At 33.6% G+C, this 72,089-nt stretch overlaps 5 protein-coding genes and 3 long non-coding RNA genes across 11 annotated transcripts in view; all 8 read right to left on the bottom strand.

Moving 5' to 3' along the window:
* Nucleotides 1–4,953, bottom strand: part of LOC130806078 (uncharacterized) — a 6,414-nt gene extending 1,461 nt beyond the window's left edge. The window contains exons 1-13 of one of the 2 annotated variants that reach the window (XM_057671004.1): nucleotides 4,693–4,953; nucleotides 4,021–4,132; nucleotides 3,721–3,913; nucleotides 3,440–3,541; nucleotides 3,267–3,339; nucleotides 2,961–3,035; nucleotides 2,113–2,206; nucleotides 1,812–2,004; nucleotides 1,531–1,632; nucleotides 1,358–1,430; nucleotides 1,052–1,126; nucleotides 203–296; nucleotides 1–94 (exon numbers count right to left, since the gene is read on the bottom strand). The exon at nucleotides 1–94 is cut by the window's left edge and continues 99 nt beyond it. In XM_057671004.1, coding sequence (XP_057526987.1) covers nucleotides 1–94; nucleotides 203–296; nucleotides 1,052–1,126; nucleotides 1,358–1,430; nucleotides 1,531–1,632; nucleotides 1,812–2,004; nucleotides 2,113–2,206; nucleotides 2,961–3,035; nucleotides 3,267–3,339; nucleotides 3,440–3,541; nucleotides 3,721–3,913; nucleotides 4,021–4,132; nucleotides 4,693–4,712 — 1,300 coding nt within the window. In that variant the 5' untranslated portion in view covers nucleotides 4,713–4,953. The remainder of the gene's footprint in view (nucleotides 95–202; nucleotides 297–1,051; nucleotides 1,127–1,357; nucleotides 1,431–1,530; nucleotides 1,633–1,811; nucleotides 2,005–2,112; nucleotides 2,207–2,960; nucleotides 3,036–3,266; nucleotides 3,340–3,439; nucleotides 3,542–3,720; nucleotides 3,914–4,020; nucleotides 4,133–4,692) is intronic. The other variant, XM_057671012.1, reaches the window with a different exon arrangement.
* A 3,977-nt stretch (nucleotides 4,954–8,930) lies between these two features.
* On the bottom strand, nucleotides 8,931–11,834 carry LOC130806072 (uncharacterized). The gene is made up of 3 exons (XR_009040257.1): nucleotides 10,739–11,834; nucleotides 9,726–9,937; nucleotides 8,931–9,621 (listed from the first exon to the last, which is right to left on the bottom strand). It is a non-coding gene; the product is annotated as an uncharacterized LOC130806072 (long non-coding RNA).
* Nucleotides 11,835–18,768: 6,934 nt separating this feature from the next.
* LOC130806065 (uncharacterized) lies at nucleotides 18,769–20,968 on the bottom strand. Its single transcript, XM_057670986.1, has 2 exons — nucleotides 20,459–20,968; nucleotides 18,769–19,888 (listed from the first exon to the last, which is right to left on the bottom strand). Exon 2 carries the CDS (start codon nucleotides 19,842–19,844, stop codon nucleotides 18,960–18,962), a length of 885 nt encoding a protein of 294 aa, XP_057526969.1. The 5' UTR covers nucleotides 19,845–19,888; nucleotides 20,459–20,968; the 3' UTR covers nucleotides 18,769–18,959.
* Nucleotides 20,969–28,014: 7,046 nt separating this feature from the next.
* Nucleotides 28,015–34,428, bottom strand: LOC130806055 (uncharacterized). 2 transcript variants are annotated; one of them, XM_057670965.1, is made up of 17 exons: nucleotides 34,168–34,428; nucleotides 33,496–33,607; nucleotides 33,196–33,388; nucleotides 32,915–33,016; nucleotides 32,742–32,814; nucleotides 32,436–32,510; nucleotides 31,588–31,681; nucleotides 31,287–31,479; nucleotides 31,006–31,107; nucleotides 30,833–30,905; nucleotides 30,527–30,601; nucleotides 29,678–29,771; nucleotides 29,377–29,569; nucleotides 29,096–29,197; nucleotides 28,926–28,995; nucleotides 28,757–28,831; nucleotides 28,015–28,256 (listed from the first exon to the last, which is right to left on the bottom strand). In XM_057670965.1, coding segments are annotated over exons 1-17 (1,647 nt in total). In that variant the 5' UTR covers nucleotides 34,188–34,428; the 3' UTR covers nucleotides 28,015–28,255. The 2 variants fall into 2 exon arrangements, with proteins under 2 accessions (XP_057526948.1, XP_057526956.1); XM_057670973.1 differs by lacking the exon at nucleotides 33,496–33,607 and having other exon boundaries at nucleotides 34,168–34,381.
* Nucleotides 34,429–38,405: 3,977 nt separating this feature from the next.
* Nucleotides 38,406–41,315, bottom strand: LOC130806050 (uncharacterized). Its single transcript, XR_009040253.1, has 3 exons — nucleotides 40,214–41,315; nucleotides 39,201–39,412; nucleotides 38,406–39,096 (listed from the first exon to the last, which is right to left on the bottom strand). It is a non-coding gene; the product is annotated as an uncharacterized LOC130806050 (long non-coding RNA).
* Nucleotides 41,316–47,479: 6,164 nt separating this feature from the next.
* LOC130806041 (uncharacterized) lies at nucleotides 47,480–49,679 on the bottom strand. The gene is made up of 2 exons (XM_057670943.1): nucleotides 49,170–49,679; nucleotides 47,480–48,599 (listed from the first exon to the last, which is right to left on the bottom strand). The coding sequence occupies exon 2, from the start codon at nucleotides 48,553–48,555 to the stop codon at nucleotides 47,671–47,673; it is 885 nt and encodes a 294-aa protein (XP_057526926.1). The 5' UTR covers nucleotides 48,556–48,599; nucleotides 49,170–49,679; the 3' UTR covers nucleotides 47,480–47,670.
* A 7,047-nt stretch (nucleotides 49,680–56,726) lies between these two features.
* LOC130806030 (uncharacterized) lies at nucleotides 56,727–63,139 on the bottom strand. 2 transcript variants are annotated; one of them, XM_057670921.1, is made up of 17 exons: nucleotides 62,879–63,139; nucleotides 62,207–62,318; nucleotides 61,907–62,099; nucleotides 61,626–61,727; nucleotides 61,453–61,525; nucleotides 61,147–61,221; nucleotides 60,299–60,392; nucleotides 59,998–60,190; nucleotides 59,717–59,818; nucleotides 59,544–59,616; nucleotides 59,238–59,312; nucleotides 58,389–58,482; nucleotides 58,089–58,281; nucleotides 57,808–57,909; nucleotides 57,638–57,707; nucleotides 57,469–57,543; nucleotides 56,727–56,968 (listed from the first exon to the last, which is right to left on the bottom strand). In XM_057670921.1, coding segments are annotated over exons 1-17 (1,647 nt in total). In that variant the 5' UTR covers nucleotides 62,899–63,139; the 3' UTR covers nucleotides 56,727–56,967. The 2 variants fall into 2 exon arrangements, with proteins under 2 accessions (XP_057526904.1, XP_057526913.1); XM_057670930.1 differs by lacking the exon at nucleotides 62,207–62,318 and having other exon boundaries at nucleotides 62,879–63,092.
* A 3,976-nt stretch (nucleotides 63,140–67,115) lies between these two features.
* On the bottom strand, nucleotides 67,116–69,407 carry LOC130806024 (uncharacterized). The gene is made up of 3 exons (XR_009040251.1): nucleotides 68,925–69,407; nucleotides 67,912–68,123; nucleotides 67,116–67,807 (listed from the first exon to the last, which is right to left on the bottom strand). It is a non-coding gene; the product is annotated as an uncharacterized LOC130806024 (long non-coding RNA).
* Between the last annotated feature and the right edge of the window lie 2,682 nt (nucleotides 69,408–72,089).

The following is a 72,089-nucleotide window of genomic DNA, read 5'->3' as shown; positions in this document are numbered from 1 at the left end:
CTGGTTTAGCTGTGAAATTGCAATGGAGCGCAATACCATCAGGCTTCATTATGGCACCACTTGTCAACGCTTCTACAAGCTCATAGTTGGTACCCTGTAAATTATGCATGGTTAACAAAAGACAACAAAAACACAAACAATAGAAGACTAAAAGCAGAAAAAACAAGGACTTCTAGGGGGGAAAAAACAAGGCTATAATCACCTTTTCATTGTTGTAGTGCTCCAATAATCTTTGAGCACCTCTAAGAGTTTGACGACGATGCCCTTCAATGTGATACTCCTCGTCCTCGGGATACCTTGATCATGAAATGAGTTTTGAGTGCAAAACAGTAATCAGAAAACATGGGTTTCCATAACAAGAATTTATTTCATAGACATAAGCCTTATCTCTACAAGGGTTATCTATAGAGGAGAACAAGAATGCCGAGGAGTAGAAAGGAAAAGCAAAATTATGTAAATCCTTTCCAGCCATAGGAACATACGACACAGAGGAGAAATGGCAAGGGACAACAATGAGCATCAAAAGCATTCCAAAAGTCTCATACAAGTAATATCATGCATAATTGCAAAGGACTAAGAGTGTAATCTTAATTTAGTCCACGGCTGAAGAGAATGTAAGTGCCATAGTTAGGTAAAGCTAAATTACATTAATATAAGAAAAATAAACGCAAGGGCAGAATACACAACATGTTATATAAAATGAACAATTGGAAAAAAGACAAAAATCTATGTCAAATTTGGGTGATAAAATTGATTGATGAACCATAGGGAAAAGTGGAACAGCAACGAGATTAATTAGTGCAGCAAAAAAAAAATGTCGTTATGAAAACAGAGATTCCAACATATTCCATTGCATCAAACTCGAATTCATTGTCCAAATTTGAACTCTAGATGCATTGTGCACATTAATCAATCTAGCCAGAAAACATGAAGCTACAACTTATGCACATCAATCAGTCCATGATAAACTAGATTATTGTCAATAAAACAGGTAACCACACTTTGTGGAGACTACTGAAAGCATGACAATAGAAGTGATGATGAAGCTTACTCGTAGGGAGGACAAACCGGAGATTGAGGATATTCCATTGCATCAAACTCGAATTCATTGTCCAAATTTGAACTACTAAGAAGCCAAAAGTCATAAAGCAAAATTGTGATAGCAAGTAATTGAGACAGAAAGAAAACAACTAATCCACAATAATAATTTCATGAAACATCATAGGTAACATAAATCAAATATTGAGAATATTTGAGGTCATCCCTTACGTAACCTTGCTCCACAATTGATTTACTAAAAGAAAAAAATACAAAAAGCAATAAAATTCCATTTAACTTGTTTTTATAACATCATTACCCATATTCCAAAGTTTTTTCCTTCTTCGCAGAATTAATAGGCACAGTTGCACATCTCTTTGGCGACATCTCACCTGAGAATTCAACCAAAAATTCAAGATCAAAATCAATGTAACATTAAATAAGTAAAACAAATGACTGAACTGCCACCCAAACGAGTATGTGAGCGATTACGTATAGTATCGGAAACATCATAATAACTGCGCGTTAAAAGTTCAGCAGGGGGATGCTTAATGTCGGCGTTTTCTCCGCAATCCTTGCAGCCATGAGATTTACCTACGGACATTAGAAATTATTCACAATTAATGACGATAAAAAAGGTCGTATGTGGAATAACTCGGACCATTTCATTCCAATTATAAATAGATATATATTATGATTCTTGTTGAGTGAAGAATAAGAAGTCAAACAATTTGTTCTCTTAATCATTTTCTTAAAGAGAAAAGAAACTCCACCATTTAATATATCACAATAAGTGACTATATGAAAATCGTTTGGACCAATGAGCATCTCGCCAAAGAAGAGCTTAATGGAAGAATCGGAATCCTGATTGGCTGGTTTAGCTGTGAAATTGCAATGGAGCGCAATACCATCAGGCTTCATTATGGCACCACTTGTCACCGCTTCTACAAGCTCATAGTTGGTACCCTGTAAATTATGCATGGTTAACAAAAGACAACAAAAACACAAACAATAGAAGACTAAAAGCAGAAAAAACAAGGACTTCTAGGGGGGAAAAAACAAGGCTATAATCACCTTTTCATTGTTGTAGTGCTCCAATAATCTTTGAGCACCTCTAAGAGTTTGACGACGATGCCCTTCAATGTGATCCTCCTCGTCCTCGGGATACCTTGATCATGAAATGAGTTTTGAGTGCAAAACAGTAATCAGAAAACATGGGTTTCCATAACAAGAATTTATTTCATAGACATAAGCCTTATCTCTGCAAGGGTTATCTATAGAGGAGAACAAGAATGCCGAGGAGTAGAAAGGAAAAGCAAAATTATGTAAATCCTTTCCAGCCATAGGAACATACGACACAGAGGAGAAATGGCAAGGGACAACAATGAGCATCAAAAGCATTCCAAAAGTCTCATACAAGTAATATCATGCATAATTGCAAAGGACTAAGAGTGTAATCTTAATTTAGTCCACGGCTGAAGAGAATGTAAGTGTCATAGTTAGGTAAAGCTAAATTACATTAATATAAGAAAAATAAACGCAAGGGCAGAATACACAACATGTTATATAAAATGAACAATCGGAAAAAAGACAAAAATCTATGTCAAATTTGGGTGATAAAATTGATTGATGAACCATAGGGAAAAGTGGAACAGCAACGAGATTAATTAGTGCAGCAAAAAAAAATGTCGTTATGAAAACAGAGATTCCAACATATTCCATTGCATCAAACTCGAATTCATTGTCCAAATTTGAACTCTAGATGCATTGTGCACATTAATCAATCTAGCCAGAAAACATGAAGCTACAACTTATGCATATCAATCAGTCCATGATAAACTAGATTATTGTCAATAAAACAGGTAACCACACTTTGTGGAGACTACTGAAAGCATGACAATAGAAGTGATGATGAAGCTTACTCGTAGGGAGGACAAACCGGAGATTGAGGATATTCCATTGCATCAAACTCGAATTCATTGTCCAAATTTGAACTACTAAGAAGCCAAAAGTCATAAAGCAAAAATGTGATAGCAAGTAATTGAGACAGAAAGAAAACAACAAATCCACAATAATAATTTCATGAAACATCATAGGTAACATAAATTAAATATTGAGAATATTTGAGGTCATCCCTTACGTAACCTTGCTCCACAATTGATTTACTAAAAGAAAAAAATACAAAAAGCAATAAAATTCCATTTAACTTGTTTTTATAACATCATTACCCATATTCCAAAGTTTTTTGCTTCTTTGCAGAATTAAGAGGCACAGTTGCACATCTCTTTGGCGACATCTCACCTGAGAATTCAACCAAAAATTCAAGATCAAAATCAACGTAACATTAAATAAGTAAAACAAATGACTGAACTGCCACCCAAGCGAGTATGTGAGCGATTACGTATAGTATCGGAAACATCATAATAACTGCGCGTTAAAAGTTCAGCAGGGGGATGCTTAATGTCGGCGTTTTCTCCGCAATCCTTGGAGCCATGAGATTTACCTACGGACATTAGAAATTATTCACAATTAATGACGATAAAAAAGGTCGTATGTGGAATAACTCGGACCATTTCATTCCAATTATAAATAGATATATATTATGATTCTTGTTGAGTGAAGAATAAGAAGTCAAACAATTTGTTCTCTTAATCATTTTCTTAAAGAGAAAAGAAACTCCACCATTTAATATATCACAATAAGTGACTTTATCAACATCGTCTGGACCAATGAGCATCTCGCCAAAGAAGAGCTTAATGGAAGAACCGGAATCCTGATTGGCTGGTTTAGCTGTGAAATTGCAATGGAGCGCAATACCATCAGGCATCATTATGGCACCACTTCTCAACGCTTCTACAAGCTCATAGTTGGTACCCTGTAAATTATGCATGGTTAACAAAAGACAACAAAAACACAAACAATAGAAGACTAAAAGCGGAAAAAACAAGGACTTCTAGGGGGAAAAAACAAGGCTATAATCACCTTTCCACTGTTGTAGTGCTCCAATAATCTTTGAGCACCTCTAAGAGTTTGATCACGATGCCCTTCAATGTGATCCTCCTCGTCCTCGGGATGTATCAATTGGGTTACATCTCTGGGGGACAAAGTGGAACATAAAGGGAGTGCAAAATAATGTAAATCCTAAGTAGCCAAAGGAACATATAACAGAGTGGAGAAATGGTAATGGACAAACAAAGTGCATCGTAAAGCCTCTTGTCATATATGAGTTTTTTTTTTAACAATCACTAAATTAAGATCAAGAATAAACACCCTAATCTTTTAAGATACAAGCTTATCTCGTTTAGAAATTGGTTAAAACAACCCCAAACAATAACTAAGCATATAAACACAACCTACACCAAACAACTCACTCTTATGTTAAGGGAATGTAAATTTGGACGAAGATTTGACGAATTGAGGTTGTTGATAGCGACAGGGGAAAATGCTTATTGAAAGGGCATCATCATTTTTTGTAAACCCTAAGTTGTACTTGTTATAAACAAATTGACGAAACAATTCATAATCATCATCAATATCTAAATCCCAAATTCAATTGAAGAAACAGATTGAAGAAACCGATGGAAGAAACTATAAAATCCATACTAATTCTTGTATTTCAGATAGATCGAGAAACAGAGAAATAAAAGTACATACAGCGGTAGACGGTTGATCATGATTGGACTCACACCGGCAGATGACTGACGGTGGTCGGAGAGGGGAAGAGGAGAAGAACGGTGCAGAGGATGAAAGGAGAACAACCGAGAAGATCGAGAAGTAGCTTTCTGATAATAGCAAATTTTCAATAAGTTTTTGAAGTTTAATTGATGACAGTTTTTTTTCTTTTCTTTAAAAATATACTCTTTTTTTTAAGTGTCTTTAAAAATATACTTTAATAAATGTTTTGTAATGTTTGGTTATTATTATTTTGCAACTAAAAAAATGTTGCAATCATGAATTATGAATATTTGTTTATGCAAAGAAATTGGTCAACTTAACGTGAGAAGGAAGAGACCCTTTGTAAAATGGATCCTGCTGCTGAAGAGTCCGAATACTCAAATTGGGTTCGGCTATTGACCTGCAAAATGAACAGAGAGTCACTTATTCGGGGGTTGCTTCCCGAAAAGCCTCTCCGACGCTCTAGTCAGTGGTCGGAAATGTGGAACAAGAAATAAATGTTAGTAGTTGAGAGAGAGGGAGTTTTTGGTGAGAAAAAGACATACCTTAAATGGTAATAAATAAGGGTATTTATATGGCAATAAATGACATGAGTTGATTGTTCCAGGGGTATTTTGGTAATTTCACCCTTAAGGTGGGCTCTCTTGATATCTTGACTGACTTCTAGGGGTTTTGGGCCTTTTGACTAGGCCCATCAGATTAGGGCTCGTTGACCCCATAATAATACTTCCTTCAATTCATTACTAATGTCTCATTTGCTTTATACACTTTATCCAATTCACTTATTCAATCGTTAATATCTCTAATTGTTAATAATTAAAAATTATGAAAAGTTAATATGAATAATCGTTATGTACCGAAATCGGATTTGACGATACATGGAATGGAAGTTTGGGTGAGCGTGGGCGCACCCAGTTGGCCAAAGGATCGGTTAGCATTGTTGGCCATTTGGTCTTGTTGTCGCCTTAACCGCCTTAGGCGTTCGGCATTCAGTCTACGGGCAGTAGCTTCGATCTCTAGGTCGTATTGCTCTAGAGATCGAGCTCTTCTATGCATTCAAAGAACTTAAACACAAAGGGGTCTAGGATAGGGGACAACAAGCAAGTGTAAAGTAGATCAATCAACAAAACAAAAGGATTATGCGTCGCCTCCCCAGCAACGGCGCCAAAAACTTGATAGGTGCAAATTTTAATAACTGCAAGCGCACGGTTTACTTTGAGAAGTTCCACATAATATAACTTCAAGCTATAAAAATTAGTTTATGCAAACTTCCTTTTAACACTCCCTCTCATTTTCTATCTCTTATGTTCATTCTCCACTACATTCCTCATCTCATTTTCTATTTCATTATATTTCTTCTAAGCTGAATACAACATTTAATTTTCAGTTGAATACAAAATTTTAATTCTTAATCGGTTTCTACATACGCGTTTACCACTGTACTTCACCATACAAGGATTCTCTGGCTTAAATGAACCACAAGGGCCATTCATCATATGATACAACATAAGGCCACGAAGATATGGCTCGGACAGTAATGGAATCTCATCACAAACAAACTTATCAAATTGTTTTGGCTGCCTAATCTTTGACCCATGCTTTAAAATAATTAAGAAATGAGCATGCGGTAAACCGCATTTCTGGGATTCAATCACATTATCATAGCTGCAATCTCACCAAAAAACTTTAGAGTTTGGGTTTCATTAGTTTACATTTCATTTTCTGGTTTCATTCACATTTTGTTTAGATAAACTAAAATGAAAACTGTTAATAGACAATGTTTGGTTTTAAAAATAATAAATTTAAAAAAATATAGAAATTGAGTAATGCAACAGATTCTGTACACACAATCATCAATCAGAAACTCTTAGTGAGTTACAACACTTCATTGTACCTAATTAAAAAGCATAGAGCTGCAAATCCAAACATAAACTTATATAACATAATCAAAAGTACATTTACAAAATAACCTTGTTTTGATAAGACTGCATGCAAAATGAAGCTTATCATGTAAGAACTGAAAATGAGAAATCGAAAAGTTAGAAGCACAAGAATCACTAAAATGTGAAATTATAAACACAAGAATCAAAAAATTAAAATGTGAAATTAAAATGAGAAATCAAAAAGATAGAAACACAAGAATCACTAAAAATGTGAAATTAAAATAAGAAATAAAAAAGCTAGAAACATAAGATTACTTCAAACTTGACTAAAACAAATATCAAACTTTCAAACTCGACTAAATAAAGAATGTATTGTAGAAGATATCATCTAATCATCATCAAACAAATGTGAAATTTTCACCAAATGCAGAACTAAATCATTTGCAAGGCCAGACTTTGTTCTGTTTCTTCTTCCTCTTGGTAACCATTAGTACTTACGCTAAATATGTTGTTAAGTTGCACAAACTGTTAGTGTCAAGCATGTATATATCTGATTGTTTGACACAGGTGTATGTGACTGTGTACCTTAATGATTACCAAATGACTGCTTTCTATGAAGACATTTGCACACTACTGTCTTTTTATGGATTTGAATGTTTCACTCGCAATAAAACTCTCAGGAAACAAAAGAAGAACAAAGAGAGAGAAAACAGAAAGATTTTTTATTATCACATAACTAAGATTTTTACAAAAGGAAGCTATGTATATATAGTTTACAAGACAAAACAAGAAAAGGAAAAAGACAAAAGAAGGGTTGTTACAAGAACCTAACAACCTTTATAACAACCTAATACAAACTTCTAAATACACATACAAGGAACAACTATAATAACAGAATACTAATGCTTCTTATCACTATTCTGATGAAAAGGCATCTTTTTAATGTAGAGAAGACTTGACACAAGGATATTGAACAACAACATACTTGACATTGCATTAACTTTCACCAGCACCTGCACCTGCACCACACACTTGAGGCTATGCTAAGCAAGACCGAACTCTGCACACCAGCACAAAGCACCAAGCAACCACACACAATACAACATTATAATCTTAATATAATATCAAATTATAAAATGAAAGAAATTAATGTCACAGCATTATTCAATTATAGAAAGTTGATAATCGTAGCTTTTTAATAATTAAAAGCCTTAAAATAAGCCTTGTAAAATTGACATGGCCCAAAAAAAAATAGCAATTAAAATTGGAACAAGAAAATAACAATTAGCCTCGTAATTGTTGGCTGTTGATAAGAGCGAATAAAGATGTTTAGTCAAAAATGGTAAAATGCTTGACTTTTTTAATAAAGCTTCTTTATTCGTTGTTAATAACAGCGAACAACCCCGAACTTGTGCTCTGGACAAAAAATGCTTATCTTGAGAATTAAGTTTAAAGTTACTTTTTTTTGAATTTCTTATATTAATTTACTTATTTTTCTCAAATTTTCTCATACATTGCTAGGTAAGTTCTTTAAAAAGATTTGAATTGACACAAATTCTCATGAAAAATGGTCCCAATTAGCTTTCTTTAAAGAAACAGAAATTTTGTTTAAATAAATAAAAATTGTTTATTGAAAGACAAATTATTTATTACCCACGTTTTCTTTATAGCAGTTTTTCATTTCCTTTGTTAATTGTTCATCTTCCATCTACCTATGCTCTCTTCTCAAGCTTTTTCTTTGCTACAAAATAATTCACGGCTAGTCTCCTAAGAATCAATCCTTGTCCATCTTGTTATTTTAGTTTTGACACATCTATACAATATATTAAAACAAAACACATCTAACATAATTAAGCAACTCAAAAAATTAATGAGTTGTCATCTTCTCATAAGATTTTTTCCCTCCTTTAAGAAAAGATAACGTCATTGAATAACAATAACTATAAGAATCTTAAATGTTAAGGATGATTATAAGATGATTAATTTGACCATCATTAAAAACTTTAGTTGGGATTATAACATATACTATTAAATTTGAAAACATTGTAATAAATAGTACTAGTATGTAATAAGATGCACAAATTATTATCTTTGATATTTAATTTACAAAGCACCATTGATCTATATTTATTTGAAAAAACATTTATTCATTTACAAATAATTATATTATTTTTAAATATACTTAAAAAAAACTTACACTAAAATACAATTATATTATAAATACAATTTACAATGGCCACTGCTTCATCATTATTATAATGATAACTATAAAAAAAAGTTTTAATTTCATTTTTCATGAATGTAATAAAATGTGTGTTAAGAAATAATCTATATTAATGTAATATTATGCCGGATTTATTCAATTTATTTGTTTTTTACATCAAAATGAAAAAAAACCATGCATCACACGGAGATTATCTAGTAGTATATAATTTTAAAAGCAATAGCATTATGACAAATGTACATCATTTATAAACTTGCCCTTTAGAATTTTTCAATATAGGGCTGCACACGATCCGATTTGATATGGTTTGACAGAAAAATCAGACCAAACCAGACCAATCAAGACACCAGACTAGACCGGACCAAACCGTTCCAATAAAATTTGTATGATTGTATGATAATATGATAGGAAAGAAAATTAGGAACTGTTTCTTAATAAACACAAATTATTTGCCTGCATCTATAATCAACTTATGCCCATTCCTAAAGAGGGGTATTAATTTATCCTAATATACCAGTCTATTTACATAAATCGGCAGTATGAAAAGAATTGTAATTTGTAAAGGATCACTTAAACTATAGTGTAAAAGAAAGGATCTGTAAAACTACAGGCATTCTTCACGTATGTGGTATCTCGAATTGGCGTATCTCTTCCGGTTGGTTAACAATATATCCAGATTCCAGGGCATGGCATTTAGAACTCACTTGTTCTTGCCTGTATGGTGAAGCTCTTGGCCGTGAGTCCACTCATAGGAAGAGCAATTATACTTTACATGGCTTCCTTTCGTGGGTAAGATAGAATCTAACGAACATGGCAGAAACGCTGGAGTTATGCTTTGTACATATTTATACAATGTAATCGATTGAGATGTAGAAGTACGCAAATTATATAGCATGTATGCTTACCAAGCGTTCGCCATTTGAAATGCAGGTGCTGGCTACAGCAACCCCTGGAGCAGCATCTTGTCTGTTCAATCTATGCAATTCGACTTGTAACAAATCAACAACTTGAGACTGTTTATCGTTACATGGTTGGAGAACTGAGTTATGGTTGTGGGAATCATTGACATCTTGCAACCCCACTTTTCCTCTTTTGATGCCATTTGCAAAGCTGCAAACTGCATATTTCAACACCCAAAACGAAACAATGAAATGGATCAAAGCCATAAGATGGAAATATCACAAGGCAAAAGTTCTCTCAGAGAATCTCATACAACAACATCAAAGCCTTAATCACAAAAGATTAGGGTCCTACAAGAACAAATAGATTAGTTTCAATTATCGTCCACGTGAATTCTTTTTCACCATTCATTTCGATATAGTAACAAGTAGTCAACAAGCACATCAACAAGCTTCTCTGCTCTAAGTTGAATACTTTCAATCAAAACCTTCAAACTTAAGTTGATGTACATACAACATCACTCAAATCCAGGTTAAAAGGAATCAGAGGACTTGATTTATTTTCAAAAAAGCTATAGATACAGATTCTGTCCTGTCCCTTTTCCTGCCTTATTTACTTTGACTCAAAATTTGTGTATGCACACATTCCCACTACTATGCTGGTATCGTTAGTAATGTTGTAAATTGATCATAGAATTTTGAAATGCATAACCATTCTTCATGGAAAAACACAAATGAAACAGAATTCTGCTTTATGTTCTGAAAAAATATACGTTTCAGTGGTCTTCTAAGTCTAAAAACAAAGTAAAATTGACACCCAATGGATAAACATAACCAGCAGCCTCACTAGTCTTTTTCAAAGAAACAAGCGTGAGATCAACCTCAAATGAAAAGTAGCAAAAGGTTTAGTGGCAACTGAATCTTTTAAATAGCAGTTTAACCGATTAAAATGTGCCATGAATCAAAGCTAACATGACAAACCACAGTAAAATATTTAAATAACTCGCCAGATCGCATACCTCATCACCATTTTCCTCCATGTTGTGGAGAAAGTCAACTAACTTGGCTAAGCGGATACGTTGGGCATTTTTAATCGTGACATCCTATACCTTGCCATGCCTATTGTTACTGCGGGCACCACCCCTACCCCACGAAAGCCTTTTAGTTCCACTAGTCAACACAGGAGATAAACCTTGTTCTTCCTTACTTGGTTGTACATTATTGTCAAAAAATCCCCCACTTAAATGTGGTGTTGATGGACTATGCGAACCTCCAACAGTACCCCTATTTCTCGCCTTCCTTGGCTTGATTTCTCTGTGATGTTCATCTGGAACAAATTGTTTGTCACTATCATGTGCATCATCATTGTCGTCATAGTCTTGATATTCAATAGAACTATTTCTTCTCCTCCTCTTCCTCCTTGGGTAAGAACTTTGAGACTGTTGTGATGGGCCTGCCGTGTCCTTGTTTGCAGGACGCTTCTTGCCAAGTGCTTCCGATTGTTTTATAAGGACCTGGGTAATAGATTCTTGAATCTGTGCGACAAAATCTTAATGCTTAACAGCTAACAGAATAAAATGCAAATATGAAGTGAGCCCCATGCAGAAATATAGAAAAAAGTGTTTCGAGGGCCCAATGCTCTCGGAGACTACAAGTCTAATGGTTAAGATGCAAGTGTCAGGTATAGTGCAAAATATCGGCTGTAGAATTGCATTGAGACCGCATGTTAAGGTTTTTGAGCTACTAGTTATGGTAGCCACAATATAGGCGGCAAGACCCGCAAAGCCATCCACATTGAATATAAAAGTGGTTTCACGATCGTTACCGCAGCCATGACCACATCCGAGATTTTGCACTATACTAAGCTTATAAACGAAATTGAATATCCACTCAAGGATGAAAACAAGAATATGACATATACAACCTCTGGGAGATTCATGGACTCAGGGCTGGAGTTCATTTCCTTAACAAAAAACTACTAAAGCTTAGGAATGTTTATATGCAAAGGTTCAAAAATCTCAGATATATAAGATACTTTATCGACAACGATAGAGATTGAAGATTATATAAAACATCAATTATTCATAGATTATTAATGCTTCTAAGACCCAAACCTGCTTATTGCGAGCTTCGTCCTCCTGATAAAAAGCTAGCTCCACTACAAAAACTCATGAATTAGCGATGGAAAATTGGCGAGGGGAAGTGTTGGTCGCCCATTGGCGACGACACGGCGAGAAGAATAGTGGTCGCCAACGCAAAAAGCAAACTGACGACGAAATGGCGAGGAAAAAATTGGTCGCCAAAGTCAAAAGTAACTGGGCGACGGGATCTTTGTCGCCCAGTCGTCGCCATGTATTATTATTTTTTTATTTTAAATTTCCCTGTTACTAGGCGACGGGTGCTGTAGTCGCTCTGCGGTCGCCATATTGAATTTTCCTTTTTGTTTTTGACGGTCCATTTTTCAAATAGTAGGCGACAGTTTATTTGGTAGCCGGTTGGTCGCCATTTTTATGAATTTGAATTCCGCGGTGTCCGTTCGTTGGCCATTGTATCTATAAATAATCCGATTGTTATATCGTAGTATATATAATTGGAAGCTAAAAAACTTGAAGAGGTTAGTGAGTTTTTTGTTTTTTTTTTATATGATTTAGTTTTATTTATTTTTATTATTTATTTTTAGTTTCTATCGTTATTTTATTTTTATTTACTTTGTTATTTACTTGATTTAATTTTAGTTTTTAGTATATATAATTTGATTTAATTTTATTGTTGAATTAGTACATATTTTATTTACTTTGTTATTTACTTGAGTTTTATATGTACTTGATTTAATTTTATTATTTAATTTCTATTGTTATTTTCTTGAGTTTTTATATTTTTTATTATTTTATATTTTGTTTTTATTGACATTAGTTTGCTTTAGTAGTTTTTATTACAATAATTATATTATTATTGTCATATATTGTTATTGTCATATATTGTTTTTGTCATTAACTTACTTTATTGGTAATTACATCATGAATAATTATGTTATTATATTATATTTAGGTGTTAAAAATGAGTTGTAGGCAAGAAAGAAGTTGGATGTACAACCGACAAAAAAATGGAAAGTTTAGTTTAAGATTTATGAGAGGGTTGGAAGAGTTTTTAGATTTTGCTCGTTCACAAAGCATGAGTTCTGAGATTAGATGTCCTTGTAAAAAGTGTAAAAATTGTTGTTTTAAGGAAGCAGATGAAATAAGGGAACATCTAATGAGAAGGGGGTTTGTTGAAAATTACTATGAGTGGGAATATCATCAGAACACAGAGATAGGAACAACATCTGATGTTGCAGCGGAAGTCGGAGAGCAATCGTCAAATAATCCAAATCCATACGCACAGATGGTGCATGATGCAGCAGCAAGTGTGTTTCCAGGCAATTACCATGACTTTTTTCCCTCACAGTATAATGTAGAGCCAGTAGATAATGAACCACCGGTACATGTTGACGAAAATCCAAACCCACAGTGTCAACAATTTTTTGAAATGTTAAATTCTGTAAATAGTCCTCTGTATGAAGGTTGTAAAAATCACACGAAGATGTCTATTATTGGTCGACTTACAAACCTGAAGACAGACCATCGTCTCACTGAGAGGTGTTACGACGATATTTGTGGTATTGTCAACGAAGTGTTACCAGAAGAGAATACGATGGTAAACAACTTCTACGAAACGAAAAAACAAATAGCTGCTCTTGGATTACCTGTTGAGAAGATAGATTGTTGTCCTAACGGATGTTTGATATATTGGGGGAATAATGCGAATGCAACTTGCTGTTACATTTGTGAAACTTTTAGATGGAGAAGAAACAGTAAGGGTGATAAGGTTTCGCGGAAACAATTTCATTATTTTCCCCTAGGGCCCAGATTACAAAGATTGTATGCTTCAGAGGCAACAGCTAAGCATATGAGGTGGCATGCAGAACACCGCACTAAGGATGGAGAGATGATACATCCGTCCGATGCTGAAGCGTGGTTGACATTTAACGACATTCATCCAGACTTTGCATTGGAGACTCGAAACGTGCGGCTTGGTTTGTGTACAGATGGTTTTAACCCATTTGGAAGTTCGGGTCAACAGTATTCATCGTGGCCTGTCATTTTAACACCATACAATCTTCCGCCATGGATGTGCATGAAGAAGCCGTATATGTTCTTGACCGTGATTGTCCCTGGGCCGAGTAATCCAAAGCACAACATTGACTTATATCTTCAACCTCTAATACGAGAGTTGAATATGTTGTGGGAGGAGGGTATTTGTACATATGATGTGTCAGGTTATGTCTCCAATATGGCAAGGAATATTGACATGGCCAAGCATCAATTGTTTGGCATGAAAAGTCACGATTGTCATGTTTTCATGCAACGTTTAATTCCAATTGCATTTAGAGAATTGCTACCGGTGAAGGTTTGGGAAGCGCTTACGGAGTTGAGCTTATATTTTAGAAGTTTGACTACCACAAAGCTATGTGTGGAGGATTTGAGGAAAATGGAAGCAGATATTCCGGTTATCATCTGCAAACTAGAGACAATCTTTCCACCCACATTCTTTGATAGCATGGAACACCTTCCGATCCATTTGGCATATGAGGCTAGAATTGCAGGACCGGTCCAATACAGATGGATGTATCCATTTGAGAGGTATATAAATCATATGCAATTAAATTTTTCATTATTCTACCAGTGAACTAACTTTTCCGAACAGGTACCTTAGACATTTGAAACTGAATGTCAAAAATAAAGCTCATGTTGAAGCGTCGATATGCAACGCATATTTAACCGAGGAAGCATCGCATTTTGTTTCCCATTATTTTGAGCCACATGTGCGATGTAGGGTCAGAGACCTTCCTAGGAATGACGATGGAAGTTACAACAATGTTGTAAATGATGTATTCACAATCTTCAGTCATCCAATAAGATTTCATGGAAAAGGAGTAGCATATATTTTGGATGAAAGAGATTACGAGATTGCACATAGATACGTGTTAATGAACTGTCCAGAGGTGGATGTATTTGTATCTGAGTTTAAAAGTTCAATTCAAAGACATCAACCGAATTGGTCAAGTCAGAGGATTGAAGCGTATGTGCAAGATAATTTCACTGATGCGTTCAGAACTGCAGTATGTTGTTCATCTATTACGTTAGTTATTATATATGTATGTTAGTTTTACGTTAATTAAATTCATAAAGTTATTTCCATTTGTGTTACAGGCAAGACAAGGATCATTCGATAACCGAGTGAACAGTGACATTTTGAAGCAGATTGCTGAAGGACCACTAAAATATGCTCGGAGTTACAACGTCTGTTACACGAACGGATACAGATTCCATACAGTACGTCATGCATCAAATAAATTAGCAGACAATAGCGGAGTGTGCGTCAAAGCTGCTGACAACAGTCGTGACGAAGAAGATTTTTACGGGCATTTGCTTGAAATCGTAGAGGTTGAATACCCGGGGATACCTATCAAAAGAGTAACGTTGTTCAAATGTCATTGGTATGACCCAACTACTACTGGAAATAGCCGCGGAACAAATATTCATAAACGATATAAGTTAGTTGACATACATCAACGTCGCTCGTATCGTTTATATGATCCGTTTGTGTTAGCAAGTCAAGCATGTCAAGTGTATTATCTTCCATATCCGAGTACAAGACAAAATTTAAAAGATTGGAGAGCAGTTTGCAAAGTCAAACAGAACAAATTTGACAAAGAATTAGAACATGAATCCAAAGATGCTGCTTTCCAAGAAGAAAATAGGGACCATATTGAAATTGAAGAAGATGTATCCCACACACCGCTTCTTGATCCATCTGGCGTCATTGTTCAACAGGTGCATGATAATGATGAAGATACTGAAGAAGATGTGGATCTTGTACTGTCAGAAGACGAACAATCCGAAGATGAAGATGTTGAGAACGACGATTATTTTAGTGATGAAGATTAATTTAATTTTTTATATGTAATTATTTAATATTTTGTAATATTTAATACAATTTAATTATAATCTTTCGAATTATTAATATTTTGTAGTTATAATAATAATAATAATTATAATATTGATTTTAACAATAATAATAATATTAATAACGATAACATTTGTAATAAAAATAATAATAATAATAATAATAATAATAATAATAATAATAATAATAATAATAATAATAAAATTAATAATTATAATAATAATAATAAAATTAATAATCATAATAAATATAATAATAATGAAATTAATAATAATAGTAATAATAATAATAATAATAATAATAATAATAATAATGAGAGGTAATAATCGTAATAATAATAATAATGAAATTAATAGTATTAAATAAAGGTAACTGCACAGCCGTCCTGCTGACCAATTACCGAAGCTTAGCGACAAGTTAGCGACGAGTTAGCGACTGCACGTCTGGTCGCCAGACGAAGAAGTCAAACAGTCAGGTCGTGTCATTGCAGGCAGCGACGTCTTGTCTTGTCAAAAGCTGCGCCAAATAACTTTTCCACTGCAGCAAGTCATCAGTGTTCATTCCCGAGGTTTGGCGACGACTCAGCGACCACTATTCCAGACGCTAAGCGGTCGCCCACTTCAGAAGACAAAACGCCAAAAGAAGCCCTAATTTCTCATTTCTTACGTAAACCGCATTATTCTTCTTCATTTTACTTCAACTTCTACTCATCGTTTAATCCTTCGAGTTCTTCATTTACCTTCATTTTCCTTCTCTATTAATTTTCTTTTATCTTCAATTTCTACTCATCTACAACTCTAAAGAACTCATATTTTTATTAAAAGGTTAGTGTTTATTGTTTATTTTTTAAATTATTTCAATGTGTTTTTGATGATGATGATGATGATAAATTATGTTTGAATGCTTTTCTTTTTTTTTTTTATGTTTGATTCCGAATCATTTTTCGAATTTCGAATTATGTGTTCTTGTCTATAAATCATTTTTTATAACTTGAGCATGTGTTCTTGATGATAAATTATGTGTTCTTCTCTATATATCATTTTTTATATGTTTTTAACATTTTCGAATTATGGTATAACTTGAGTATTTTTCATTTTTTTTATGCGTTTTTTGAATTTCGGAGTAATTTATATTTTCGAATTATGAATTATGGTATACTTTGAGCATGTTTTATGTTATATTTTTTTCTAGATTTTTTTTATTTAATATGTAACTTTTGAATTATGAATTTCGGAGTAATTTTTTTTTTATTTAATGCGTTTTTTAATATTTTGTTATTATGAGTTTCGAATTTTTTAGATAAGATTGATTTTAGTATAGATAAGATAAATTGGGACATTTTATTGTATAGATAAGATTGATTTTAGTGAAAAATAATATTAGGATTTAAAATAAATATTGTAGGGAAAATGAGCAACGACGACCATAATGATTGGGCTACCAACTATTTCTTGAATAATTTGTCGAGTAGCCACGACGATAATAACGACGAAGATAACAATAACCGAGTTCAAGGGAGTACTGAAAATACTCCAAGTGATTCTGTTGAAAATATGGAAGAGGATGATGGAGACGATCCTCGTCCGGATCTTCCATGGCTACCAATAATAAACAAGTAAATATTTTAATCATGTTATTATCATTTATATTTTTTCAATATTAAAATTTCAATGTTTACTAATTTTCTTAATTATTGTAAGATTTAATCCGATTTCCGGAAACACCATCGCATCGAAAATAAGGGCTACCTTCAATCATAGGCAAGATGCCGAAGGTAGTACTTGGAAGGGTGTGACAAAACACACCAAAGATTTTTATTTTAATGAGTTTAAGGTAAAATTATTATTTTGTTGTTTATTTTTTGAATTTGTTATGTATAAATTATTTTAAGTAATATATTTGATGGAATATTTATTTGTTTAGAAACAATACAAATGGGACCCTCGTCTTGAACATTTTGTTCGAAGGTCGTGGGAAGAGAAAGCCGCAAAGCGTTATGCGGATATGCTTTTCAAATGGCGTAAGACGTTGAAAAGCAAGCCCGAATTTAAACCTCCTTCCATCGATAATGAGACCTGGGCGCGATGGAAGGCGGATTGGGAACGCCCAGATAATAAAGCCGTTTCGGCTAGAAATTCCTCCAACAGACGTGGAGGAAAAGACAGAGCTGAAGCCACCCATATAGGTGGCTCAATCCCGCACGCAAAAACAATGCGGGATTTGGTGAGTATTTTGTAAATAAAGTATTATTATATTGAATTTTTTTGTTATCTTATGTTAGTTTTAAGTCGTTTTTTTAAATTATTTCAGGAACAATCAAAAGGTCAAAGACCCACGCCCTACGAAATATTTACACGAACGCATGGGGTCTTTGACAATGACACAGGAGATTGTTCCCAATGGACAAATACTAAGTCACAAAAAGTTAATGTAATAATCTATTAAACTTGTTTATTTATTTAATTTTAGTATCAATTAATATTTAGTTTATTGGTAATTGATTTACTTTCATCACTATTAACTTCTAAGACTGCATATATATATATATATATATATATATATATATATATATATATATATATATATATATATATATATATATATATATATATATTTGAGAAAACAGAATTTAAGAAAATGTTCAAGCTTCAACATAGAGCATATTATTGAAATATTTTGAGAGTGATGAGAAGGTTTTGATGCAGAAGTAAATCCCTGTTTGTACGTGTTAACAAATATCAAACCAACAAATGCAACTGTATTAAAGTGAAAATACCAAGACATATTGGGCATTGCACTTCTTTACGAATAGCCTGAAGATCAACATATACAAATCTGTAACAAACCAAAGGCTGAACTCGTCAGGAATGTACAAATAATTGCACTTATCAGCTGCTCAAAGAATCGTTGATGAAAGAACAAACAAAACATATATATCATGGAGATGATTAAGCAACAATCCCACGCAATATGAAAAATAATCTAGTTATCAAAAATCAAAACTAAACAAATGGTTGGCAATGGGAGACTAACTCCAAGAAATTAAACACCTAAAAAAATAGTTGCCAGTTGTCACATATCTCCTAATGCTTTCACATGTATAAATAGAATATACCAGGAAATATACGACCAAATGCAAACAAGTTTTTTAGTTGTGAATGTGCTCACAAGTAGATGAGTACTACATTTTTTCAAAAAGGTATTTCTGATCATACAAGTTATTTACCTTCAATTTCAACTTTCTCCAGCTTTTCTCTTCAATCTTGCTATTTCTGTGTTTAGTGCCTCCACTTGTCTCTCATGGTTCCTCTTCAACGCATGATTGAGCATTTGTTCGTGTCGAAGTTTCTTGTCTGATTCCTCTAGCTGAACCTTTGTTGATCTTAATTCTTCTTCCAAATTTTGGTAGTTCTTCAAAGCATTGGAATCATTCTTGTACTTATGCTCCTTCCTAACTTGAAAATCAAGTATTTTCTTAGCATGTTCAGGAAGAGCGAGGACATTTGGTGGGTATGATATACCCAAATACACTTCTATCACCACCCGAGGATGCAATATACTCATGCCATTTGGAAGAAAACTTGAGGTGCCAACTCCTTGTCCCTCTACTAAGGCATTTTGATAGATCCAATAGATACCCTTATCAATGCCGTAGATGTTTACTTCTTCAACTTCACACTCCCCAACTAAAACTACAGCATGTGTGACTCTCTTACCATCAGGATGATACATTAACTCTTCCAATTGACCATTTTCATTGACCCCAAGGTAAGGACTCTCAGTGTAACGTGGGTAGTCAGCTCGAATTTCAATCACCGCAACTACTGGACGATTGTTTTTGAACAATTTCCTCATATATTCAACATTAATGGCTCCTTCATCAACTATATGTATCTCGTTTAGACAATAATAAGTACCATTCCATAAGGGACACCCCCTCCTAATTGATCTATGGGGATTCTTAACCTCTAAACCACAAGCTTGTTCTAATAGATCCCAAGGCTTCCAAGATCCAATTTTATTGGGGAACATTGACTTAAGTTGTTTGTACCAAGTTTTATGAAGAAAAAGAGGTCCATCTCGAATGTGATACCCCGCCTTGGCCCAACAAATACGCATGTCATACTCTATTTGCCTTGTTGTAGCAGGAAAGCTGCACAAATCTGTTAACAAAAATTATGACTATAAAGCTTTTATTTATATTTGTATTTTTTTATATGGGACTTAAAAAAGAGATGTGAGAGCTGATATAGCCATGGTTGACTAGAGTTGTATTTTAGAGATAGCTTAAGGTTTATTGTAACAGGGAAGCATCCCCTTATTTTAGTACTAGTTATTAGTCACTCATAGAATAGCTAGTTTACCTACTTCAATTCTTTGTTCAATGTACTAGTATGAGTAATTAAATTACTACTTCTACCTATATAAAAGCTCTTTTTCCATTGGCCCTAACCTTAATGTCCTTGACACAGTTTTTTATTAGCTTGTGTTTTGATCTATAATTGCTGCACCAACTTTATTTCACTTTCGATTATGCTCTAATAAATACTCACATTATTCCCTAAATACCTTAATTCTTTTAATACTTTGATTTTAGTGATGAATGCTTCAATTGTGTGAACCTTAGAGAAAGGGACAAGCTTAGCTTGTTTTTGTGTTAGAAAGAAACTGAGATAGATATCCATAAATAAATATTAATGAAAATAGCTGGCTGAGCATTAAAGGAATTATACCTTGGAGTGAATCAAGAGCTGGCTGAACAATTTGATTACCCTCACTGACAAATTTTTCCCAAATGTAGTTGTATTTAAGTCCAGTTCCTATTCAAAAATTTAAGAGCTCAACTCAACAGTTAGAGTACATCACAACAGTTAAATAAAACAATCACAATCAATTAAGTCTAGACTCTAGAGAATGTGAATTGCTTGACTTCCCTTCCAAAAACAAAATGTGGTTGTATTCTTGGATGCAACATAAGTGTATATTGATAAATCAATTTGTTTTTCATCTACTGAACTTCTTGTTGTAAAATAATTATGACCAAAGAATTGTGAAGATGACTACACCATTACAAGAAATTAATGTATTTAGAAGAATATATCTAACTGTTAAGTGACACTTATATCAAAAGGATTAAGAAGAATTAAGAGTAAATGGGAATATTTGTGTAATAAAACAGAAAGAGATGAATTAATTGTGTATGAAACAATGAAAAACACTCAAATATAGACCACCATACAACTATAAACCACAAAACATGTAACTCATAATAGGAGTTTGAGATTAGAAAGGATTAAACAAGGATTTGATCAATCAAACTATAAAGAGTAATAAACTCAGAAAGAAACAAGTTGTTGAAGATTTCGCAATAATAGCTCAAATGCCACAAAGGTAAAGAATCATTAATTCTCATAATAAGGATTAATGTCTTAATGATGACCAAATAAGAGGTAATTGCTACAATCCGGTAGGTACTAATTTTATTTACAAATGACTAATGCCTCTGTTTTTATTTGTTGTTTCCACTTTTCCATCTTATTTATTTGAGAATTTTTTATTGGAGTAAGTCACAACTCTTGTGATGATGAGGATGAATTTGATCACCTAATTGCACACACTATGTCAGACACATTGTAGAGTGATGATGTATGTGAAAAAGATTGTGGACACTTGGAGTTTGGCACTTTAAATGAGGCTTTGAAAGAAGCTAAGAGAGGAGGAATAGTGGAGGTGTGGCATGCTAGCCAACAAAGTAGAAGAGGCTCCAAGGGATTGTAATACATGGAGCCAAGCAAGACAAGCAAAGGGGATGAAGAGCACAGTGCTAGTTCGAGCTACTCCATAGCTCACTCGAGCAAATCGGCAAACAATGGGTGGACTTGTAAGGTGCTCGTTTGAGCATTGTTATGCTCATTCGAGCACCATATTCATCGATACCTCATAGAGGTCACCTATTTCAGTTTTTGGGAGAAATGAGAACATCACTTAAATTATTTAATATATTGAAGTATAATGGCTATTAACAATCCCAAAAAATTACTACTTTTATATTATAGCCAGCCAAATATAAGAAAATCCAACACATAAAATCTATGTGAATTACTAACATAATCAAATTTAATATAGTACAAAAGTAGTAAATGATTCCCTCGTTTCAAATAATACTCCCTCTTATTTACCCTATTTGTCCCATTTTGTTTTTCACACTTGCAGAGGCAACATTTTAATCCTTAATATCTCAAATTATTCTTAATTAAAAATTATAAAAAGTTGATATTAATAATCCTTGTATTGAGAAGAATCAAACAAGATCCCATATGATTATGTTTTAACTTATAGATTAAGAGTAAAATACAAATTAAGAGTGATAAGTGAATAGTGCCCAAAAATAAATGGGAAAAGTAGGGTGAATAGAAGGGAGCAAAAAGTAAGATGTGTAGTTAATATAGAAGTTGATAAGAGGAATTTTGAGTATTGCAATTGATTAGTTTAAGAGTAGAGGGAAATTCAAACTATAATATCTTGCACAATAATATATTTCTCCAAGGCATTAATAGAACAAAAACTAATTAAGAATAACAAAAAGTAGTAATTTTATTTTATATAGGTACACATTACCTTCAGGTTGTTGGGCAGGATGTTTGGACGAGCTAGCACCCTCAACCTCAAGAGTGGTCATATTCCTTGTTTAGGGAATGTGATGAGTAACTGCAAAATGAAAATGAAAGGAAATCGTGAGTAATCAGAGACATTGATAGATAAGACCGTTGAAAAACCTAAAGAAGTTTTGACAGATTATTATTAATCTTTTAGAAATACTCTGTTTTTTTTTTTTTTGACATTCCTTAAAATTAGATTTTCATCAAAATTAGAGGGTGTTGAAACACATTAAAGTTTGTTATATGAGGACTATAACAAACAGATGAACAGACATTCTCTATCTCTTGATGCACCATAGCGCACAAAAAAGAATCATCACTACAGATTAAATCATATCACAGGAAGCTCCATCACTAACCTAAAAAAAACTGCATTTAAATCACATCATAGGATGCTAAACACAAAACGGTCCTGTTGTCCTCCGCAAACAACCCCCATAACCATCCCCTAAAGCTATAATCTAAACAGAAAACAAAATGCATATATCCACAGAAAACAAAAACAAGTTGCATATAGCCACAGAAATACAGGATTCAAAATGCAAATGAAAGAAATAGAAATCAAAATTTTGAATTACAAAGAAACATCAACAATCAAAACTTTTTTTGTAGTGAATAGGATCATATCCAAACTCAAAGGAAGACAACAAATCCACATTCCACAAGCAACCAATGTAAGCATAATATCATTTTTTACTCATCGTCCAAAACCAAACAAACAGCTAAAAGCACCAACATACAATAACAATGTAAACACAACCCTAAGTCAAGGTCGGAATTTAGTGCACATACTTCAATATCAAGAAAAAGGCTCACTGTAAAATATTTAAAGGTTGGATTCTGGAGATTCAAAACCAAACAGATTTTGTATTACTAAACAAATACTACTTTAAAACAATCCTAGTGAATAGTAGCACTACAACTTCCATTAAAAAAATGTAGAATCAACACAAAAAAGGAGACGATCGTACTATTTTCTACGGCCAGTGAACAAAAATAACCAACAAAGTGATATGCAGTGAGGGGGAAGAGCAGCTGCAGGTTTATCACAAAACGACAACTAATTTGATTTTGTAGTATTTTACACTATAAAAATATTACATGTACCTACACGGCATGCTCATTTAAGTGTGGTAAACTTTTTTGCAATTAGATTCGGTTGGATTTCGAATCGGTTATTTTTCGGATGCGTGTTACGACGGGTCACACTCGGGTCGGGTCGATTAGTCAGTTCAGTTGAAGATTGATTATTCAAGCTATCAGGTTAGCATCGGTTCGGTGTCAGTTGAAGTTCGAGTTGAGTGCCAATTGGTCTCGGGTTGTCATCGGTTAATAATTGGTTCGGTTTTACCAGGTACAGATCGGGTTAGGGTACTTTTCAAGTAGAATTCGGTTATGAAATACTAATTAATATCGATCGAGTTAATATCATATTAAGTTGTTAGTCATTTTTTAATTGATGATGAGATTCCCTTTACGTAAAGCAATATAATTAAAATGTAAATCAATTAGTGATTATTACTTTGTTACTTTTACTTGTTTGACTGTAATTTAAAATTAAATAACTATCAGTTTTCATCTAATTTGATTAAAAGTAGTTAAATAAACATTGACCATTAATTATTCACTCTAATATATGAAGCCATGTATTTATAAAATTTAATTTATTAAAATATCTATTATTTTATTAGATTAACTAATAAGATGATTGAATATGAGTCGATTATACTTCTATGTTAAAAATTGGTTCAGGTTTACAGTAGTTCAATTAAAAATTCCTTCGGGTTAAGTCGGTTTTAGCCGGATTGAGTTCGGTTTCGAGCATGATTAGGTTCGGATATGACTCGGGTCGGTCACTATTAGATTCGGGTAATATCAGTTAACGGTTATTTGTCAGTTATAAAAATTGGTCGCAGCTCGGGTTCGATTTTCCCATTTTCGGTTATGTACTGGTTCGGGTACAACTTCGGTTCGGGTTATGTCGGTTCGATAAACCTAAAAAAGAAACACATTTTCGGGTCGGTTTACTTTCGGGTCGGGTCACATTTGAATAGCTCTACTCATAAGCATGGCTACAAATCAATTTAATAATGTTAAAATTTTATATATTCAACCACACTAATAAGCGTGGCTAAAGGACAATTAGAAAAATATATAATCAACTCAGCCACACCAATAAGCGTAGTTAAAGCACAATTAAAAATATGAAAGTGATTAAATCAGCCACACTAGTAAGTGTGATGATGTGCAAATTTTAATTAACCGTAAGCACATGGGGTACTTGTAGCTATATGTGTCGAACTCAGGGAAACGAGTTAATAAACCGTAAGCACACTAGTAACAAGAAGATTTTGTTTGAACTTGATATTAATTCTAGGCGAGATGCTTTTTCCTAAAATATCATTTCCTCCCTACTACGGTGCTTGGAAATAAACCGGAAATATGTTCTGAGATTCAAAGAATCAAACTAAAATCCCAGCACATGGAATTTAGAATGATGTAAGAGAAACTTAAATGGAAGAAGATACGGAAAATTACAAACGAGGATTACAAGTTCTCGATGTAAAGTGTTAGAGAGGATAAGAAATTCAGAAGTTACATGTATGTCTCATGTAAATCTCATGTGTCCAATAACTTACACATGCCTTCTATATTTATAGAAGAGCATACAACCATTCATGAAGTAATATGTCACTTCATGAACCACAACATCGATTCAGGAATCAATGTCGATCATAAATCAATACATCCCAATATATTCAGTTAATATAACCATATTAACCGTAGGTAGTTATTGCATAACCAACAATACCGAATAAAACGAGCATTGCAAAAACAAGCGCGAAAGTAGCGGGCCGCGACAAAAGTCACGAGCCGCGACCTGTACTTATACCAAAACAGGAACTTTTTGCAATCTTGGGATATTTCTAATTAATTATTTATTTAATTAATTTATTTGATTTAATTAGAGCTATCATTTCCCATGACCATTATACGCTCTAAATGACAACAGTTGTTCTCTTGATTGTGCCAACTTTGATTGAGGATAAAACAGTCCCAAAACTGATAAAGTCTTTTAGATCAAATTAGAGTCTTTCTTAGAAGGTACATGGCTATTAGTGGACTCTAATGATAAAATAGCTCATTACATTATATATTAGTCATATTCTCTCTTAAATCGCACTAACGAAGTATGAGAGGAAAAGGATATTAATTACTTAAAACTAAAAGGAATTACATTACTCGAAAAGCATATTCAACTTTGAGAATGAGTGATTGCTTCATAATGTTCGTTGAGAAACTCTGTTTAGTGATGTGGTTAATGCTTTGGAGCTTCATTTAATTATGTTAACTCACTTTATTTAACTTCATTCGATTTTCACATCACCTTTGAATTATGTGTAGAGTAGAATATGGCTGATGCACTTTAACTTATTAATCCTTTTTAACCATGATGATAGTAGCCAGAAGGATACAAATAATTGACCTTTTAAATAAGGATAAATAAGTCTCATTTGTACTTATTTTATATATGTCGTGTTTCAATTTCTCTATTTGTTTTTCTGTGGGCTATTGTTAGGTAACATTTCTTCTAGAACAGTAAAATTCAACTATGCATAAGTTAATCAATCCTGCCAAGTTATTGCTACTATCTTTTAGTGTTCTATTGCTATAATAATGTTGTTTTTGCTTGTTGCGTTGTTTCAATAAGTTTTTAAGCTGATTTTAGTCGTCATTCCAACTATCGGTATTCCATCGGTAGCAGACCTCGACTCGACCAACCAACAACATCGTAAAACAACCTCGACAACAAAGCTGCCCAAACAGTAGCCATTCAACAAGCCAAGCAACCCATCAACAATGGACGTCTAACACCCATCAGTTGTAACACGAAAGTGTATTAAATAGCATTATATAAAATAGAAGTGTATAAATCCTTCAATACGTTTTCATGCCCTACATTGATACTGTTGTGTACAATTACCTATACATCTTTAGCCCTTGCATTCTTCACACCTGCATTCTTTACCTATATATGCATTCGTAATATTGTTAACAGAAATAAAAAATCATTATGAAAAATTCAATAGTGTAACTTGAGAGACCGCATGCGTAGCACTTGACCCCACAACTAGTTTTAGAAAAATGCAGGTGTATGGAAATTTTTTGGAGAAAGAAAAAATCAGATGAAATAAGTGATACTATCGGCTATCCTCATGCACTTTCATTTTTCAGGTTCTACAACTATGAGATAACGATCTTTGAAAGCCGACAATTTTCATGGTTTTGTTTAAATACGCTAAGTACTGGCATAATCCTTTGATATTAATAACTGATAGTGGATAATTTTGTGATTTTTTCATTCCATATTGTTTATGTTTTTTTGGTTTGTGGTGTGGAAGGATATTTGGAGTAACCAATTTGTTCATGCCTTTTTCATTTTGGTGCAAACTAAGGCTGATAAAGCATCATATTCATGGATTCATTGATTTTCTTTAATAATTCCTCTCTAATCTTGACAATCATTGTTGATTTGATAGTTTCAGTTGTTAAATAATTTGTAGGATACTACAATAAATGGGGCTTTATTCAACAGCATTTGCTACCACGATCTGTAATGATGCTGTCCTTCAGAAGGTCATAAAGTGGAAAAGATTATGTTTTTCTATCCTCAGAACTTCCATTGACTGAACAACTCTCTGTTATTGACTTAGTGAGTTTAATCACCTTCACAAGGTCAGTCATCCTAATTTTATTAATTTTCCAATCACTTTCGTTTTAATGACATCTCCAATCAGGGCTTGTTCTTGTAAATGTGTCGTTTATTTCAATGCATCAATGGTGCATTTGAGTTCACCCTGATGTGTTCATTTTTACCAAATAAAATTTTTGCCAGAAGATGTTATTTTTATTTTCCTTGTTAAGTAGAACAATGCTTTTGATTTGATGGCATTTTGTAGTGCCCAGGCAATGGGTTTCTAATGTTCAATTATTAGACGCCATTTTTTATGGAAGTTAATGATTCGGGATTGTACTCGATCTTCTTGGTATTGTTAGGTTTGTGTCGTGCAACTTCGAAGTTGTTGGATCATACTCTTTGTTGTGCACTAAATTGTTCATTTGGATGTTTGCGATTCATGAATATCGACTCTATAACAATGTTCCAAGCAGTAAAGCTTTGGTGTTTGTAAACACTTAGAAGGTTTGGACTTGGGAGTGAAAGGACTCATCTATAGAGATGTGTATTACGCTTTCGATTTAAATCAAAATAAATGTCCTATAATTTTATTATTTGCACTTGTCCATTATAATTAAATTATAAACTATTATAATTAATAATAATGTATCATAACTAAGCAAATTTTAAAATAATAAAGGCCCATTTAAAGCCCATATAAAGCCCAATTCATTTTCAAAATAAAAGGCACATTTAAAACCCACCCGATATAAAGCCCATTTTTTAAGGGCCGAAGGCCCATTGCACACTCCTAATCACTCATAATAAAGCGTGTGCAGAGTGTGTGTGGGTTCACAACTTGAGAAAAAAAAAGTTTCTTTACTTTGTTGGGTTTGTTTGTATTAAGTAGCCTTAAGTTTTTGGTTTCTGAAATTCCTTACATTTTGCCTAATAATAATAATAATAATAATAATAATAATAATAAATATTTTGCACATTTGTTTTAAACAATTAACTTGGAGTGTATTCTCAATTCTGATATAGCACTTGAGAAAATACAAACATGTTCCACAGAGTTTGTAAACATTATAGTCAAATCATCAGTCCATGCAATATAAAATATCACGCACCACTCTGTAGTCTGTATGGCGTAGCTGCGCAAAAGAAGTCCAGACTCATGAATTTACCTACAGTCTACAGACATTGACAAAAATAAGACTTCATAATAGTAAAAGTCTAGTAGTACAACTTATTCTTTATTAATCAATCAATCTCATAGAGACTCCGGCAAGTATCATAAAACACACTAAGGATTCCAATTCACCAAATACAAAAATAAGACCTACTAGATAATAAAGCTAGGCAGAACAAAAAACATGAAGAGGTAGAAAGGATGTTTGTGGTTCCTACATGCACGTGTTTTATTGCCTACTAGTTAGATACACGTGTACTACACGGTTTTATAAAATTTAAAATAATTATATACTTCTACTAGATTATAAATCTAGTAAATTGATTCGTTCGTGTAGGTAATCCCCACATACACTTAATGTACGTGTATCATTTCCCACTTCTTAATAGAGTCAATTTTCATGGACATGTGCATTGATAAAACAAGAATGAGATTTTAAGTAATTAAATTCAGAAGAAAAAATCTTCTACACAATAATTTATTTGTGAAACATGATCCTTACCAATAGGGCGTGTAAACCGGAGATGGAGGATATCCCAAATCATTGGTATCGTAGCCTTGGTCCAAAATTGATTTTCTAAAAGACCAAATACAAAACACATAATTATATTATAATACCATGAAAAACAAAAACAAAAGTAAGAAATGGGGAGGTGAAATAACATCATTACCCATTTTTCCTAGTTTTCTCCTTGACTGAATCCATAGGCGTAGCTCCACCACTCTTTGGCGACATCTCAGCTGAGAATTCAACCAAAAATTCAAGATCAAAATCAACGTAACATTAAATAAGTAAAACAAATGACTCAACTGCCACCCAAGTGAGTATGTGAGCGATTACGTATAGTATCGGAAACATCATCATAACTGCGCGTTAAAAGTTCAGCAGGGGGATGCTTAATGTCGGCGTTTTCTCCGCACTCCTTGCAGCCATGAGATTTACCTACGGACATTAGAAATTATTCACAATTAATGACGATAAAAAAGGTCGTATGTGGAATAACTCGGACCATTTCATTCCAATTATAAAGAGATATATATTATGATTCTTGTTGAGTGAAGAATAAGAAGTCAAACAATTTGTTCTCTTAATCATTTTCTTAAAGAGAAAAGAAACTCCACCATTTAATATATCACAATAAGTGACTATATGAACATCGTTTGGACCAATGAGCATCTCGCCAAAGAAGAGCTTAATGGAAGAATCGGAATCCTGATTGGCTGGTTTAGCTGTGAAATTGCAATGGAGCGCAATACCATCAGGCTTCATTATGGCACCACTTGTCAACGCTTCTACAAGCTCATAGTTGGTACCCTGTAAATTATGCATGGTTAACAAAAGACAACAAAAACACAAACAATAGAAGACTAAAAGCAGAAAAAACAAGGACTTCTAGGGGGGAAAAAACAAGGCTATAATCACCTTTTCATTGTTGTAGTGCTCCAATAATCTTTGAGCACCTCTAAGAGTTTGACGACGATGCCCTTCAATGTGATACTCCTCGTCCTCGGGATACCTTGATCATGAAATGAGTTTTGAGTGCAAAACAGTAATCAGAAAACATGGGTTTCCATAACAAGAATTTATTTCATAGACATAAGCCTTATCTCTGCAAGGGTTATCTATAGAGGAGAACAAGAATGCCGAGGAGTAGAAAGGAAAAGCAAAATTATGTAAATCCTTTCCAGCCATAGGAACATACGACACAGAGGAGAAATGGCAAGGGACAACAATGAGCATCAAAAGCATTCCAAAAGTCTCATACAAGTAATATCATGCATAATTGCAAAGGACTAAGAGTGTAATCTTAATTTAGTCCACGGCTGAAGAGAATGTAAGTGCCATAGTTAGGTAAAGCTAAATTACATTAATATAAGAAAAATAAACGCAAGGGCAGAATACACAACATGTTATATAAAATGAACAATTGGAAAAAAGACAAAAATCTATGTCAAATTTGGGTGATAAAATTGATTGATGAACCATAGGGAAAAGTGGAACAGCAACGAGATTAATTAGTGCAGCAAAAAAAAAATGTCGTTATGAAAACAGAGATTCCAACATATTCCATTGCATCAAACTCGAATTCATTGTCCAAATTTGAACTCTAGATGCATTGTGCACATTAATCAATCTAGCCAGAAAACATGAAGCTACAACTTATGCACATCAATCAGTCCATGATAAACTAGATTATTGTCAATAAAACAGGTAACCACACTTTGTGGAGACTACTGAAAGCATGACAATAGAAGTGATGATGAAGCTTACTCGTAGGGAGGACAAACCGGAGATTGAGGATATTCCATTGCATCAAACTCGAATTCATTGTCCAAATTTGAACTACTAAGAAGCCAAAAGTCATAAAGCAAAATTGTGATAGCAAGTAATTGAGACAGAAAGAAAACAACTAATCCACAATAATAATTTCATGAAACATCATAGGTAACATAAATCAAATATTGAGAATATTTGAGGTCATCCCTTACGTAACCTTGCTCCACAATTGATTTACTAAAAGAAAAAAATACAAAAAGCAATAAAATTCCATTTAACTTGTTTTTATAACATCATTACCCATATTCCAAAGTTTTTTCCTTCTTCGCAGAATTAATAGGCACAGTTGCACATCTCTTTGGCGACATCTCACCTGAGAATTCAACCAAAAATTCAAGATCAAAATCAATGTAACATTAAATAAGTAAAACAAATGACTGAACTGCCACCCAAACGAGTATGTGAGCGATTACGTATAGTATCGGAAACATCATAATAACTGCGCGTTAAAAGTTCAGCAGGGGGATGCTTAATGTCGGCGTTTTCTCCGCAATCCTTGCAGCCATGAGATTTACCTACGGACATTAGAAATTATTCACAATTAATGACGATAAAAAAGGTCGTATGTGGAATAACTCGGACCATTTCATTCCAATTATAAATAGATATATATTATGATTCTTGTTGAGTGAAGAATAAGAAGTCAAACAATTTGTTCTCTTAATCATTTTCTTAAAGAGAAAAGAAACTCCACCATTTAATATATCACAATAAGTGACTATATGAACATCGTTTGGACCAATGAGCATCTCGCCAAAGAAGAGCTTAATGGAAGAATCGGAATCCTGATTGGCTGGTTTAGCTGTGAAATTGCAATGGAGCGCAATACCATCAGGCTTCATTATGGCACCACTTGTCAACGCTTCTACAAGCTCATAGTTGGTACCCTGTAAATTATGCATGGTTAACAAAAGACAACAAAAACACAAACAATAGAAGACTAAAAGCAGAAAAAACAAGGACTTCTAGGGGGGAAAAAACAAGGCTATAATCACCTTTTCATTGTTGTAGTGCTCCAATAATCTTTGAGCACCTCTAAGAGTTTGACGACGATGCCCTTCAATGTGATACTCCTCGTCCTCGGGATACCTTGATCATGAAATGAGTTTTGAGTGCAAAACAGTAATCAGAAAACATGGGTTTCCATAACAAGAATTTATTTCATAGACATAAGCCTTATCTCTGCAAGGGTTATCTATAGAGGAGAACAAGAATGCCGAGGAGTAGAAAGGAAAAGCAAAATTATGTAAATCCTTTCCAGCCATAGGAACATACGACACAGAGGAGAAATGGCAAGGGACAACAATGAGCATCAAAAGCATTCCAAAAGTCTCATACAAGTAATATCATGCATAATTGCAAAGGACTAAGAGTGTAATCTTAATTTAGTCCACGGCTGAAGAGAATGTAAGTGTCATAGTTAGGTAAAGCTAAATTACATTAATATAAGAAAAATAAACGCAAGGGCAGAATACACAACATGTTATATAAAATGAACAATCGGAAAAAAGACAAAAATCTATGTCAAATTTGGGTGATAAAATTGATTGATGAACCATAGGGAAAAGTGGAACAGCAACGAGATTAATTAGTGCAGCAAAAAAAAATGTCGTTATGAAAACAGAGATTCCAACATATTCCATTGCATCAAACTCGAATTCATTGTCCAAATTTGAACTCTAGATGCATTGTGCACATTAATCAATCTAGCCAGAAAACATGAAGCTACAACTTATGCATATCAATCAGTCCATGATAAACTAGATTATTGTCAATAAAACAGGTAACCACACTTTGTGGAGACTACTGAAAGCATGACAATAGAAGTGATGATGAAGCTTACTCGTAGGGAGGACAAACCGGAGATTGAGGATATTCCATTGCATCAAACTCGAATTCATTGTCCAAATTTGAACTACTAAGAAGCCAAAAGTCATAAAGCAAAAATGTGATAGCAAGTAATTGAGACAGAAAGAAAACAACAAATCCACAATAATAATTTCATGAAACATCATAGGTAACATAAATTAAATATTGAGAATATTTGAGGTCATCCCTTACGTAACCTTGCTCCACAATTGATTTACTAAAAGAAAAAAATACAAAAAGCAATAAAATTCCATTTAACTTGTTTTTATAACATCATTACCCATATTCCAAAGTTTTTTGCTTCTTTGCAGAATTAAGAGGCACAGTTGCACATCTCTTTGGCGACATCTCACCTGAGAATTCAACCAAAAATTCAAGATCAAAATCAACGTAACATTAAATAAGTAAAACAAATGACTGAACTGCCACCCAAGCGAGTATGTGAGCGATTACGTATAGTATCGGAAACATCATAATAACTGCGCGTTAAAAGTTCAGCAGGGGGATGCTTAATGTCGGCGTTTTCTCCGCAATCCTTGGAGCCATGAGATTTACCTACGGACATTAGAAATTATTCACAATTAATGACGATAAAAAAGGTCGTATGTGGAATAACTCGGACCATTTCATTCCAATTATAAATAGATATATATTATGATTCTTGTTGAGTGAAGAATAAGAAGTCAAACAATTTGTTCTCTTAATCATTTTCTTAAAGAGAAAAGAAACTCCACCATTTAATATATCACAATAAGTGACTTTATCAACATCGTCTGGACCAATGAGCATCTCGCCAAAGAAGAGCTTAATGGAAGAACCGGAATCCTGATTGGCTGGTTTAGCTGTGAAATTGCAATGGAGCGCAATACCATCAGGCATCATTATGGCACCACTTCTCAACGCTTCTACAAGCTCATAGTTGGTACCCTGTAAATTATGCATGGTTAACAAAAGACAACAAAAACACAAACAATAGAAGACTAAAAGCGGAAAAAACAAGGACTTCTAGGGGGAAAAAACAAGGCTATAATCACCTTTCCACTGTTGTAGTGCTCCAATAATCTTTGAGCACCTCTAAGAGTTTGATCACGATGCCCTTCAATGTGATCCTCCTCGTCCTCGGGATGTATCAATTGGGTTACATCTCTGGGGGACAAAGTGGAACATAAAGGGAGTGCAAAATAATGTAAATCCTAAGTAGCCAAAGGAACATATAACAGAGTGGAGAAATGGTAATGGACAAACAAAGTGCATCGTAAAGCCTCTTGTCATATATGAGTTTTTTTTTTAACAATCACTAAATTAAGATCAAGAATAAACACCCTAATCTTTTAAGATACAAGCTTATCTCGTTTAGAAATTGGTTAAAACAACCCCAAACAATAACTAAGCATATAAACACAACCTACACCAAACAACTCACTCTTATGTTAAGGGAATGTAAATTTGGACGAAGATTTGACGAATTGAGGTTGTTGATAGCGACAGGGGAAAATGCTTATTGAAAGGGCATCATCATTTTTTGTAAACCCTAAGTTGTACTTGTTATAAACAAATTGACGAAACAATTCATAATCATCATCAATATCTAAATCCCAAATTCAATTGAAGAAACAGATTGAAGAAACCGATGGAAGAAACTATAAAATCCATACTAATTCTTGTATTTCAGATAGATCGAGAAACAGAGAAATAAAAGTACATACAGCGGTAGACGGTTGATCATGATTGGACTCACACCGGCAGATGACTGACGGTGGTCGGAGAGGGGAAGAGGAGAAGAACGGTGCAGAGGATGAAAGGAGAACAACCGAGAAGATCGAGAAGTAGCTTTCTGATAATAGCAAATTTTCAATAAGTTTTTGAAGTTTAATTGATGACAGTTTTTTTTCTTTTCTTTAAAAATATACTCTTTTTTTTAAGTGTCTTTAAAAATATACTTTAATAAATGTTTTGTAATGTTTGGTTATTATTATTTTGCAACTAAAAAAATGTTGCAATCATGAATTATGAATATTTGTTTATGCAAAGAAATTGGTCAACTTAACGTGAGAAGGAAGAGACCCTTTGTAAAATGGATCCTGCTGCTGAAGAGTCCGAATACTCAAATTGGGTTCGGCTATTGACCTGCAAAATGAACAGAGAGTCACTTATTCGGGGGTTGCTTCCCGAAAAGCCTCTCCGACGCTCTAGTCAGTGGTCGGAAATGTGGAACAAGAAATAAATGTTAGTAGTTGAGAGAGAGGGAGTTTTTGGTGAGAAAAAGACATACCTTAAATGGTAATAAATAAGGGTATTTATATGGCAATAAATGACATGAGTTGATTGTTCCAGGGGTATTTTGGTAATTTCACCCTTAAGGTGGGCTCTCTTGATATCTTGACTGACTTCTAGGGGTTTTGGGCCTTTTGACTAGGCCCATCAGATTAGGGCTCGTTGACCCCATAATAATACTTCCTTCAATTCATTACTAATGTCTCATTTGCTTTATACACTTTATCCAATTCACTTATTCAATCGTTAATATCTCTAATTGTTAATAATTAAAAATTATGAAAAGTTAATATGAATAATCGTTATGTACCGAAATCGGATTTGACGATACATGGAATGGAAGTTTGGGTGAGCGTGGGCGCACCCAGTTGGCCAAAGGATCGGTTAGCATTGTTGGCCATTTGGTCTTGTTGTCGCCTTAACCGCCTTAGGCGTTCGGCATTCAGTCTACGGGCAGTAGCTTCGATCTCTAGGTCGTATTGCTCTAGAGATCGAGCTCTTCTATGCATTCAAAGAACTTAAACACAAAGGGGTCTAGGATAGGGGACAACAAGCAAGTGTAAAGTAGATCAATCAACAAAACAAAAGGATTATGCGTCGCCTCCCCAGCAACGGCGCCAAAAACTTGATAGGTGCAAATTTTAATAACTGCAAGCGCACGGTTTACTTTGAGAAGTTCCACATAATATAACTTCAAGCTATAAAAATTAGTTTATGCAAACTTCCTTTTAACACTCCCTCTCATTTTCTATCTCTTATGTTCATTCTCCACTACATTCCTCATCTCATTTTCTATTTCATTATATTTCTTCTAAGCTGAATACAACATTTAATTTTCAGTTGAATACAAAATTTTAATTCTTAATCGGTTTCTACATACGCGTTTACCACTGTACTTCACCATACAAGGATTCTCTGGCTTAAATGAACCACAAGGGCCATTCATCATATGATACAACATAAGGCCACGAAGATATGGCTCGGACAGTAATGGAATCTCATCACAAACAAACTTATCAAATTGTTTTGGCTGCCTAATCTTTGACCCATGCTTTAAAATAATTAAGAAATGAGCATGCGGTAAACCGCATTTCTGGGATTCAATCACATTATCATAGCTGCAATCTCACCAAAAAACTTTAGAGTTTGGGTTTCATTAGTTTACATTTCATTTTCTGGTTTCATTCACATTTTGTTTAGATAAACTAAAATGAAAACTGTTAATAGACAATGTTTGGTTTTAAAAATAATAAATTTAAAAAAATATAGAAATTGAGTAATGCAACAGATTCTGTACACACAATCATCAATCAGAAACTCTTAGTGAGTTACAACACTTCATTGTACCTAATTAAAAAGCATAGAGCTGCAAATCCAAACATAAACTTATATAACATAATCAAAAGTACATTTACAAAATAACCTTGTTTTGATAAGACTGCATGCAAAATGAAGCTTATCATGTAAGAACTGAAAATGAGAAATCGAAAAGTTAGAAGCACAAGAATCACTAAAATGTGAAATTATAAACACAAGAATCAAAAAATTAAAATGTGAAATTAAAATGAGAAATCAAAAAGATAGAAACACAAGAATCACTAAAAATGTGAAATTAAAATAAGAAATAAAAAAGCTAGAAACATAAGATTACTTCAAACTTGACTAAAACAAATATCAAACTTTCAAACTCGACTAAATAAAGAATGTATTGTAGAAGATATCATCTAATCATCATCAAACAAATGTGAAATTTTCACCAAATGCAGAACTAAATCATTTGCAAGGCCAGACTTTGTTCTGTTTCTTCTTCCTCTTGGTAACCATTAGTACTTACGCTAAATATGTTGTTAAGTTGCACAAACTGTTAGTGTCAAGCATGTATATATCTGATTGTTTGACACAGGTGTATGTGACTGTGTACCTTAATGATTACCAAATGACTGCTTTCTATGAAGACATTTGCACACTACTGTCTTTTTATGGATTTGAATGTTTCACTCGCAATAAAACTCTCAGGAAACAAAAGAAGAACAAAGAGAGAGAAAACAGAAAGATTTTTTATTATCACATAACTAAGATTTTTACAAAAGGAAGCTATGTATATATAGTTTACAAGACAAAACAAGAAAAGGAAAAAGACAAAAGAAGGGTTGTTACAAGAACCTAACAACCTTTATAACAACCTAATACAAACTTCTAAATACACATACAAGGAACAACTATAATAACAGAATACTAATGCTTCTTATCACTATTCTGATGAAAATGCATCTTTTTAATGTAGAGAAGACTTGACACAAGGATATTGAACAACAACATACTTGACATTGCATTAACTTTCACCAGCACCTGCACCTGCACCACACACTTGAGGCTATGCTAAGCAAGACCGAACTCTGCACACCAGCACAAAGCACCAAGCAACCACACACAATACAACATTATAATCTTAATATAATATCAAATTATAAAATGAAAGAAATTAATGTCACAGCATTATTCAATTATAGAAAGTTGATAATCGTAGCTTTTTAATAATTAAAAGCCTTAAAATAAGCCTTGTAAAATTGACATGGCCCAAAAAAAAATAGCAATTAAAATTGGAACAAGAAAATAACAATTAGCCTCGTAATTGTTGGCTGTTGATAAGAGCGAATAAAGATGTTTAGTCAAAAATGGTAAAATGCTTGACTTTTTTAATAAAGCTTCTTTATTCGTTGTTAATAACAGCGAACAACCCCGAACTTGTGCTCTGGACAAAAAATGCTTATCTTGAGAATTAAGTTTAAAGTTACTTTTTTTTGAATTTCTTATATTAATTTACTTATTTTTCTCAAATTTTCTCATACATTGCTAGGTAAGTTCTTTAAAAAGATTTGAATTGACACAAATTCTCATGAAAAATGGTCCCAATTAGCTTTCTTTAAAGAAACAGAAATTTTGTTTAAATAAATAAAAATTGTTTATTGAAAGACAAATTATTTATTACCCACGTTTTCTTTATAGCAGTTTTTCATTTCCTTTGTTAATTGTTCATCTTCCATCTACCTATGCTCTCTTCTCAAGCTTTTTCTTTGCTACAAAATAATTCACGGCTAGTCTCCTAAGAATCAATCCTTGTCCATCTTGTTATTTTAGTTTTGACACATCTATACAATATATTAAAACAAAACACATCTAACATAATTAAGCAACTCAAAAAATTAATGAGTTGTCATCTTCTCATAAGATTTTTTCCCTCCTTTAAGAAAAGATAACGTCATTGAATAACAATAACTATAAGAATCTTAAATGTTAAGGATGATTATAAGATGATTAATTTGACCATCATTAAAAACTTTAGTTGGGATTATAACATATACTATTAAATTTGAAAACATTGTAATAAATAGTACTAGTATGTAATAAGATGCACAAATTATTATCTTTGATATTTAATTTACAAAGCACCATTGATCTATATTTATTTGAAAAAACATTTATTCATTTACAAATAATTATATTATTTTTAAATATACTTAAAAAAAACTTACACTAAAATACAATTATATTATAAATACAATTTACAATGGCCACTGCTTCATCATTATTATAATGATAACTATAAAAAAAAGTTTTAATTTCATTTTTCATGAATGTAATAAAATGTGTGTTAAGAAATAATCTATATTAATGTAATATTATGCCGGATTTATTCAATTTATTTGTTTTTTACATCAAAATGAAAAAAAACCATGCATCACACGGAGATTATCTAGTAGTATATAATTTTAAAAGCAATAGCATTATGACAAATGTACATCATTTATAAACTTGCCCTTTAGAATTTTTCAATATAGGGCTGCACACGATCCGATTTGATATGGTTTGACAGAAAAATCAGACCAAACCAGACCAATCAAGACACCAGACTAGACCGGACCAAACCGTTCCAATAAAATTTGTATGATTGTATGATAATATGATAGGAAAGAAAATTAGGAACTGTTTCTTAATAAACACAAATTATTTGCCTGCATCTATAATCAACTTATGCCCATTCCTAAAGAGGGGTATTAATTTATCCTAATATACCAGTCTATTTACATAAATCGGCAGTATGAAAAGAATTGTAATTTGTAAAGGATCACTTAAACTATAGTGTAAAAGAAAGGATCTGTAAAACTACAGGCATTCTTCACGTATGTGGTATCTCGAATTGGCGTATCTCTTCCGGTTGGTTAACAATATATCCAGATTCCAGGGCATGGCATTTAGAACTCACTTGTTCTTGCCTGTATGGTGAAGCTCTTGGCCGTGAGTCCACTCATAGGAAGAGCAATTATACTTTACATGGCTTCCTTTCGTGGGTAAGATAGAATCTAACGAACATGGCAGAAACGCTGGAGTTATGCTTTGTACATATTTATACAATGTAATCGATTGAGATGTAGAAGTACGCAAATTATATAGCATGTATGCTTACCAAGCGTTCGCCATTTGAAATGCAGGTGCTGGCTACAGCAACCCCTGGAGCAGCATCTTGTCTGTTCAATCTATGCAATTCGACTTGTAACAAATCAACAACTTGAGACTGTTTATCGTTACATGGTTGGAGAACTGAGTTATGGTTGTGGGAATCATTGACATCTTGCAACCCCACTTTTCCTCTTTTGATGCCATTTGCAAAGCTGCAAACTGCATATTTCAACACCCAAAACGAAACAATGAAATGGATCAAAGCCATAAGATGGAAATATCACAAGGCAAAAGTTCTCTCAGAGAATCTCATACAACAACATCAAAGCCTTAATCACAAAAGATTAGGGTCCTACAAGAACAAATAGATTAGTTTCAATTATCGTCCACGTGAATTCTTTTTCACCATTCATTTCGATATAGTAACAAGTAGTCAACAAGCACATCAACAAGCTTCTCTGCTCTAAGTTGAATACTTTCAATCAAAACCTTCAAACTTAAGTTGATGTACATACAACATCACTCAAATCCAGGTTAAAAGGAATCAGAGGACTTGATTTATTTTCAAAAAAGCTATAGATACAGATTCTGTCCTGTCCCTTTTCCTGCCTTATTTACTTTGACTCAAAATTTGTGTATGCACACATTCCCACTACTATGCTGGTATCGTTAGTAATGTTGTAAATTGATCATAGAATTTTGAAATGCATAACCATTCTTCATGGAAAAACACAAATGAAACAGAATTCTGCTTTATGTTCTGAAAAAATATACGTTTCAGTGGTCTTCTAAGTCTAAAAACAAAGTAAAATTGACACCCAATGGATAAGCATAACCAGCAGCCTCACTAGTCTTTTTCAAAGAAACAAGCGTGAGATCAACCTCAAATGAAAAGTAGCAAAAGGTTTAGTGGCAACTGAATCTTTTAAATAGCAGTTTAACCGATTAAAATGTGCCATGAATCAAAGCTAACATGACAAACCACAGTAAAATATTTAAATAACTCGCCAGATCGCATACCTCATCACCATTTTCCTCCATGTTGTGGAGAAAGTCAACTAACTTGGCTAAGCGGATACGTTGGGCATTTTTAATCGTGACATCCTATACCTTGCCATGCCTATTGTTACTGCGGGCACCACCCCTACCCCACGAAAGCCTTTTAGTTCCACTAGTCAACACAGGAGATAAACCTTGTTCTTCCTTACTTGGTTGTACATTATTGTCAAAAAATCCCCCACTTAAATGTGGTGTTGATGGACTATGCGAACCTCCAACAGTACCCCTATTTCTCGCCTTCCTTGGCTTGATTTCTCTGTGATGTTCATCTGGAACAAATTGTTTGTCACTATCATGTGCATCATCATTGTCGTCATAGTCTTGATATTCAATAGAACTATTTCTTCTCCTCCTCTTCCTCCTTGGGTAAGAACTTTGAGACTGTTGTGATGGGCCTGCCGTGTCCTTGTTTGCAGGACGCTTCTTGCCAAGTGCTTCCGATTGTTTTATAAGGACCTGGGTAATAGATTCTTGAATCTGTGCGACAAAATCTTAATGCTTAACAGCTAACAGAATAAAATGCAAATATGAAGTGAGCCCCATGCAGAAATATAGAAAAAAGTGTTTCGAGGGCCCAATGCTCTCGGAGACTACAAGTCTAATGGTTAAGATGCAAGTGTCAGGTATAGTGCAAAATATCGGCTGTAGAATTGCATTGAGACCGCATGTTAAGGTTTTTGAGCTACTAGTTATGGTAGCCACAATATAGGCGGCAAGACCCGCAAAGCCATCCACATTGAATATAAAAGTGGTTTCACGATCGTTACCGCAGCCATGACCACATCCGAGATTTTGCACTATACTAAGCTTATAAACGAAATTGAATATCCACTCAAGGATGAAAACAAGAATATGACATATACAACCTCTGGGAGATTCATGGACTCAGGGCTGGAGTTCATTTCCTTAACAAAAAACTACTAAAGCTTAGGAATGTTTATATGCAAAGGTTCAAAAATCTCAGATATATAAGATACTTTATCGACAACGATAGAGATTGAAGATTATATAAAACATCAATTATTCATAGATTATTAATGCTTCTAAGACCCAAACCTGCTTATTGCGAGCTTCGTCCTCCTGATAAAAAGCTAGCTCCACTACAAAAACTCATGAATTAGCGATGGAAAATTGGCGAGGGGAAGTGTTGGTCGCCCATTGGCGACGACACGGCGAGAAGAATAGTGGTCGCCAACGCAAAAAGCAAACTGACGACGAAATGGCGAGGAAAAAATTGGTCGCCAAAGTCAAAAGTAACTGGGCGACGGGATCTTTGTCGCCCAGTCGTCGCCATGTATTATTATTTTTTTATTTTAAATTTCCCTGTTACTAGGCGACGGGTGCTGTAGTCGCTCTGCGGTCGCCATATTGAATTTTCCTTTTTGTTTTTGACGGTCCATTTTTCAAATAGTAGGCGACAGTTTATTTGGTAGCCGGTTGGTCGCCATTTTTATGAATTTGAATTCCGCGGTGTCCGTTCGTTGGCCATTGTATCTATAAATAATCCGATTGTTATATCGTAGTATATATAATTGGAAGCTAAAAAACTTGAAGAGGTTAGTGAGTTTTTTGTTTTTTTTTTATATGATTTAGTTTTATTTATTTTTATTATTTATTTTTAGTTTCTATCGTTATTTTATTTTTATTTACTTTGTTATTTACTTGATTTAATTTTAGTTTTTAGTATATATAATTTGATTTAATTTTATTGTTGAATTAGTACATATTTTATTTACTTTGTTATTTACTTGAGTTTTATATGTACTTGATTTAATTTTATTATTTAATTTCTATTGTTATTTTCTTGAGTTTTTATATTTTTTATTATTTTATATTTTGTTTTTATTGACATTAGTTTGCTTTAGTAGTTTTTATTACAATAATTATATTATTATTGTCATATATTGTTATTGTCATATATTGTTTTTGTCATTAACTTACTTTATTGGTAATTACATCATGAATAATTATGTTATTATATTATATTTAGGTGTTAAAAATGAGTTGTAGGCAAGAAAGAAGTTGGATGTACAACCGACAAAAAAATGGAAAGTTTAGTTTAAGATTTATGAGAGGGTTGGAAGAGTTTTTAGATTTTGCTCGTTCACAAAGCATGAGTTCTGAGATTAGATGTCCTTGTAAAAAGTGTAAAAATTGTTGTTTTAAGGAAGCAGATGAAATAAGGGAACATCTAATGAGAAGGGGGTTTGTTGAAAATTACTATGAGTGGGAATATCATCAGAACACAGAGATAGGAACAACATCTGATGTTGCAGCGGAAGTCGGAGAGCAATCGTCAAATAATCCAAATCCATACGCACAGATGGTGCATGATGCAGCAGCAAGTGTGTTTCCAGGCAATTACCATGACTTTTTTCCCTCACAGTATAATGTAGAGCCAGTAGATAATGAACCACCGGTACATGTTGACGAAAATCCAAACCCACAGTGTCAACAATTTTTTGAAATGTTAAATTCTGTAAATAGTCCTCTGTATGAAGGTTGTAAAAATCACACGAAGATGTCTATTATTGGTCGACTTACAAACCTGAAGACAGACCATCGTCTCACTGAGAGGTGTTACGACGATATTTGTGGTATTGTCAACGAAGTGTTACCAGAAGAGAATACGATGGTAAACAACTTCTACGAAACGAAAAAACAAATAGCTGCTCTTGGATTACCTGTTGAGAAGATAGATTGTTGTCCTAACGGATGTTTGATATATTGGGGGAATAATGCGAATGCAACTTGCTGTTACATTTGTGAAACTTCTAGATGGAGAAGAAACAGTAAGGGTGATAAGGTTTCGCGGAAACAATTTCATTATTTTCCCCTAGGGCCCAGATTACAAAGATTGTATGCTTCAGAGGCAACAGCTAAGCATATGAGGTGGCATGCAGAACACCGCACTAAGGATGGAGAGATGATACATCCGTCCGATGCTGAAGCGTGGTTGACATTTAACGACATTCATCCAGACTTTGCATTGGAGACTCGAAACGTGCGGCTTGGTTTGTGTACAGATGGTTTTAACCCATTTGGAAGTTCGGGTCAACAGTATTCATCGTGGCCTGTCATTTTAACACCATACAATCTTCCGCCATGGATGTGCATGAAGAAGCCGTATATGTTCTTGACCGTGATTGTCCCTGGGCCGAGTAATCCAAAGCACAACATTGACTTATATCTTCAACCTCTAATACGAGAGTTGAATATGTTGTGGGAGGAGGGTATTTGTACATATGATGTGTCAGGTTATGTCTCCAATATGGCAAGGAATATTGACATGGCCAAGCATCAATTGTTTGGCATGAAAAGTCACGATTGTCATGTTTTCATGCAACGTTTAATTCCAATTGCATTTAGAGAATTGCTACCGGTGAAGGTTTGGGAAGCGCTTACGGAGTTGAGCTTATATTTTAGAAGTTTGACTACCACAAAGCTATGTGTGGAGGATTTGAGGAAAATGGAAGCAGATATTCCGGTTATCATCTGCAAACTAGAGACAATCTTTCCACCCACATTCTTTGATAGCATGGAACACCTTCCGATCCATTTGGCATATGAGGCTAGAATTGCAGGACCGGTCCAATACAGATGGATGTATCCATTTGAGAGGTATATAAATCATATGCAATTAAATTTTTCATTATTCTACCAGTGAACTAACTTTTCCGAACAGGTACCTTAGACATTTGAAACTGAATGTCAAAAATAAAGCTCATGTTGAAGCGTCGATATGCAACGCATATTTAACCGAGGAAGCATCGCATTTTGTTTCCCATTATTTTGAGCCACATGTGCGATGTAGGGTCAGAGACCTTCCTAGGAATGACGATGGAAGTTACAACAATGTTGTAAATGATGTATTCACAATCTTCAGTCATCCAATAAGATTTCATGGAAAAGGAGTAGCATATATTTTGGATGAAAGAGATTACGAGATTGCACATAGATACGTGTTAATGAACTGTCCAGAGGTGGATGTATTTGTATCTGAGTTTAAAAGTTCAATTCAAAGACATCAACCGAATTGGTCAAGTCAGAGGATTGAAGCGTATGTGCAAGATAATTTCACTGATGCGTTCAGAACTGCAGTATGTTGTTCATCTATTACGTTAGTTATTATATATGTATGTTAGTTTTACGTTAATTAAATTCATAAAGTTATTTCCATTTGTGTTACAGGCAAGACAAGGATCATTCGATAACCGAGTGAACAGTGACATTTTGAAGCAGATTGCTGAAGGACCACTAAAATATGCTCGGAGTTACAACGTCTGTTACACGAACGGATACAGATTCCATACAGTACGTCATGCATCAAATAAATTAGCAGACAATAGCGGAGTGTGCGTCAAAGCTGCTGACAACAGTCGTGACGAAGAAGATTTTTACGGGCATTTGCTTGAAATCGTAGAGGTTGAATACCCGGGGATACCTATCAAAAGAGTAACGTTGTTCAAATGTCATTGGTATGACCCAACTACTACTGGAAATAGCCGCGGAACAAATATTCATAAACGATATAAGTTAGTTGACATACATCAACGTCGCTCGTATCGTTTATATGACCCGTTTGTGTTAGCAAGTCAAGCATGTCAAGTGTATTATCTTCCATATCCGAGTACAAGACAAAATTTAAAAGATTGGAGAGCAGTTTGCAAAGTCAAACAGAACAAATTTGACAAAGAATTAGAACATGAATCCAAAGATGCTGCTTTCCAAGAAGAAAATAGGGACCATATTGAAATTGAAGAAGATGTATCCCACACACCGCTTCTTGATCCATCTGGCGTCATTGTTCAACAGGTGCATGATAATGATGAAGATACTGAAGAAGATGTGGATCTTGTACTGTCAGAAGACGAACAATCCGAAGATGAAGATGTTGAGAACGACGATTATTTTAGTGATGAAGATTAATTTAATTTTTTATATGTAATTATTTAATATTTTGTAATATTTAATACAATTTAATTATAATCTTTCGAATTATTAATATTTTGTAGTTATAATAATAATAATAATTATAATATTGATTTTAACAATAATAATAATATTAATAACGATAACATTTGTAATAAAAATAATAATAATAATAATAATAATAATAATAATAATAATAATAATAATAATAATAATAATAATAATAATAATAAAATTAATAATTATAATAATAATAATAAAATTAATAATCATAATAAATATAATAATAATGAAATTAATAATAATAGTAATAATAATAATAATAATAATAATAATAATAATAATGAGAGGTAATAATCGTAATAATAATAATAATGAAATTAATAGTATTAAATAAAGGTAACTGCACAGCCGTCCTGCTGACCAATTACCGAAGCTTAGCGACAAGTTAGCGACGAGTTAGCGACTGCACGTCTGGTCGCCAGACGAAGAAGTCAAACAGTCAGGTCGTGTCATTGCAGGCAGCGACGTCTTGTCTTGTCAAAAGCTGCGCCAAATAACTTTTCCACTGCAGCAAGTCATCAGTGTTCATTCCCGAGGTTTGGCGACGACTCAGCGACCACTATTCCAGACGCTAAGCGGTCGCCCACTTCAGAAGACAAAACGCCAAAAGAAGCCCTAATTTCTCATTTCTTACGTAAACCGCATTATTCTTCTTCATTTTACTTCAACTTCTACTCATCGTTTAATCCTTCGAGTTCTTCATTTACCTTCATTTTCCTTCTCTATTAATTTTCTTTTATCTTCAATTTCTACTCATCTACAACTCTAAAGAACTCATATTTTTATTAAAAGGTTAGTGTTTATTGTTTATTTTTTAAATTATTTCAATGTGTTTTTGATGATGATGATGATGATAAATTATGTTTGAATGCTTTTCTTTTTTTTTTTTATGTTTGATTCCGAATCATTTTTCGAATTTCGAATTATGTGTTCTTGTCTATAAATCATTTTTTATAACTTGAGCATGTGTTCTTGATGATAAATTATGTGTTCTTCTCTATATATCATTTTTTATATGTTTTTAACATTTTCGAATTATGGTATAACTTGAGTATTTTTCATTTTTTTTATGCGTTTTTTGAATTTCGGAGTAATTTATATTTTCGAATTATGAATTATGGTATACTTTGAGCATGTTTTATGTTATATTTTTTTCTAGATTTTTTTTATTTAATATGTAACTTTTGAATTATGAATTTCGGAGTAATTTTTTTTTTATTTAATGCGTTTTTTAATATTTTGTTATTATGAGACCTGGGCGCGATGGAAGGCGGATTGGGAACGCCCAGATAATAAAGCCGTTTCGGCTAGAAATTCCTCCAACAGACGTGGAGGAAAAGACAGAGCTGAAGCCACCCATATAGGTGGCTCAATCCCGCACGCAAAAACAATGCGGGATTTGGTGAGTATTTTGTAAATAAAGTATTATTATATTGAATTTTTTTGTTATCTTATGTTAGTTTTAAGTCGTTTTTTTAAATTATTTCAGGAACAATCAAAAGGTCAAAGACCCACGCCCTACGAAATATTTACACGAACGCATGGGGTCTTTGACAATGACACAGGAGATTGTTCCCAATGGACAAATACTAAGTCACAAAAAGTTAATGTAATAATCTATTAAACTTGTTTATTTATTTAATTTTAGTATCAATTAATATTTAGTTTATTGGTAATTGATTTACTTTCATCACTATTAACTTCTAAGACTGCATATATATATATATATATATATATATATATATATATATATATATATATATATATATATATATATATATATATATATATATATATATATATTTGAGAAAACAGAATTTAAGAAAATGTTCAAGCTTCAACATAGAGCATATTATTGAAATATTTTGAGAGTGATGAGAAGGTTTTGATGCAGAAGTAAATCCCTGTTTGTACGTGTTAACAAATATCAAACCAACAAATGCAACTGTATTAAAGTGAAAATACCAAGACATATTGGGCATTGCACTTCTTTACGAATAGCCTGAAGATCAACATATACAAATCTGTAACAAACCAAAGGCTGAACTCGTCAGGAATGTACAAATAATTGCACTTATCAGCTGCTCAAAGAATCGTTGATGAAAGAACAAACAAAACATATATATCATGGAGATGATTAAGCAACAATCCCACGCAATATGAAAAATAATCTAGTTATCAAAAATCAAAACTAAACAAATGGTTGGCAATGGGAGACTAACTCCAAGAAATTAAACACCTAAAAAAATAGTTGCCAGTTGTCACATATCTCCTAATGCTTTCACATGTATAAATAGAATATACCAGGAAATATACGACCAAATGCAAACAAGTTTTTTAGTTGTGAATGTGCTCACAAGTAGATGAGTACTACATTTTTTCAAAAAGGTATTTCTGATCATACAAGTTATTTACCTTCAATTTCAACTTTCTCCAGCTTTTCTCTTCAATCTTGCTATTTCTGTGTTTAGTGCCTCCACTTGTCTCTCATGGTTCCTCTTCAACGCATGATTGAGCATTTGTTCGTGTCGAAGTTTCTTGTCTGATTCCTCTAGCTGAACCTTTGTTGATCTTAATTCTTCTTCCAAATTTTGGTAGTTCTTCAAAGCATTGGAATCATTCTTGTACTTATGCTCCTTCCTAACTTGAAAATCAAGTATTTTCTTAGCATGTTCAGGAAGAGCGAGGACATTTGGTGGGTATGATATACCCAAATACACTTCTATCACCACCCGAGGATGCAATATACTCATGCCATTTGGAAGAAAACTTGAGGTGCCAACTCCTTGTCCCTCTACTAAGGCATTTTGATAGATCCAATAGATACCCTTATCAATGCCGTAGATGTTTACTTCTTCAACTTCACACTCCCCAACTAAAACTACAGCATGTGTGACTCTCTTACCATCAGGATGATACATTAACTCTTCCAATTGACCATTTTCATTGACCCCAAGGTAAGGACTCTCAGTGTAACGTGGGTAGTCAGCTCGAATTTCAATCACCGCAACTACTGGACGATTGTTTTTGAACAATTTCCTCATATATTCAACATTAATGGCTCCTTCATCAACTATATGTATCTCGTTTAGACAATAATAAGTACCATTCCATAAGGGACACCCCCTCCTAATTGATCTATGGGGATTCTTAACCTCTAAACCACAAGCTTGTTCTAATAGATCCCAAGGCTTCCAAGATCCAATTTTATTGGGGAACATTGACTTAAGTTGTTTGTACCAAGTTTTATGAAGAAAAAGAGGTCCATCTCGAATGTGATACCCCGCCTTGGCCCAACAAATACGCATGTCATACTCTATTTGCCTTGTTGTAGCAGGAAAGCTGCACAAATCTGTTAACAAAAATTATGACTATAAAGCTTTTATTTATATTTGTATTTTTTTATATGGGACTTAAAAAAGAGATGTGAGAGCTGATATAGCCATGGTTGACTAGAGTTGTATTTTAGAGATAGCTTAAGGTTTATTGTAACAGGGAAGCATCCCCTTATTTTAGTACTAGTTATTAGTCACTCATAGAATAGCTAGTTTACCTACTTCAATTCTTTGTTCAATGTACTAGTATGAGTAATTAAATTACTACTTCTACCTATATAAAAGCTCTTTTTCCATTGGCCCTAACCTTAATGTCCTTGACACAGTTTTTTATTAGCTTGTGTTTTGATCTATAATTGCTGCACCAACTTTATTTCACTTTCGATTATGCTCTAATAAATACTCACATTATTCCCTAAATACCTTAATTCTTTTAATACTTTGATTTTAGTGATGAATGCTTCAATTGTGTGAACCTTAGAGAAAGGGACAAGCTTAGCTTGTTTTTGTGTTAGAAAGAAACTGAGATAGATATCCATAAATAAATATTAATGAAAATAGCTGGCTGAGCATTAAAGGAATTATACCTTGGAGTGAATCAAGAGCTGGCTGAACAATTTGATTACCCTCACTGACAAATTTTTCCCAAATGTAGTTGTATTTAAGTCCAGTTCCTATTCAAAAATTTAAGAGCTCAACTCAACAGTTAGAGTACATCACAACAGTTAAATAAAACAATCACAATCAATTAAGTCTAGACTCTAGAGAATGTGAATTGCTTGACTTCCCTTCCAAAAACAAAATGTGGTTGTATTCTTGGATGCAACATAAGTGTATATTGATAAATCAATTTGTTTTTCATCTACTGAACTTCTTGTTGTAAAATAATTATGACCAAAGAATTGTGAAGATGACTACACCATTACAAGAAATTAATGTATTTAGAAGAATATATCTAACTGTTAAGTGACACTTATATCAAAAGGATTAAGAAGAATTAAGAGTAAATGGGAATATTTGTGTAATAAAACAGAAAGAGATGAATTAATTGTGTATGAAACAATGAAAAACACTCAAATATAGACCACCATACAACTATAAACCACAAAACATGTAACTCATAATAGGAGTTTGAGATTAGAAAGGATTAAACAAGGATTTGATCAATCAAACTATAAAGAGTAATAAACTCAGAAAGAAACAAGTTGTTGAAGATTTCGCAATAATAGCTCAAATGCCACAAAGGTAAAGAATCATTAATTCTCATAATAAGGATTAATGTCTTAATGATGACCAAATAAGAGGTAATTGCTACAATCCGGTAGGTACTAATTTTATTTACAAATGACTAATGCCTCTGTTTTTATTTGTTGTTTCCACTTTTCCATCTTATTTATTTGAGAATTTTTTATTGGAGTAAGTCACAACTCTTGTGATGATGAGGATGAATTTGATCACCTAATTGCACACACTATGTCAGACACATTGTAGAGTGATGATGTATGTGAAAAAGATTGTGGACACTTGGAGTTTGGCACTTTAAATGAGGCTTTGAAAGAAGCTAAGAGAGGAGGAATAGTGGAGGTGTGGCATGCTAGCCAACAAAGTAGAAGAGGCTCCAAGGGATTGTAATACATGGAGCCAAGCAAGACAAGCAAAGGGGATGAAGAGCACAGTGCTAGTTCGAGCTACTCCATAGCTCACTCGAGCAAATCGGCAAACAATGGGTGGACTTGTAAGGTGCTCGTTTGAGCATTGTTATGCTCATTCGAGCACCATATTCATCGATACCTCATAGAGGTCACCTATTTCAGTTTTTGGGAGAAATGAGAACATCACTTAAATTATTTTATATATTGAAGTATAATGGCTATTAACAATCCCAAAAAATTACTACTTTTATATTATAGCCAGCCAAATATAAGAAAATCCAACACATAAAATCTATGTGAATTACTAACATAATCAAATTTAATATAGTACAAAAGTAGTAAATGATTCCCTCGTTTCAAATAATACTCCCTCTTATTTACCCTATTTGTCCCATTTTGTTTTTCACACTTGCAGAGGCAACATTTTAATCCTTAATATCTCAAATTATTCTTAATTAAAAATTATAAAAAGTTGATATTAATAATCCTTGTATTGAGAAGAATCAAACAAGATCCCATATGATTATGTTTTAACTTATAGATTAAGAGTAAAATACAAATTAAGAGTGATAAGTGAATAGTGCCCAAAAATAAATGGGAAAAGTAGGGTGAATAGAAGGGAGCAAAAAGTAAGATGTGTAGTTAATATAGAAGTTGATAAGAGGAATTTTGAGTATTGCAATTGATTAGTTTAAGAATAGAGGGAAATTCAAACTATAATATCTTGCACAATAATATATTTCTCCAAGGCATTAATAGAACAAAAACTAATTAAGAATAACAAAAAGTAGTAATTTTATTTTATATAGGTACACATTACCTTCAGGTTGTTGGGCAGGATGTTTGGACGAGCTAGCACCCTCAACCTCAAGAGTGGTCATATTCCTTGTTTAGGGAATGTGATGAGTAACTGCAAAATGAAAATGAAAGGAAATCGTGAGTAATCAGAGACATTGATAGATAAGACCGTTGAAAAACCTAAAGAAGTTTTGACAGATTATTATTAATCTTTTAGAAATACTCTGTTTTTTTTTTTTTTTGACATTCCTTAAAATTAGATTTTCATCAAAATTAGAGGGTGTTGAAACACATTAAAGTTTGTTATATGAGGACTATAACAAACAGATGAACAGACATTCTCTATCTCTTGATGCACCATAGCGCACAAAAAAGAATCATCACTACAGATTAAATCATATCACAGGAAGCTCCATCACTAACCTAAAAAAAACTGCATTTAAATCACATCATAGGATGCTAAACACAAAACGGTCCTGTTGTCCTCCGCAAACAACCCCCATAACCATCCCCTAAAGCTATAATCTAAACAGAAAACAAAATGCATATATCCACAGAAAACAAAAACAAGTTGCATATAGCCACAGAAATACAGGATTCAAAATGCAAATGAAAGAAATAGAAATCAAAATTTTGAATTACAAAGAAACATCAACAATCAAAACTTTTTTTGTAGTGAATAGGATCATATCCAAACTCAAAGGAAGACAACAAATCCACATTCCACAAGCAACCAATGTAAGCATAATATCATTTTTTACTCATCGTCCAAAACCAAACAAACAGCTAAAAGCACCAACATACAATAACAATGTAAACACAACCCTAAGTCAAGGTCGGAATTTAGTGCACATACTTCAATATCAAGAAAAAGGCTCACTGTAAAATATTTAAAGGTTGGATTCTGGAGATTCAAAACCAAACAGATTTTGTATTACTAAACAAATACTACTTTAAAACAATCCTAGTGAATAGTAGCACTACAACTTCCATTAAAAAAATGTAGAATCAACACAAAAAAGGAGACGATCGTACTATTTTCTACGGCCAGTGAACAAAAATAACCAACAAAGTGATATGCAGTGAGGGGGAAGAGCAGCTGCAGGTTTATCACAAAACGACAACTAATTTGATTTTGTAGTATTTTACACTATAAAAATATTACATGTACCTACACGGCATGCTCATTTAAGTGTGGTAAACTTTTTTGCAATTAGATTCGGTTGGATTTCGAATCGGTTATTTTTCGGATGCGTGTTACGACGGGTCACACTCGGGTCGGGTCGATTAGTCAGTTCAGTTGAAGATTGATTATTCAAGCTATCAGGTTAGCATCGGTTCGGTGTCAGTTGAAGTTCGAGTTGAGTGCCAATTGGTCTCGGGTTGTCATCGGTTAATAATTGGTTCGGTTTTACCAGGTACAGATCGGGTTAGGGTACTTTTCAAGTAGAATTCGGTTATGAAATACTAATTAATATCGATCGAGTTAATATCATATTAAGTTGTTAGTCATTTTTTAATTGATGATGAGATTCCCTTTACGTAAAGCAATATAATTAAAATGTAAATCAATTAGTGATTATTACTTTGTTACTTTTACTTGTTTGACTGTAATTTAAAATTAAATAACTATCAGTTTTCATCTAATTTGATTAAAAGTAGTTAAATAAACATTGACCATTAATTATTCACTCTAATATATGAAGCCATGTATTTATAAAATTTAATTTATTAAAATATCTATTATTTTATTAGATTAACTAATAAGATGATTGAATATGAGTCGATTATACTTCTATGTTAAAAATTGGTTCAGGTTTACAGTAGTTCAATTAAAAATTCCTTCGGGTTAAGTCGGTTTTAGCCGGATTGAGTTCGGTTTCGAGCATGATTAGGTTCGGATATGACTCGGGTCGGTCACTATTAGATTCGGGTAATATCAGTTAACGGTTATTTGTCAGTTATAAAAATTGGTCGCAGCTCGGGTTCGATTTTCCCATTTTCGGTTATGTACTGGTTCGGGTACAACTTCGGTTCGGGTTATGTCGGTTCGATAAACCTAAAAAAGAAACACATTTTCGGGTCGGTTTACTTTCGGGTCGGGTCACATTTGAATAGCTCTACTCATAAGCATGGCTACAAATCAATTTAATAATGTTAAAATTTTATATATTCAACCACACTAATAAGCGTGGCTAAAGGACAATTAGAAAAATATATAATCAACTCAGCCACACCAATAAGCGTAGTTAAAGCACAATTAAAAATATGAAAGTGATTAAATCAGCCACACTAGTAAGTGTGATGATGTGCAAATTTTAATTAACCGTAAGCACATGGGGTACTTGTAGCTATATGTGTCGAACTCAGGGAAACGAGTTAATAAACCGTAAGCACACTAGTAACAAGAAGATTTTGTTTGAACTTGATATTAATTCTAGGCGAGATGCTTTTTCCTAAAATATCATTTCCTCCCTACTACGGTGCTTGGAAATAAACCGGAAATATGTTCTGAGATTCAAAGAATCAAACTAAAATCCCAGCACATGGAATTTAGAATGATGTAAGAGAAACTTAAATGGAAGAAGATACGGAAAATTACAAACGAGGATTACAAGTTCTCGATGTAAAGTGTTAGAGAGGATAAGAAATTCAGAAGTTACATGTATGTCTCATGTAAATCTCATGTGTCCAATAACTTACACATGCCTTCTATATTTATAGAAGAGCATACAACCATTCATGAAGTAATATGTCACTTCATGAACCACAACATCGATTCAGGAATCAATGTCGATCATAAATCAATACATCCCAATATATTCAGTTAATATAACCATATTAACCGTAGGTAGTTATTGCATAACCAACAATACCGAATAAAACGAGCATTGCAAAAACAAGCGCGAAAGTAGCGGGCCGCGACAAAAGTCACGAGCCGCGACCTGTACTTATACCAAAACAGGAACTTTTTGCAATCTTGGGATATTTCTAATTAATTATTTATTTAATTAATTTATTTGATTTAATTAGAGCTATCATTTCCCATGACCATTATACGCTCTAAATGACAACAGTTGTTCTCTTGATTGTGCCAACTTTGATTGAGGATAAAACAGTCCCAAAACTGATAAAGTCTTTTAGATCAAATTAGAGTCTTTCTTAGAAGGTACATGGCTATTAGTGGACTCTAATGATAAAATAGCTCATTACATTATATATTAGTCATATTCTCTCTTAAATCGCACTAACGAAGTATGAGAGGAAAAGGATATTAATTACTTAAAACTAAAAGGAATTACATTACTCGAAAAGCATATTCAACTTTGAGAATGAGTGATTGCTTCATAATGTTCGTTGAGAAACTCTGTTTAGTGATGTGGTTAATGCTTTGGAGCTTCATTTAATTATGTTAACTCACTTTATTTAACTTCATTCGATTTTCACATCACCTTTGAATTATGTGTAGAGTAGAATATGGCTGATGCACTTTAACTTATTAATCCTTTTTAACCATGATGATAGTAGCCAGAAGGATACAAATAATTGACCTTTTAAATAAGGATAAATAAGTCTCATTTGTACTTATTTTATATATGTCGTGTTTCAATTTCTCTATTTGTTTTTCTGTGGGCTATTGTTAGGTAACATTTCTTCTAGAACAGTAAAATTCAACTATGCATAAGTTAATCAATCCTGCCAAGTTATTGCTACTATCTTTTAGTGTTCTATTGCTATAATAATGTTGTTTTTGCTTGTTGCGTTGTTTCAATAAGTTTTTAAGCTGATTTTAGTCGTCATTCCAACTATCGGTATTCCATCGGTAGCAGACCTCGACTCGACCAACCAACAACATCGTAAAACAACCTCGACAACAAAGCTGCCCAAACAGTAGCCATTCAACAAGCCAAGCAACCCATCAACAATGGACGTCTAACACCCATCAGTTGTAACACGAAAGTGTATTAAATAGCATTATATAAAATAGAAGTGTATAAATCCTTCAATACGTTTTCATGCCCTACATTGATACTGTTGTGTACAATTACCTATACATCTTTAGCCCTTGCATTCTTCACACCTGCATTCTTTACCTATATATGCATTCGTAATATTGTTAACAGAAATAAAAAATCATTATGAAAAATTCAATAGTGTAACTTGAGAGACCGCATGCGTAGCACTTGACCCCACAACTAGTTTTAGAAAAATGCAGGTGTATGGAAATTTTTTGGAGAAAGAAAAAATCAGATGAAATAAGTGATACTATCGGCTATCCTCATGCACTTTCATTTTTCAGGTTCTACAACTATGAGATAACGATCTTTGAAAGCCGACAATTTTCATGGTTTTGTTTAAATACGCTAAGTACTGGCATAATCCTTTGATATTAATAACTGATAGTGGATAATTTTGTGATTTTTTCATTCCATATTGTTTATGTTTTTTTGGTTTGTGGTGTGGAAGGATATTTGGAGTAACCAATTTGTTCATGCCTTTTTCATTTTGGTGCAAACTAAGGCTGATAAAGCATCATATTCATGGATTCATTGATTTTCTTTAATAATTCCTCTCTAATCTTGACAATCATTGTTGATTTGATAGTTTCAGTTGTTAAATAATTTGTAGGATACTACAATAAATGGGGCTTTATTCAACAGCATTTGCTACCACGATCTGTAATGATGCTGTCCTTCAGAAGGTCATAAAGTGGAAAAGATTATGTTTTTCTATCCTCAGAACTTCCATTGACTGAACAACTCTCTGTTATTGACTTAGTGAGTTTAATCACCTTCACAAGGTCAGTCATCCTAATTTTATTAATTTTCCAATCACTTTCGTTTTAATGACATCTCCAATCAGGGCTTGTTCTTGTAAATGTGTCGTTTATTTCAATGCATCAATGGTGCATTTGAGTTCACCCTGATGTGTTCATTTTTACCAAATAAAATTTTTGCCAGAAGATGTTATTTTTATTTTCCTTGTTAAGTAGAACAATGCTTTTGATTTGATGGCATTTTGTAGTGCCCAGGCAATGGGTTTCTAATGTTCAATTATTAGACGCCATTTTTTATGGAAGTTAATGATTCGGGATTGTACTCGATCTTCTTGGTATTGTTAGGTTTGTGTCGTGCAACTTCGAAGTTGTTGGATCATACTCTTTGTTGTGCACTAAATTGTTCATTTGGATGTTTGCGATTCATGAATATCGACTCTATAACAATGTTCCAAGCAGTAAAGCTTTGGTGTTTGTAAACACTTAGAAGGTTTGGACTTGGGAGTGAAAGGACTCATCTATAGAGATGTGTATTACGCTTTCGATTTAAATCAAAATAAATGTCCTATAATTTTATTATTTGCACTTGTCCATTATAATTAAATTATAAACTATTATAATTAATAATAATGTATCATAACTAAGCAAATTTTAAAATAATAAAGGCCCATTTAAAGCCCATATAAAGCCCAATTCATTTTCAAAATAAAAGGCACATTTAAAACCCACCCGATATAAAGCCCATTTTTTAAGGGCCGAAGGCCCATTGCACACTCCTAATCACTCATAATAAAGCGTGTGCAGAGTGTGTGTGGGTTCACAACTTGAGAAAAAAAAAGTTTCTTTACTTTGTTGGGTTTGTTTGTATTAAGTAGCCTTAAGTTTTTGGTTTCTGAAATTCCTTACATTTTGCCTAATAATAATAATAATAATAATAATAATAATAATAAATATTTTGCACATTTGTTTTAAACAATTAACTTGGAGTGTATTCTCAATTCTGATATAGCACTTGAGAAAATACAAACATGTTCCACAGAGTTTGTAAACATTATAGTCAAATCATCAGTCCATGCAATATAAAATATCACGCACCACTCTGTAGTCTGTATGGCGTAGCTGCGCAAAAGAAGTCCAGACTCATGAATTTACCTACAGTCTACAGACATTGACAAAAATAAGACTTCATAATAGTAAAAGTCTAGTAGTACAACTTATTCTTTATTAATCAATCAATCTCATAGAGACTCCGGCAAGTATCATAAAACACACTAAGGATTCCAATTCACCAAATACAAAAATAAGACCTACTAGATAATAAAGCTAGGCAGAACAAAAAACATGAAGAGGTAGAAAGGATGTTTGTGGTTCCTACATGCACGTGTTTTATTGCCTACTAGTTAGATACACGTGTACTACACGGTTTTATAAAATTTAAAATAATTATATACTTCTACTAGATTATAAATCTAGTGAATTGATTCGTTCGTGTAGGTAATCCCCACATACACTTAATGTACGTGTATCATTTCCCACTTCTTAATAGAGTCAATTTTCATGGACATGTGCATTGATAAAACAAGAATGAGATTTTAAGTAATTAAATTCAGAAGAAAAAATCTTCTACACAATAATTTATTTGTGAAACATGATCCTTACCAATAGGGCGTGTAAACCGGAGATGGAGGATATCCCAAATCATTGGTATCGTAGCCTTGGTCCAAAATTGATTTTCTAAAAGACCAAATACAAAACACATAATTATATTATAATACCATGAAAAACAAAAACAAAAGTAAGAAATGGGGAGGTGAAATAACATCATTACCCATTTTTCCTAGTTTTCTCCTTGACTGAATCCATAGGCGTAGCTCCACCACTCTTTGGCGACATCTCAGCTGAGAATTCAACAAAAAATTCAAGATCAAAATCAACGTAACATTAAATAAGTAAAACAAATGACTCAACTGCCACCCAAGTGAGTATGTGAGCGATTACGTATAGTATCGGAAACATCATCATAACTGCGCGTTAAAAGTTCAGCAGGGGGATGCTTAATGTCGGCGTTTTCTCCGCACTCCTTGCAGCCATGAGATTTACCTACGGACATTAGAAATTATTCACAATTAATGACGATAAAAAAGGTCGTATGTGGAATAACTCGGACCATTTCATTCCAATTATAAATAGATATATATTATGATTCTTGTTGAGTGAAGAATAAGAAGTCAAACAATTTGTTCTCTTAATCATTTTCTTAAAGAGAAAAGAAACTCCACCATTTAATATATCACAATAAGTGACTATATGAACATCGTTTGGACCAATGAGCATCTCGCCAAAGAAGAGCTTAATGGAAGAATCGGAATCCTGATTGGCTGGTTTAGCTGTGAAATTGCAATGGAGCGCAATACCATCAGGCTTCATTATGGCACCACTTGTCAACGCTTCTACAAGCTCATAGTTGGTACCCTGTAAATTATGCATGGTTAACAAAAGACAACAAAAACACAAACAATAGAAGACTAAAAGCAGAAAAAACAAGGACTTCTAGGGGGAAAAAACAAGGCTATAATCACCTTTTCATTGTTGTAGTGCTCCAATAATCTTTGAGCACCTCTAAGAGTTTGACGACGATGCCCTTCAATGTGATACTCCTCGTCCTCGGGATACCTTGATCATGAAATGAGTTTTGAGTGCAAAACAGTAATCAGAAAACATGGGTTTCCATAACAAGAATTTATTTCATAGACATAAGCCTTATCTCTACAAGGGTTATCTATAGAGGAGAACAAGAATGCCGAGGAGTAGAAAGGAAAAGCAAAATTATGTAAATCCTTTCCAGCCATAGGAACATACGACACAGAGGAGAAATGGCAAGGGACAACAATGAGCATCAAAAGCATTCCAAAAGTCTCATACAAGTAATATCATGCATAATTGCAAAGGACTAAGAGTGTAATCTTAATTTAGTCCACGGCTGAAGAGAATGTAAGTGCCATAGTTAGGTAAAGCTAAATTACATTAATATAAGAAAAATAAACGCAAGGGCAGAATACACAACATGTTATATAAAATGAACAATTGGAAAAAAGACAAAAATCTATGTCAAATTTGGGTGATAAAATTGATTGATGAACCATAGGGAAAAGTGGAACAGCAACGAGATTAATTAGTGCAGCAAAAAAAAAATGTCGTTATGAAAACAGAGATTCCAACATATTCCATTGCATCAAACTCGAATTCATTGTCCAAATTTGAACTCTAGATGCATTGTGCACATTAATCAATCTAGCCAGAAAACATGAAGCTACAACTTATGCACATCAATCAGTCCATGATAAACTAGATTATTGTCAATAAAACAGGTAACCACACTTTGTGGAGACTACTGAAAGCATGACAATAGAAGTGATGATGAAGCTTACTCGTAGGGAGGACAAACCGGAGATTGAGGATATTCCATTGCATCAAACTCGAATTCATTGTCCAAATTTGAACTACTAAGAAGCCAAAAGTCATAAAGCAAAATTGTGATAGCAAGTAATTGAGACAGAAAGAAAACAACTAATCCACAATAATAATTTCATGAAACATCATAGGTAACATAAATCAAATATTGAGAATATTTGAGGTCATCCCTTACGTAACCTTGCTCCACAATTGATTTACTAAAAGAAAAAAATACAAAAAGCAATAAAATTCCATTTAACTTGTTTTTATAACATCATTACCCATATTCCAAAGTTTTTTCCTTCTTCGCAGAATTAATAGGCACAGTTGCACATCTCTTTGGCGACATCTCACCTGAGAATTCAACCAAAAATTCAAGATCAAAATCAATGTAACATTAAATAAGTAAAACAAATGACTGAACTGCCACCCAAACGAGTATGTGAGCGATTACGTATAGTATCGGAAACATCATAATAACTGCGCGTTAAAAGTTCAGCAGGGGGATGCTTAATGTCGGCGTTTTCTCCGCAATCCTTGCAGCCATGAGATTTACCTACGGACATTAGAAATTATTCACAATTAATGACGATAAAAAAGGTCGTATGTGGAATAACTCGGACCATTTCATTCCAATTATAAATAGATATATATTATGATTCTTGTTGAGTGAAGAATAAGAAGTCAAACAATTTGTTCTCTTAATCATTTTCTTAAAGAGAAAAGAAACTCCACCATTTAATATATCACAATAAGTGACTATATGAAAATCGTTTGGACCAATGAGCATCTCGCCAAAGAAGAGCTTAATGGAAGAATCGGAATCCTGATTGGCTGGTTTAGCTGTGAAATTGCAATGGAGCGCAATACCATCAGGCTTCATTATGGCACCACTTGTCACCGCTTCTACAAGCTCATAGTTGGTACCCTGTAAATTATGCATGGTTAACAAAAGATAACACAAACACAAACAATAGAAGACTAAAAGCAGAAAAAACAAGGACTTCTAGGGGGGAAAAAACAAGGCTATAATCACCTTTTCATTGTTGTAGTGGTCCAATAATCTTTGAGCACCTCTAAGAGTTTGACGACGATGCCCTTCAATGTGATCCTCCTCGTCCTCGGGATACCTTGATCATGAAATGAGTTTTGAGTGCAAAACAGTAATCAGAAAACATGGGTTTCCATAACAAGAATTTATTTCATAGACATAAGCCTTATCTCTGCAAGGGTTATCTATAGAGGAGAACAAGAATGCCGAGGAGTAGAAAGGAAAAGCAAAATTATGTAAATCCTTTCCAGCCATAGGAACATACGACACAGAGGAGAAATGGCAAGGGACAACAATGAGCATCAAAAGCATTCCAAAAGTCTCATACAAGTAATATCATGCATAATTGCAAAGGACTAAGAGTGTAATCTTAATTTAGTCCACGGCTGAAGAGAATGTAAGTGTCATAGTTAGGTAAAGCTAAATTACATTAATATAAGAAAAATAAACGCAAGGGCAGAATACACAACATGTTATATAAAATGAACAATCGGAAAAAAGACAAAAATCTATGTCAAATTTGGGTGATAAAATTGATTGATGAACCATAGGGAAAAGTGGAACAGCAACGAGATTAATTAGTGCAGCAAAAAAAAATGTCGTTATGAAAACAGAGATTCCAACATATTCCATTGCATCAAACTCGAATTCATTGTCCAAATTTGAACTCTAGATGCATTGTGCACATTAATCAATCTAGCCAGAAAACATGAAGCTACAACTTATGCATATCAATCAGTCCATGATAAACTAGATTATTGTCAATAAAACAGGTAACCACACTTTGTGGAGACTACTGAAAGCATGACAATAGAAGTGATGATGAAGCTTACTCGTAGGGAGGACAAACCGGAGATTGAGGATATTCCATTGCATCAAACTCGAATTCATTGTCCAAATTTGAACTACTAAGAAGCCAAAAGTCATAAAGCAAAAATGTGATAGCAAGTAATTGAGACAGAAAGAAAACAACAAATCCACAATAATAATTTCATGAAACATCATAGGTAACATAAATTAAATATTGAGAATATTTGAGGTCATCCCTTACGTAACCTTGCTCCACAATTGATTTACTAAAAGAAAAAAATACAAAAAGCAATAAAATTCCATTTAACTTGTTTTTATAACATCATTACCCATATTCCAAAGTTTTTTGCTTCTTTGCAGAATTAAGAGGCACAGTTGCACATCTCTTTGGCGACATCTCACCTGAGAATTCAACCAAAAATTCAAGATCAAAATCAACGTAACATTAAATAAGTAAAACAAATGACTGAACTGCCACCCAAGCGAGTATGTGAGCGATTACGTATAGTATCGGAAACATCATAATAACTGCGCGTTAAAAGTTCAGCAGGGGGATGCTTAATGTCGGCGTTTTCTCCGCAATCCTTGGAGCCATGAGATTTACCTACGGACATTAGAAATTATTCACAATTAATGACGATAAAAAAGGTCGTATGTGGAATAACTCGGACCATTTCATTCCAATTATAAATAGATATATATTATGATTCTTGTTGAGTGAAGAATAAGAAGTCAAACAATTTGTTCTCTTAATCATTTTCTTAAAGAGAAAAGAAACTCCACCATTTAATATATCACAATAAGTGACTTTATCAACATCGTCTGGACCAATGAGCATCTCGCCAAAGAAGAGCTTAATGGAAGAACCGGAATCCTGATTGGCTGGTTTAGCTGTGAAATTGCAATGGAGCGCAATACCATCAGGCATCATTATGGCACCACTTCTCAACGCTTCTACAAGCTCATAGTTGGTACCCTGTAAATTATGCATGGTTAACAAAAGACAACAAAAACACAAACAATAGAAGACTAAAAGCGGAAAAAACAAGGACTTCTAGGGGGAAAAAACAAGGCTATAATCACCTTTCCACTGTTGTAGTGCTCCAATAATCTTTGAGCACCTCTAAGAGTTTGATCACGATGCCCTTCAATGTGATCCTCCTCGTCCTCGGGATGTATCAATTGGGTTACATCTCTGGGGGACAAAGTGGAACATAAAGGGAGTGCAAAATAATGTAAATCCTAAGTAGCCAAAGGAACATATAACAGAGTGGAGAAATGGTAATGGACAAACAAAGTGCATCGTAAAGCCTCTTGTCATATATGAGTTTTTTTTTTAACAATCACTAAATTAAGATCAAGAATAAACACCCTAATCTTTTAAGATACAAGCTTATCTCGTTTAGAAATTGGTTAAAACAACCCCAAACAATAACTAAGCATATAAACACAACCTACACCAAACAACTCACTCTTATGTTAAGGGAATGTAAATTTGGACGAAGATTTGACGAATTGAGGTTGTTGATAGCGACAGGGGAAAATGCTTATTGAAAGGGCATCATCATTTTTTGTAAACCCTAAGTTGTACTTGTTATAAACAAATTGACGAAACAATTCATAATCATCATCAATATCTAAATCCCAAATTCAATTGAAGAAACAGATTGAAGAAACCGATGGAAGAAACTATAAAATCCATACTAATTCTTGTATTTCAGATAGATCGAGAAACAGAGAAATAAAAGTACATACAGCGGTAGACGGTTGATCATGATTGGACTCACACCGGCAGATGACTGACGGTGGTCGGAGAGGGGAAGAGGAGAAGAACGGTGCAGAGGATGAAAGGAGAACAACCGAGAAGATCGAGAAGTAGCTTTCTGATAATAGCAAATTTTCAATAAGTTTTTGAAGTTTAATTGATGACAGTTTTTTTTCTTTTCTTTAAAAATATACTCTTTTTTTTAAGTGTCTTTAAAAATATACTTTAATAAATGTTTTGTAATGTTTGGTTATTATTATTTTGCAACTAAAAAAATGTTGCAATCATGAATTATGAATATTTGTTTATGCAAAGAAATTGGTCAACTTAACGTGAGAAGGAAGAGACCCTTTGTAAAATGGATCCTGCTGCTGAAGAGTCCGAATACTCAAATTGGGTTCGGCTATTGACCTGCAAAATGAACAGAGAGTCACTTATTCGGGGGTTGCTTCCCGAAAAGCCTCTCCGACGCTCTAGTCAGTGGTCGGAAATGTGGAACAAGAAATAAATGTTAGTAGTTGAGAGAGAGGGAGTTTTTGGTGAGAAAAAGACATACCTTAAATGGTAATAAATAAGGGTATTTATATGGCAATAAATGACATGAGTTGATTGTTCCAGGGGTATTTTGGTAATTTCACCCTTAAGGTGGGCTCTCTTGATATCTTGACTGACTTCTAGGGGTTTTGGGCCTTTTGACTAGGCCCATCAGATTAGGGCTCGTTGACCCCATAATAATACTTCCTTCAATTCATTACTAATGTCTCATTTGCTTTATACACTTTATCCAATTCACTTATTCAATCGTTAATATCTCTAATTGTTAATAATTAAAAATTATGAAAAGTTAATATGAATAATCGTTATGTACCGAAATCGGATTTGACGATACATGGAATGGAAGTTTGGGTGAGCGTGGGCGCACCCAGTTGGCCAAAGGATCGGTTAGCATTGTTGGCCATTTGGTCTTGTTGTCGCCTTAACCGCCTTAGGCGTTCGGCATTCAGTCTACGGGCAGTAGCTTCGATCTCTAGGTCGTATTGCTCTAGAGATCGAGCTCTTCTATGCATTCAAAGAACTTAAACACAAAGGGGTCTAGGATAGGGGACAACAAGCAAGTGTAAAGTAGATCAATCAACAAAACAAAAGGATTATGCGTCGCCTCCCCAGCAACGGCGCCAAAAACTTGATAGGTGCAAATTTTAATAACTGCAAGCGCACGGTTTACTTTGAGAAGTTCCACATAATATAACTTCAAGCTATAAAAATTAGTTTATGCAAACTTCCTTTTAACACTCCCTCTCATTTTCTATCTCTTATGTTCATTCTCCACTACATTCCTCATCTCATTTTCTATTTCATTATATTTCTTCTAAGCTGAATACAACATTTAATTTTCAGTTGAATACAAAATTTTAATTCTTAATCGGTTTCTACATACGCGTTTACCACTGTACTTCACCATACAAGGATTCTCTGGCTTAAATGAACCACAAGGGCCATTCATCATATGATACAACATAAGGCCACGAAGATATGGCTCGGACAGTAATGGAATCTCATCACAAACAAACTTATCAAATTGTTTTGGCTGCCTAATCTTTGACCCATGCTTTAAAATAATTAAGAAATGAGCATGCGGTAAACCGCATTTCTGGGATTCAATCACATTATCATAGCTGCAATCTCACCAAAAAACTTTAGAGTTTGGGTTTCATTAGTTTACATTTCATTTTCTGGTTTCATTCACATTTTGTTTAGATAAACTAAAATGAAAACTGTTAATAGACAATGTTTGGTTTTAAAAATAATAAATTTAAAAAAATATAGAAATTGAGTAATGCAACAGATTCTGTACACACAATCATCAATCAGAAACTCTTAGTGAGTTACAACACTTCATTGTACCTAATTAAAAAGCATAGAGCTGCAAATCCAAACATAAACTTATATAACATAATCAAAAGTACATTTACAAAATAACCTTGTTTTGATAAGACTGCATGCAAAATGAAGCTTATCATGTAAGAACTGAAAATGAGAAATCGAAAAGTTAGAAGCACAAGAATCACTAAAATGTGAAATTATAAACACAAGAATCAAAAAATTAAAATGTGAAATTAAAATGAGAAATCAAAAAGATAGAAACACAAGAATCACTAAAAATGTGAAATTAAAATAAGAAATAAAAAAGCTAGAAACATAAGATTACTTCAAACTTGACTAAAACAAATATCAAACTTTCAAACTCGACTAAATAAAGAATGTATTGTAGAAGATATCATCTAATCATCATCAAACAAATGTGAAATTTTCACCAAATGCAGAACTAAATCATTTGCAAGGCCAGACTTTGTTCTGTTTCTTCTTCCTCTTGGTAACCATTAGTACTTACGCTAAATATGTTGTTAAGTTGCACAAACTGTTAGTGTCAAGCATGTATATATCTGATTGTTTGACACAGGTGTATGTGACTGTGTACCTTAATGATTACCAAATGACTGCTTTCTATGAAGACATTTGCACACTACTGTCTTTTTATGGATTTGAATGTTTCACTCGCAATAAAACTCTCAGGAAACAAAAGAAGAACAAAGAGAGAGAAAACAGAAAGATTTTTTATTATCACATAACTAAGATTTTTACAAAAGGAAGCTATGTATATATAGTTTACAAGACAAAACAAGAAAAGGAAAAAGACAAAAGAAGGGTTGTTACAAGAACCTAACAACCTTTATAACAACCTAATACAAACTTCTAAATACACATACAAGGAACAACTATAATAACAGAATACTAATGCTTCTTATCACTATTCTGATGAAAAGGCATCTTTTTAATGTAGAGAAGACTTGACACAAGGATATTGAACAACAACATACTTGACATTGCATTAACTTTCACCAGCACCTGCACCTGCACCACACACTTGAGGCTATGCTAAGCAAGACCGAACTCTGCACACCAGCACAAAGCACCAAGCAACCACACACAATACAACATTATAATCTTAATATAATATCAAATTATAAAATGAAAGAAATTAATGTCACAGCATTATTCAATTATAGAAAGTTGATAATCGTAGCTTTTTAATAATTAAAAGCCTTAAAATAAGCCTTGTAAAATTGACATGGCCCAAAAAAAAATAGCAATTAAAATTGGAACAAGAAAATAACAATTAGCCTCGTAATTGTTGGCTGTTGATAAGAGCGAATAAAGATGTTTAGTCAAAAATGGTAAAATGCTTGACTTTTTTAATAAAGCTTCTTTATTCGTTGTTAATAACAGCGAACAACCCCGAACTTGTGCTCTGGACAAAAAATGCTTATCTTGAGAATTAAGTTTAAAGTTACTTTTTTTTGAATTTCTTATATTAATTTACTTATTTTTCTCAAATTTTCTCATACATTGCTAGGTAAGTTCTTTAAAAAGATTTGAATTGACACAAATTCTCATGAAAAATGGTCCCAATTAGCTTTCTTTAAAGAAACAGAAATTTTGTTTAAATAAATAAAAATTGTTTATTGAAAGACAAATTATTTATTACCCACGTTTTCTTTATAGCAGTTTTTCATTTCCTTTGTTAATTGTTCATCTTCCATCTACCTATGCTCTCTTCTCAAGCTTTTTCTTTGCTACAAAATAATTCACGGCTAGTCTCCTAAGAATCAATCCTTGTCCATCTTGTTATTTTAGTTTTGACACATCTATACAATATATTAAAACAAAACACATCTAACATAATTAAGCAACTCAAAAAATTAATGAGTTGTCATCTTCTCATAAGATTTTTTCCCTCCTTTAAGAAAAGATAACGTCATTGAATAACAATAACTATAAGAATCTTAAATGTTAAGGATGATTATAAGATGATTAATTTGACCATCATTAAAAACTTTAGTTGGGATTATAACATATACTATTAAATTTGAAAACATTGTAATAAATAGTACTAGTATGTAATAAGATGCACAAATTATTATCTTTGATATTTAATTTACAAAGCACCATTGATCTATATTTATTTGAAAAAACATTTATTCATTTACAAATAATTATATTATTTTTAAATATACTTAAAAAAAACTTACACTAAAATACAATTATATTATAAATACAATTTACAATGGCCACTGCTTCATCATTATTATAATGATAACTATAAAAAAAAGTTTTAATTTCATTTTTCATGAATGTAATAAAATGTGTGTTAAGAAATAATCTATATTAATGTAATATTATGCCGGATTTATTCAATTTATTTGTTTTTTACATCAAAATGAAAAAAAACCATGCATCACACGGAGATTATCTAGTAGTATATAATTTTAAAAGCAATAGCATTATGACAAATGTACATCATTTATAAACTTGCCCTTTAGAATTTTTCAATATAGGGCTGCACACGATCCGATTTGATATGGTTTGACAGAAAAATCAGACCAAACCAGACCAATCAAGACACCAGACTAGACCGGACCAAACCGTTCCAATAAAATTTGTATGATTGTATGATAATATGATAGGAAAGAAAATTAGGAACTGTTTCTTAATAAACACAAATTATTTGCCTGCATCTATAATCAACTTATGCCCATTCCTAAAGAGGGGTATTAATTTATCCTAATATACCAGTCTATTTACATAAATCGGCAGTATGAAAAGAATTGTAATTTGTAAAGGATCACTTAAACTATAGTGTAAAAGAAAGGATCTGTAAAACTACAGGCATTCTTCACGTATGTGGTATCTCGAATTGGCGTATCTCTTCCGGTTGGTTAACAATATATCCAGATTCCAGGGCATGGCATTTAGAACTCACTTGTTCTTGCCTGTATGGTGAAGCTCTTGGCCGTGAGTCCACTCATAGGAAGAGCAATTATACTTTACATGGCTTCCTTTCGTGGGTAAGATAGAATCTAACGAACATGGCAGAAACGCTGGAGTTATGCTTTGTACATATTTATACAATGTAATCGATTGAGATGTAGAAGTACGCAAATTATATAGCATGTATGCTTACCAAGCGTTCGCCATTTGAAATGCAGGTGCTGGCTACAGCAACCCCTGGAGCAGCATCTTGTCTGTTCAATCTATGCAATTCGACTTGTAACAAATCAACAACTTGAGACTGTTTATCGTTACATGGTTGGAGAACTGAGTTATGGTTGTGGGAATCATTGACATCTTGCAACCCCACTTTTCCTCTTTTGATGCCATTTGCAAAGCTGCAAACTGCATATTTCAACACCCAAAACGAAACAATGAAATGGATCAAAGCCATAAGATGGAAATATCACAAGGCAAAAGTTCTCTCAGAGAATCTCATACAACAACATCAAAGCCTTAATCACAAAAGATTAGGGTCCTACAAGAACAAATAGATTAGTTTCAATTATCGTCCACGTGAATTCTTTTTCACCATTCATTTCGATATAGTAACAAGTAGTCAACAAGCACATCAACAAGCTTCTCTGCTCTAAGTTGAATACTTTCAATCAAAACCTTCAAACTTAAGTTGATGTACATACAACATCACTCAAATCCAGGTTAAAAGGAATCAGAGGACTTGATTTATTTTCAAAAAAGCTATAGATACAGATTCTGTCCTGTCCCTTTTCCTGCCTTATTTACTTTGACTCAAAATTTGTGTATGCACACATTCCCACTACTATGCTGGTATCGTTAGTAATGTTGTAAATTGATCATAGAATTTTGAAATGCATAACCATTCTTCATGGAAAAACACAAATGAAACAGAATTCTGCTTTATGTTCTGAAAAAATATACGTTTCAGTGGTCTTCTAAGTCTAAAAACAAAGTAAAATTGACACCCAATGGATAAACATAACCAGCAGCCTCACTAGTCTTTTTCAAAGAAACAAGCGTGAGATCAACCTCAAATGAAAAGTAGCAAAAGGTTTAGTGGCAACTGAATCTTTTAAATAGCAGTTTAACCGATTAAAATGTGCCATGAATCAAAGCTAACATGACAAACCACAGTAAAATATTTAAATAACTCGCCAGATCGCATACCTCATCACCATTTTCCTCCATGTTGTGGAGAAAGTCAACTAACTTGGCTAAGCGGATACGTTGGGCATTTTTAATCGTGACATCCTATACCTTGCCATGCCTATTGTTACTGCGGGCACCACCCCTACCCCACGAAAGCCTTTTAGTTCCACTAGTCAACACAGGAGATAAACCTTGTTCTTCCTTACTTGGTTGTACATTATTGTCAAAAAATCCCCCACTTAAATGTGGTGTTGATGGACTATGCGAACCTCCAACAGTACCCCTATTTCTCGCCTTCCTTGGCTTGATTTCTCTGTGATGTTCATCTGGAACAAATTGTTTGTCACTATCATGTGCATCATCATTGTCGTCATAGTCTTGATATTCAATAGAACTATTTCTTCTCCTCCTCTTCCTCCTTGGGTAAGAACTTTGAGACTGTTGTGATGGGCCTGCCGTGTCCTTGTTTGCAGGACGCTTCTTGCCAAGTGCTTCCGATTGTTTTATAAGGATCTGGGTAATAGATTCTTGAATCTGTGCGACAAAATCTTAATGCTTAACAGCTAACAGAATAAAATGCAAATATGAAGTGAGCCCCATGCAGAAATATAGAAAAAAGTGTTTCGAGGGCCCAATGCTCTCGGAGACTACAAGTCTAATGGTTAAGATGCAAGTGTCAGGTATAGTGCAAAATATCGGCTGTAGAATTGCATTGAGACCGCATGTTAAGGTTTTTGAGCTACTAGTTATGGTAGCCACAATATAGGCGGCAAGACCCGCAAAGCCATCCACATTGAATATAAAAGTGGTTTCACGATCGTTACCGCAGCCATGACCACATCCGAGATTTTGCACTATACTAAGCTTATAAACGAAATTGAATATCCACTCAAGGATGAAAACAAGAATATGACATATACAACCTCTGGGAGATTCATGGACTCAGGGCTGGAGTTCATTTCCTTAACAAAAAACTACTAAAGCTTAGGAATGTTTATATGCAAAGGTTCAAAAATCTCAGATATATAAGATACTTTATCGACAACGATAGAGATTGAAGATTATATAAAACATCAATTATTCATAGATTATTAATGCTTCTAAGACCCAAACCTGCTTATTGCGAGCTTCGTCCTCCTGATAAAAAGCTAGCTCCACTACAAAAACTCATGAATTAGCGATGGAAAATTGGCGAGGGGAAGTGTTGGTCGCCCATTGGCGACGACACGGCGAGAAGAATAGTGGTCGCCAACGCAAAAAGCAAACTGACGACGAAATGGCGAGGAAAAAATTGGTCGCCAAAGTCAAAAGTAACTGGGCGACGGGATCTTTGTCGCCCAGTCGTCGCCATGTATTATTATTTTTTTATTTTAAATTTCCCTGTTACTAGGCGACGGGTGCTGTAGTCGCTCTGCGGTCGCCATATTGAATTTTCCTTTTTGTTTTTGACGGTCCATTTTTCAAATAGTAGGCGACAGTTTATTTGGTAGCCGGTTGGTCGCCATTTTTATGAATTTGAATTCCGCGGTGTCCGTTCGTTGGCCATTGTATCTATAAATAATCCGATTGTTATATCGTAGTATATATAATTGGAAGCTAAAAAACTTGAAGAGGTTAGTGAGTTTTTTGTTTTTTTTTTATATGATTTAGTTTTATTTATTTTTATTATTTATTTTTAGTTTCTATCGTTATTTTATTTTTATTTACTTTGTTATTTACTTGATTTAATTTTAGTTTTTAGTATATATAATTTGATTTAATTTTATTGTTGAATTAGTACATATTTTATTTACTTTGTTATTTACTTGAGTTTTATATGTACTTGATTTAATTTTATTATTTAATTTCTATTGTTATTTTCTTGAGTTTTTATATTTTTTATTATTTTATATTTTGTTTTTATTGACATTAGTTTGCTTTAGTAGTTTTTATTACAATAATTATATTATTATTGTCATATATTGTTATTGTCATATATTGTTTTTGTCATTAACTTACTTTATTGGTAATTACATCATGAATAATTATGTTATTATATTATATTTAGGTGTTAAAAATGAGTTGTAGGCAAGAAAGAAGTTGGATGTACAACCGACAAAAAAATGGAAAGTTTAGTTTAAGATTTATGAGAGGGTTGGAAGAGTTTTTAGATTTTGCTCGTTCACAAAGCATGAGTTCTGAGATTAGATGTCCTTGTAAAAAGTGTAAAAATTGTTGTTTTAAGGAAGCAGATGAAATAAGGGAACATCTAATGAGAAGGGGGTTTGTTGAAAATTACTATGAGTGGGAATATCATCAGAACACAGAGATAGGAACAACATCTGATGTTGCAGCGGAAGTCGGAGAGCAATCGTCAAATAATCCAAATCCATACGCACAGATGGTGCATGATGCAGCAGCAAGTGTGTTTCCAGGCAATTACCATGACTTTTTTCCCTCACAGTATAATGTAGAGCCAGTAGATAATGAACCACCGGTACATGTTGACGAAAATCCAAACCCACAGTGTCAACAATTTTTTGAAATGTTAAATTCTGTAAATAGTCCTCTGTATGAAGGTTGTAAAAATCACACGAAGATGTCTATTATTGGTCGACTTACAAACCTGAAGACAGACCATCGTCTCACTGAGAGGTGTTACGACGATATTTGTGGTATTGTCAACGAAGTGTTACCAGAAGAGAATACGATGGTAAACAACTTCTACGAAACGAAAAAACAAATAGCTGCTCTTGGATTACCTGTTGAGAAGATAGATTGTTGTCCTAACGGATGTTTGATATATTGGGGGAATAATGCGAATGCAACTTGCTGTTACATTTGTGAAACTTCTAGATGGAGAAGAAACAGTAAGGGTGATAAGGTTTCGCGGAAACAATTTCATTATTTTCCCCTAGGGCCCAGATTACAAAGATTGTATGCTTCAGAGGCAACAGCTAAGCATATGAGGTGGCATGCAGAACACCGCACTAAGGATGGAGAGATGATACATCCGTCCGATGCTGAAGCGTGGTTGACATTTAACGACATTCATCCAGACTTTGCATTGGAGACTCGAAACGTGCGGCTTGGTTTGTGTACAGATGGTTTTAACCCATTTGGAAGTTCGGGTCAACAGTATTCATCGTGGCCTGTCATTTTAACACCATACAATCTTCCGCCATGGATGTGCATGAAGAAGCC

The sequence above is a fragment of the Amaranthus tricolor genome, chromosome 1 (assembly GCF_026212465.1).
Source record: "Amaranthus tricolor cultivar Red isolate AtriRed21 chromosome 1, ASM2621246v1, whole genome shotgun sequence".
NCBI lineage: Eukaryota > Viridiplantae > Streptophyta > Magnoliopsida > Caryophyllales > Amaranthaceae > Amaranthus > Amaranthus tricolor.
This window is presented reverse-complemented; position numbering and strand designations above follow the sequence as displayed.

Excerpts from the sequence above, each read along its gene's own strand:
- LOC130806065 (XM_057670986.1), bottom strand. The coding sequence starts at position 19,844 with ATGCGTATTTGTTGGGCCAAGGCGGGGTATCACATTCGAGATGGACCT.
- LOC130806055 (XM_057670965.1), bottom strand. The coding sequence starts at position 34,187 with ATGATCAACCGTCTACCGCT. Across the intron at positions 33,017-33,195 it reads TTATTGTGATATATTAAATG|GTAAATCTCATGGCTCCAAG; the intron begins GTGGAGTTTCTT and ends TAATGTCCGTAG. Across the intron at positions 31,682-32,435 it reads CCGGTTTGTCCTCCCTACGA|GTATCCCGAGGACGAGGAGT; the intron begins GTAAGCTTCATC and ends TTCATGATCAAG.
- LOC130806041 (XM_057670943.1), bottom strand. The coding sequence starts at position 48,555 with ATGCGTATTTGTTGGGCCAAGGCGGGGTATCACATTCGAGATGGACCT.
- LOC130806030 (XM_057670921.1), bottom strand. The coding sequence starts at position 62,898 with ATGATCAACCGTCTACCGCT. Across the intron at positions 62,319-62,878 it reads ATGATCAACCGTCTACCGCT|AGATGTAACCCAATTGATAC; the intron begins GTATGTACTTTT and ends TTTGTCCCCCAG. Across the intron at positions 62,100-62,206 it reads AGCACTACAACAGTGGAAAG|GGTACCAACTATGAGCTTGT; the intron begins GTGATTATAGCC and ends CATAATTTACAG.